Source organism: Equus przewalskii, chromosome 5 (assembly GCF_037783145.1).
Source record: "Equus przewalskii isolate Varuska chromosome 5, EquPr2, whole genome shotgun sequence".
Taxonomy (NCBI): Eukaryota; Metazoa; Chordata; class Mammalia; order Perissodactyla; family Equidae; genus Equus; species Equus przewalskii.
Window position 1 is genome coordinate 15,846,979 of NC_091835.1, and position 72,089 is coordinate 15,919,067.

At 39.9% G+C, this 72,089-nt stretch overlaps 1 protein-coding gene, 1 long non-coding RNA gene and 1 other non-coding gene across 6 annotated transcripts; 2 read left to right on the forward strand and 1 right to left on the reverse strand.

Moving 5' to 3' along the window:
* Nucleotides 1-10,739: 10,739 nt before the first annotated feature.
* LOC139083254 (uncharacterized) lies at nucleotides 10,740-16,074 on the reverse strand. Its single transcript, XR_011539816.1, has 2 exons — nucleotides 15,965-16,074; nucleotides 10,740-11,049 (listed from the first exon to the last, which is right to left on the reverse strand). It is a non-coding gene; the product is annotated as an uncharacterized lncRNA (long non-coding RNA).
* Nucleotides 16,075-19,743: 3,669 nt separating this feature from the next.
* DAW1 (dynein assembly factor with WD repeats 1) lies at nucleotides 19,744-58,612 on the forward strand. 4 transcript variants are annotated; one of them, XM_070618515.1, is made up of 13 exons: nucleotides 19,744-20,129; nucleotides 30,309-30,381; nucleotides 34,043-34,187; nucleotides 35,586-35,644; nucleotides 37,894-38,016; nucleotides 41,720-41,819; nucleotides 45,979-46,086; nucleotides 47,808-47,914; nucleotides 48,813-48,915; nucleotides 49,573-49,690; nucleotides 54,085-54,161; nucleotides 55,960-56,122; nucleotides 56,233-56,366. In XM_070618515.1, the coding sequence occupies exons 1-13, from the start codon at nucleotides 20,048-20,050 to the stop codon at nucleotides 56,310-56,312; spliced, it is 1,338 nt and encodes a 445-aa protein (XP_070474616.1). In that variant the 5' UTR covers nucleotides 19,744-20,047; the 3' UTR covers nucleotides 56,313-56,366. The 4 variants fall into 4 exon arrangements, with proteins under 4 accessions (XP_070474616.1, XP_008511157.2, XP_070474615.1 ...); XM_008512935.2 differs by lacking the exon at nucleotides 56,233-56,366 and adding an exon at nucleotides 58,403-58,612 and having other exon boundaries at nucleotides 19,757-20,129; nucleotides 49,576-49,690; XM_070618514.1 differs by having other exon boundaries at nucleotides 19,757-20,129; nucleotides 49,576-49,690; nucleotides 56,233-56,365.
* Nucleotides 32,057-32,167, forward strand: LOC139083730 (small nucleolar RNA SNORA25). Its single transcript, XR_011540637.1, has one exon. It is a non-coding gene; the product is annotated as a small nucleolar RNA SNORA25 (small nucleolar RNA).
* Nucleotides 58,613-72,089: the final 13,477 nt, after the last annotated feature.

A 72,089-nucleotide genomic window follows, 5' to 3' on the forward strand; every position in this document is an offset into this window, starting at 1 on the left:
GCAGGAAAGATCTGGGGAACTTGTTAAGATTCCAATATTTCGGAGCTACCACCACCACACACCTACTATTTGTATATTGTTTAAGTACTTTGAAAAGCACTTTGCAGAAACCAATTGTTCCCAGCCTCTGTGATTTCACAGATCGGTTTTAAAAAAGATGTGGGGGATTCAGTGAAGGGATTGACTAACAGAGTTACCAATCTTTTAAAAGCAAAGTCGTCAAAAACAAATAAACAAGCAAATATGCCATCATTTAATTAAAGAAAGGAAGTTTTCCCACCATAAATATGGGAAGAGCAATTTCAGAATAATGGGAAATTCATCTTAAGGAAACATAGGAAGTAAAGTTATGCTGATATCTTTTTTTTTAAAAAAAGATAATATATATATATAAATAATTTAGTTTGATAAAAATAAGTAACAGTTTATTTTTATTTTACTTTGAGTGTATCTTTTTCTTTTATACAAGCTTGTCAATTTGCACATCTATATTTGGCGTGGTGTGAAATGAAGTGACAACATCCTACTTCTTCTTGGATTTAATGTTTATCAGTTATTGTTGAAAATCTGTTCTCACATGAATATGTTGACAGAAATAGACACAACTTTCTTAAGGCTATTTCACTCAATCTAAAATATTCTGGATAAGGATAGAGAAGGGATCTTATGGTTCCAGCCATTTCTTCTGCTTTTCTCATTCTCATTGATGAAAATTGTTCTAGTTGGTGATTTGCCCGATATGGAGGGAAAGACCCGGAGACCCCAAGTTTCCCTTCCTTCCTGGTAGCCACTTCCACCAGGGCTGGCCCTGGGTAGGTGAGCGTGAGCATCTGGGTCTCCATGAGAGAAGTCTGTGCTGGGGAAAACGTCATTCCCAACAGACAGCACATCTCAGAGTACAGTTTGGGAGCCAACCTTTCTTCATCACCTTTGGGAAGGTGATGAAAATTTACTTTCCAAAGCACATAGGAATCACCTGTATAGCGTTAGAAATGTATAGGTACACTGTCCAGTTCAGGTCCTACGGGGTCAGAGTTTCTGGGAGGGATGGCTGGGCATATGCTGTTGATTTTTCTTTTATTAAACCATATGAGGGATCTGATGTCCCCGTCCCCCCCCCTCACCCCCCCCGGCCCCAGTTAAGAAACTTGCTGTACGTCAGTGGTTCTCACTCATGGATGTCCGTTATACTTCTTTGGGGAGCAATGTCTGGGCCTCATTCCAGATTACTTGTATCAGAATATCTACTGGAGGGCAGAGCCTGGGCAACAGCAGTTTTTAAAAGCTGATTCCAGTGTGCAGCCAGTTTTGAGAATTACAGGGGGAAAAAAAATGCTTGTATCCACATAATTCTGCATACCGCTTCAGGAGCGTAATATTAAGGAATCCTGCACATGACACTTTAGAGCCAGTGGCCAGCCATTCCTTAACGTGACTTTGTAAATCACGTGGGCTTTCTTAGGAGGCAGAGCCAGAGTAACTGTTGTAACAGTAGCTAACGCTTCCCAGGCACTCAGGAAGTGTCCTGTTCTAGGGGTTCATGTGTATTGCTGTATCTCACAAGACCACCAGGAGGTTGGAACTATTATTATTCTTATTTTACAGGAGAGAGAAGAGAGGTTAATTCAGTTGCCTAGATTCATGCAGTTGAGTCATGGTGCAGCCTGGCTCAGCACTGGCCCTCTTTACCAGGATGCTATGCAGGAGGAAGAGTTTGGCAGGGAACGGGGTTTGGAGGAAGGTGGTTAAGGAGGGCAGCTAATGTAGAGCCTTGCAACAGGCTGGTAATAAGGGTGAGTCCAGGGAGACCGTTCCTAATGGCAGATGCTGAAGGAAAAGGACAATTGGGAACATCCCTACTGGGAATGCGAATTGGCATGAGGAGGGAGCTGACACTTGGCCAAAGATGAATGTTCCTATCGTGTTTCAACAATTTCCCAGAGCTTTGTACCCAGAGAAGGAAAGGAAACTGTTTTTTAGTGTGAGGCATGAAAACTGTGAACTGCCGCTCAGTGGTGAGCTCTTGCCATTACCACGTGGCTGCCCGCTAAAAACTCTTTTGAATGGAAGGTAAAACATTAGACTTGTGGTCTGTGGAGTGAGGGAGGTAATGGTCCCTTTTCTTTGTGTTCTTCAGACCACACCAGGAGAGTGAGTCTTACTTTGAAAAGGAGAAGAGAAGAAGAGGGAGAGGTTTTCAGGGGAGAGGGTCTTAATGCAGAGGGGACTGGCCACTGCAGGGTGAGGAACCAGAGAAGTCTCAAGGTGGTCTTGAAGGACACGTATGGCCGACTTTGGTTGGCCTGTCCTGTAAAAGACAGATTAGATTTGCTGGGTCCGGTCTAAAAGGATGAACTGGTGATGGCTACAGGCTGAGGATTTAGCCTGTTGGGAGAAAGCCATCCATAACTGCCTTGAGAAGTGTATTCTTTATTCGTGGAAAGAACCAAGATAGGCTGAACAATGACTATGGAGTGGGGTACCTTTCAAGGTCTTTGCACCTGACCTTCTGTAGTTCTGTGATGATTCCTCATCCTCATTCAATTATCGAACAAGGGTTTGTTGTCCTTGGGCCAGGCATAAGGGATACAGTGGTGAACATATAGACTTGGCAAGTAGAGAGGAAAGAGAAATAAACAGCTTCACTCCTACATTATAATCACTTGCTCCCAGGACCTGGAATTCGGGTTCACATTATTTAGCACTGTTTCCTATTATATTGCCCAGTTAACCTCTTTTTCTTTCTTTCTTTCTCCCTTTGTTCATATGCCCTATGTTTTTCTCTCTCTTTGTCTCCATTTAATGCCTCCTTTTTTTTCTTCTTTAACCATCTGCCTCAGTTATTTTTTTCTCTCTTTTAACTCTTATATTTTCCTTTACCTCCTTCCTATTGCCCCTTAATCAATGTGTGCAATTAATTCATTTATTAAAAAATACCTAAGTACTATACTGATGTAGATGTATGCTAAATATCTGTTCATTGTTTTTATATTCCCAGTTACATTAGAAGAATCAAATGAATACTGTCTGCAAATATTTAAGTGTCACACATGACTATCACCAGACTCATGAAATATTTTAATAAAAGAGAAAATAGTTTCCTTCTGTCTTCTAAATCAGTTCTCAAAGGTGACTTCCTTACTCGACCTTTGGCATGGGAAGTACTGAGTAGTTTATACCTGAAGATTCATCTCTCATTGCATATTATGTTACTTGATAATGAATAGCTTTCTTCTTCTGCTCTGCGTTGTCAGGTACCAGACATTTCAAGAACAATAGCTTCATAGCAGAAAGAGAAATTAAGAATTCAATCCATTTACAATTGCAACAAAAAGAATAAAATACCTAGGAATAAACTGGACCGAAGACGTGAAAGATCTGTGCACTGAAAACTATAAAACATTGTGGAAAGAAATCAAAGAAGACACAAAGAAATGGAACGATATTCCTTGCTCTTGGATTGGAAGAATTAACATCATTAAAATGTCCATACTTCCTAAAGCAATCTATAGATTCAACACAATCCCTATCAAATTTCCAACAACATTTTTCACAGAAATAGAACAAAGAATCCTAAAACTTACATGGAACAACAAAAGACCCTGAATAGCCAAAGGATTCTTGAGAAAAAAGAACAAAGCTGGAGGTATCACACTCCCTGATTTCAAAATATACTACAAATCCATAGTAACCAAAACAACATGGTACTGGCACAAAAACAGACACATGGATCAATGGAACAGAATCGAGAGCCCAGAAGTAAACCCACACATTTATGGACAGCTAATATTCAACAACGGAGTCAAGAGCATACAATGGAGAAAGGAGAGTCTCCTCAATAAATGGTGTTGGGAAAACTGGACAGCCACATGCAAAAGAATGAAAGTAGACCATTCTCTTACACCCTGCACAAAAATCAACTCAAAATGGATTAAAGACTTGAATGTAAGATGTGAAACCATGAAACTTCTAGGAGAAAACATAGGCAGTATGCTCTTTGATATCTGTCTTGGCAGCATATTTTCAAGTACCATGTCTGACTGGCCAAGGGAAACAAAATAAAAATGAACAAATGGGACTACATCAAACTAAAAAGCTCCTACACAGCAAAAGAAACCATCAACAAGATGAAAAGACAACCGAGCAATTGGGAGAAGATATTTGCAAACCATATAACATATAAGCGTTTAATATCCAAAATATACAAAGAACTCATACATCTCAACAACAAAAAAACCAACAACCCAATTAAAAAATGGGCAAAAGATCTGAACAGAGATTTCTCCAAAGAAGATATACAGATGGCCAACAGGCACATGAAAAGATGCTCAACATCATTAGCTATCAGGGAAATGCAAATCAAAACTACAATGAGGTATCACCTCACTCTGGTCAGAATGGCTATAATTAACAAGACAGGAAACAACAAGTGTTGGGGAGGATGTGGAGAGAAGGGTATCCTCGTACACTGCTGGTGGGAGCGCAAACTGGTGCAGCCACTATGGAAAGCAGTATGGAGTAGTCTCATAAAATTAAAGATAGATCTACCATATGATCCAGCTGTCCCATTGCTGGGTATTTATCCAAAGAACTTGAAAACACAAAAGCATAAAGATACATCCACCACTATGTTCATTGCAGCATTATACACAATAGCCAAGACTTGGAAACTACCTAGGTGCCCATCAAGGGATGAATGGATAAAGAAGATGTGGTATTTATACACAATGGAATACTACTCAGCCATAAGAAGTGATGGAATCCAGTCATTTGTGACAACATGGATGGTCCTTGAGGGTATTACGTTGAATGAAATAAGTCAGAGGGAGAAAATCAAATACTGTATGATCTCACTCATAAGTAGAAGATAAAAATAACAACAACCAAACACTTGGCAACGGAGATTGGATTGGTGGTTACCACAGGGGAAGGGTAGGGGAGAGCAAAAGGGATGATTAGGCTCACATGTGAGGGGATGGAGTGTAATTAGTTTTTGGGTGGTGAACATGATGTAATCTACACAGAATTCAAAATATATTACCATGTACATCTGAAAGCTATATAATGTTACAATCCAACGTTACTGCAATTAAAACAAAAAATAAAATAAATGCTTCAAGGAAAAAAAAAAAGAACAATGGCTTCAGCATGACAGCCAGCCCTGAAAGCTAACTTCACTTTATTGTTTTAAAAGTGGTGGTTTCCATTGTGAAGAAACACGGTTTGGATTTCTATTCTTCTCACCTCTGGAGGTTAAAGTCATGGATGAATTTTGAGAACAAGCATCTCAAATAGTTCTGCTTCAACATGAAAGTGAGAGCATATAACAAGATATTTTGGGAACTTTTAACTTGGGATTTACTTTAAAAAGATCCCTCTAGAAAACTGCCATGCATTTAATAGCACTTCCTGCTCCAAGAGGGAAATAAATCAGGAGGTAGGGGCCTGCACAAAAGCGCAGTTCTACCACCTGTGAACTACTTAACTAACCCATCTGGTTAAACAATGATGTAGTCCAGAAGCTTTAATGGGATATAGACCATGAATTCTAAAGGGGGCTTTTGCTCCCATAATGTTCTACCTCTGAAAAGAAAACCGATGCCAGCTGGAGTGTTATTTCCCCTGGCTTCATGCCCTGTCGGATAATATCATAAATTCTTTTCTTATTGTTCCCGCAATGTTGCTTTTTTTTCACTCATTATTTTTCTGGAAAAGGTATGACCAGTTGCCAAACTGCCACACAGATCTGTCAATTGTTAAGGGATGAGGAACCAACATTTGTGTGCCAGGTACTATACCAGGTGGTTTACACTCATGATCTCACTTGTTTCTCATTATTCTTCCAGGGAGGGCTTATCATTATGCACACGGGATGCTGAGGCTCAGCTCTGGGAAGGTCAGGAAATTGCCCACATCCTCATAGGATTTGGTAGCAGAGTAGGGATTCAAACTCCCATCTTTCTGACTCTAACACTCCTGAATTTTCTATTGCAGCTGAGAACATAGCCCAAATGGGAGTTTAAACACTTCTTCCCACATTCTGTTTTAGAGAAGCCTAAGGTGGCAAGGTCATGTGGGAAATCTGACATAGAAGAATGTCTGGGAAATGTAGTCTTTGGTTTCTCAGCCCCTAGCTTGCAGGAAGGCCCAATACGATACAACGGGGTTGGAATGGACTGGATATCCAATTCTTGCCACAGACCGCAACTTTGGTTACTGACACCCATGAATACCCTTCTCCTAACACTTAAACTTTCAAACCACAACAACAGCAACAAAAAATGCTCTTATTATTGTAATGAAACCATCCCTCGTGCAAAATACATTTAACTTTTCCTCCAAAGCAGAGACCCAAAATGTCATCAGTTGCTGGGTGCTGGCCTTTTCTCTTTTTTCTTTTTCTTTTTCACCAAGCCGTACATTATATCACCAGGACTTATTCATTTTATAACTGGAAGTTTGTACCTTTTGATCACCTTCACCCATTTCACTCACGCCCACAATCTTCCACCTCTGGAAACCACCAATTTATTCTCTGTAACATCTACGAGTTTGGTTGTTTTTTTAGATTCCACATATAAGTGAGATCATGTAGTATTTGTCTTTCTCTGTCTGACTTATTTCACTTAGCATAATGCCCTCAAGGCCCTTTTGTGTTGTTAGGTCTTTCCTCCTTTTGTTTAATCACAGCTCTGTATTGTTATACTATAATCTATGGACAACACTGTAAAGTTAACGTCCACCATCAAGCCTTAAAACAGAAGAATAGTAGGCAAAAGGGAAAGAGAAGAAAAAAAATGGGACAGTAAGGAGAGAAGGAACATGTTAGTTACAAGAATGTTTGTTTCTGCAACTGATCATTAGGGTTTACTTGGTATTTATTGTTTACGTCTTACTGGCTCCATCGCTAATTCTATGTTCCTTTTGCCTTCAGCAGCTTAGTGTTCTTTATTCAGGGGTAACTGAAACCTTCATTCCTGAAGGGCATGAATCTTGGGAAGGTCCTGTTATATTGGTTCTCACGGTTTTCCATTGGCTTCTACCACCTGACATGCGTGATATGGGGCCACCCCACAGGATTTCTTGGTTTGAGGAACATTCTCCTGCTGATTGCATAATTTAACAGGAACTCTATTTCCCCTTGATAACCAATTTAATCTTCCCAGTCCATGCGGTAACCCCTCTTTTTTTTTTTTACCTGTTTATTCAGGGACACCAGGAACCTGAAATGGCCAAAGGGCAGTTCTTAGCTGTGGGAACATGGTTGTGTCTAATGGTGGAATAATTTTGTCCTTGGGATCTCAGACTTCTAAACCAACAGAACCAGAGTTGAAAAAAATGATAATCGAACTTTTGTGAGTGAATTATTAGGGGGAGTGTTAAGAGCTGCCACTCTCACTTCCAGCCTTTGGATCCCAGAACAGTGTATTCCGACTATGGGAGAATCAGCACCCAACATGGTTGTTGGTGCAGAGCAAATAACCGCGTTAGGAACAACACACCCAATCTAACCAAGTATTGCTCTCCACCTGGCCCTGGAACGGAGTGCTCTGTGGGCTGGTTGCTTCCAGGTGGTGAGGCTGTAGTAAAAGCAGGGAAACCTTTGACTGCCTTAATTCTTGTGCATAAACAGGAGTCCCTGTTGCTTCTGCAACGTTATTTGGATATCGTGATTATGCGTATCTTAGTCTGTTTGGGCTGCCATAACAAAATACCACAGACTGGGTGGCTTATAAAGAATAAAAATTTATTTCTCAGAATTCTAGAGACTGGAAGTCTGAGAAAAGGGTTCCAGCATGGTCAGGTGAGGGCCCTCTTCCTGGTCATAGACTTCTCCCTGTGTCCTCACATGGGGAAAGGGGAAAGGAGCTCTCCCTTAGATCTCTTTTATGAAGGCATTAATCCCATTCATGAGGGTGAGCACCACTTCCTAACGCCATCACTTTGGGCATTAAGATTTCAACATATGAATTCTTGGGAGGGCACATATTCAGCCTATAGCAATGAATAGGAAGATTGTGTTGCAAGTGGGAGCCTGGTAGACAGAGAAGGAAAATTCTTATCTAGCTTAAGTGTCTTTTCCACTGAGGGCAATTTTCTGTTCCCTCCATGATGGTGCAGTTCCAATATAATCAACCCTTTGGTGGCATGAGACTGGTACTCAGGATATGGTACAAGAATGGGATTCAACATTGGTTGCTGCTGCAGGTTATTTGGATACTTAGCAGTGGCAGTAGGCAGGTCAGCCCAGTGCCAACACATGGGCGAGCTTTGGAGAGAAGAAATCCTCTTTGGGCCATCCCTTATCTTTATTCCTGCCTCTATAGCCACTTTATTCATAAGCTCATGGAGCAAAAAGTGGATTGGTTGGGAGAGGCTGACTGACAGCTCCAGTGTGGGTTTACTTGTTTCTCTTGTTGGCTGAGAACCTTCATTCCAGTCGGAGTCTTTGTTAAGCTTTCACATGAGACATAAATATTCTCTCTATCTGGCCCCATTCTGAGATGCCCCTCTACCTTCCTCTTCTCTAGATTTGTTTGCTACGAAATTCCAGGTTTTTTTGTTCCAATTCTCTGAACATTTGTCCAAAGTATAGCAATTGCTTACACACCAGGCCATCTCTCCCACTCCATGCAAAGCAGATTTTGAGATGGACTGTTCCAAGTTTCATACTGAACATGCTTTTCCATTCTCCACTGTCCTTGAGGGCCAGCCTTGACTGGGACAGTAACTTTGCAGCAGTCCACTTCCAACTTGTAAAGCCACATTTAAATTATGTTTGAATTTTTTTCTTCCTCAGTCCGCTGGTAGGAGCTCCCAACTTGGCCATAAGTCCGGGCAGAGGAAAAGATGTCAGGGTAGGCACACTGCGGGTATAAGCTTAGATCATACAACTTATTTGTGCCTTCAGGGTCTGCTCCAGCTGGATCCCATAAGTGCTGCTCCCTCCTGTTGGTAGTGTGCTGCTGTTTACAGCTGACTGTATAGCTTGATGAGCCAGACAACCCCAAGTTCAGGAAGGGCACCTCCATTTACAAGGTCAATTGGTTCTTAGGTCAGGTGTTTAGTCTCTGCCATGGCCCTATAGCAAGCTAAGAGCTATTTTTCAAAGGAAGATTCACTTAAAGAAGAGGGTATGGATTGCTTCAAAAACCAGGAGTCTGAGCTTTGATTCTTCTTTCAAGCCTCCTCGTAGGCTCTACACATCATCCTGAGCATCCTTTGACTCATAAGGAGCCAAGTGGTACAGCTGTGACTACTGTGGCCTGGATGAATTGAGAACCCTCCTCAAGCTCACTCCCACTCAAAGTCAGCTACCTTAGAGCTTACTCAGTAAATGAGTTGAGACTTTGAACTTAAAGTGTCCTAACATTCCCACCAAGTTTTCTGCTTCTTAATTGGACGGGGTGCAGAGTGCAGCATCTTATTTTTCTCTTTGAAGCAAACATCCCAACAAGCTTGAGAATTCTAGTCTCCAAGAAATGCCTGTAAGGTGGCAGATCCCTGCATTTAACGGAATTTATCTTTGAACCATTTACATCCGTGGGTCCTTCTCGGGTATCCTGCTAGTTCTTGCTCACTCCATCTTATCACCATGGTGTCATCGCCTAGTGAACCAGCATCATCTCCTGTGGGCTGGTGAGATGATCAAAGTCCTTGTATGCTATCAACTCTCAGTATCTCATTCTGTAATGGTCACTGACCCAAACCTGCCAGATAGCCACTCCCAGACTCTTATCTTTGAGAGTTTGTTGCCTCTGATTGCTTCTCTTAACAATGAATGATTAAGCAGGACTCTATTTTGAACTAAAGTGATTAAAACAGGGAATAGGAAGTTTTCCAAGTCATTGGAGGGCCAGAAGAACACATTCTGGGCAGCAATTCCAGGGTTAGGACTACCGAAACAACACTGCGGAGCTGGGCAGCCAAGTTTATGGCCAGCTCTGCCGTGATCAAGGAGTAGAGAATCAGGACACCAGCACACAGCTGATGTGTTAAGGGACCACAATATTGCAGGCATTCTGGAAGGCCTGCACTCTGCTTGAAGCTAGAGACCAGATACGGAAAACTGTCACACCTGCTGTAGCAAAACTACACTGTTTCCAAGACTGAGTGACTGAGCTTGCCAGCAGCAGCACAGACTGCCTCCTGACATTGCTTCTGCTTCCAGAAGGCACGGACATCACCTGTTTGGTGGGAGTCAGGCCCCACGTGGAACCTGGGCTGTGAGGATGTCTGCAATCTCTAGCAAGTGCTAGGCTACTTCCCAGAGGGATGAAACATTGCTGAGAAAGTCAAACTGCCAGATCTGCAAAAGTGGCCACGTAAGAGTTTTGGAAATAAAAGGACTTATCAGCAGATTAAATATGAGGAAAAAGAGAAAGGGAAGTCTAGGCAATCTCTGAAGAGCCGGCTTGGGAAAGGGATGCTGTTACACAGGTGGAGTCGGAGATGGCAATGTGGGATTGAAACACGAGAAAGAGCGAAATAGATCAGAAAGGCAGGAGAAAGCCAAAGAAGCTTTGAAAAGGAATGGAGTGCCAACGGAGTCCAGGAAAGAGACGGGAGGAAGAAAATATTCAGAACTCCATTTATGGTGGAGCATCTGAGACACGCTCAGCTCCATCTTCCCATAATTCTCCCCGAATATTGCTGCTCCAAGATGCTGGGCAGTCCAGGGAATTTAAGTCCTGGGAAAAAGCCTAACAATAGCAACGACAACAATAATAATAGCACCATAGATCTCAGAAGTTTTTATTTTTTAAAGTATTTTTGTTTCTATTCCCATGGAAAATGAAACAAAATAGGGGCAGTTTGACTTTTTCCTTTTTCTGTTTTAAAATATTACTTTTAAACAACCATACATTCAGTTCAATAGACAAACATGAAGTCAAAATCCTGGCTGAGAGAGAGCCAAGCTGTCATCGTCTTGGCGTTTGTTAGAGGTCAGTGAGTCCTGTGGGGACTGCGGCTCTGCAGTTGGCACAGACTCATGTCAGGGAAGCATCATTATAGCAGGTCTTCATTCATGGTGAAAGAGCTATGTTCCTTGAAGGAGAGATAGGGGACAACGGAAATTTTAGGTTTTTCTCTTAAATAAAAAACTTAGACCAAAAGGCAAGCAAAAAAATTGGTTAAATAAAAGAACTACAACAAGAGTGCATACACAGGGAGAAGGAAGCTCCAAGCGCTTATCCTCTCAGAGCCTCAGTTTCTCATCTGTAAAATGGGGGCAATGGTCCTTACTTCACAGAAGGTTTTTTTTTTTTAAAGATTGGCCCTGAGCTAACATCTCTTGCCAATCTTCCTCTTTTTTTTCTTCTTCTTCTCCCCAGAGACGCCCAATACACAGCTGTATATTCTAGTTGCAGGTCCTTCTGGTTGTGCTGTGTGGGTTGCCGCCTCAGCATGGTTTGATGAGCGGTGCCATGTCCTCGCCCAGGATCCAAACCTTAAAACCACTGACCACCAAAGCAAAGCATGTGAACTTAGTCACTTGGCCACAGGGCCAGCCCCCAGAGAGGTTTTGTGAAGATTAAGTCAGGTAATAATTTGTGTAATACACTTAACCCAGTACTTGGTACCAAGTAAGCACCCAGTAGATGTTAATTATTATTATTGTTACCATTGCTAGCATATTCACGCGTCATTAGCAGGGTTATTCAAACAACAACATTTTGATTTTTTATGGCTCCATCACCTACAATTATTACTATTTTGTTATATATTCAAAAATTGAATTTTTTTTGTCTCACATAAATTGTGGCTAAGACTATCACAGTAGCATGTAAAGAAAGTTAAAGGCAATAGAAAACAACAAATCAATTTAGCTCATCAAACTTAAATGTTCTTTGGAAGCAAAAAGAGGGGCACCTTCAAATGACAAAACCTCAACAAATAAGTACAAAATTACAAAAAGATAAAAGAAACAAGAATTTGTCTTTTACTTTTGTGGTATATCCAGGCAATGACCTTCAAGGATAGGTTTCAGGAAGCCAGAAGGAAGGGGTGTATCTGTGTTAACCTTTGTCTCCTTCGTCTCCTGGGGTTTTAGGAGGAACTGAGTGTTACTGCTCATGTATAACATGTGTACACTGCTGCCCCCTACTGCCAAAAGATTATTCAGCAGCCAAATAACCACAACTGGGTTGTAAAAATCACTTAAAGTGTTATTTTGAAGAGATGATTAGACATATTAGGCACTTCTATGTATTCCAGAGTCAAGTAATTCAGTTATAGAGGCAGATAATTGCAGTAAAATAATGTTTAAAGACAAAATATTTTAGGCGCCTGGGAATTTAAAGGCGTATACCATGTACTGTATATATTTGTATCCTTCAGTGTGTACAAGAATCCCATGAGGCAGATTCTATCATTATCCCCACTGTGAGTGGCGGAAACTGTGGTTCTAAAAGTGACTCTGCTAGCAAGTGGCAGAACTGGTATTCAAACTTCAAACTCCTCTGACTCATATTTGTGTCCTTTCTAGGCCGCGATGCCTGCCTAAAGAGGACCTAGTCATCAACAGCCTCAGAAGTCTGACTCTGGGCAAGTCTAACCTAATCCTGTGTTACATCATCTTTCCCCCACTTCTTCTGCATTGAGGAGCAACTTGCAAGCAAATGCACCACAGTGCAGTATGAGCCAAACAGGGAAGTTTGGAGGGGTAAAGGCTTTTGTGTGAGCAGGGTTGTAAGAATCAACACCCCCGGGGCACTTCTGGAGACTGGAGGACTGTGGTGGCCCCGGGCTGCTTCTGCAGTCTGGGCAGCTCATGAAGCCTTGCAAGGAGGATGAGCGGGGTGAAAGCTGGCCCATGCTCAGCTTGAGTCAGCCAGCTGTGGGAGTGCCCTCAGTGACCCTGGCCTTGGAGGCCCTAGCGGGGTGAAGGGACACTGGTCCGTAATCCTTCAACTCAGAAGTGACAACTTGTTATAATTTGCCCAAAGCCTAATGGTGGCCCTATATAAAGCGCTGCTGGATGTGTTTACCTGCTTGTCCATAATTCAGAATTCCAGCAGGAGTTCTTTTCTCAGGCAGGCAGACAGCACCTGTGAATTGCTTCCAAACCAATCCCTTACCACCAGCACCACTACCACCAGCGTATTTAGAAAATGACCCTTCCATCTGGGTAGCGGGAGGAAGGAGAGAGACAATTCATTATAGTTAGATGTGAGAGGGCAGGAGAGAAGTTCTTTGGTGTTTTTGGATCTGAGAAGAAAGAAGAATGATACCAAGATTCTCTGAGAGGATACTGGAATCCAACAAGCCTCACAAAGAAGGTTTTATCATCACAGAAAAGGGGGTAATTGAGAACTGGCAACCCAATGCAGACTGGAAAGAGCCCCATAGTTTCTCTTGGTTAAATGGGTGAGTTTAGATATTTGAAAGTTCACAGGACCCCCTGGTCGGGCACGGAAGTTAACAAAGAGCTAGAGGTCCTTCTGGGGTCCCCTGGCCTAGAGAAGGAAACACAGAAGTGACGTGCAGTAGACTGTCCTGCTGAGATCCGTAGCAGGACATGGTTATATCTTGGCAACTGGCTGCATCAAGGTGGCAGGGAGCACCCTGAGGAGGAGGGCAGGGGTTGTAAATGCAAGTAGGAACGTGGAACCAAGGAGAAGCAAAACTAAGAATTTTAGGCCTTTTCTCCATCAATCCATTATCAGTGGCTACTGTGTAAGATCCCCAGGAGTTAGAATAAACTTTACTGGAGGAAGAAAAAACAAATATCAGCTCTGCATGTAATGATGTTTTAAACATGAAATGACTGAGTAATCACTGGGTTCACATGAATTTACCTGAAAGTGGCCAGATGCAGACTTCTAAATGGGGGAATGAGGCAGGAATGGCCTGGTAGGATATTTCAGAGTCTGTGATGTGAAACTCACACCCACTACATATCATCGTATTAAATTGAATTGAACATGTGGAGAAGGTGATTCTAGCCTGGTAAGACTTCAGAAAAGATGAAGTGGGAGGCTTATCACGTGGAAGGAATGACAAGAATAAAAGCCTGGAGCATGAATAAGCAAGTCGAGGTATGCTAGAGCTGAATGGAATGAAAGAATGGAATTTGCACACGAGTAACCGAGAGTTGGAAGGACAAATGACTTGCTTACAGGCCATTGATGAGAAGGCTCGGATCGGAACTGCTATCTTCCTACTGGCAATTCACTGCTGTTCATCTTTCCACATTTCTTCCCTTGTGAAAACACACTGACGGCACAAAATCATGGAATTGCGGAATCAAAAGGGAAATTAGACCTCTTATCTAGTCCTGTCTCTCTGCCAAGTGAGCATCGTATTCTACAATAATCCTGGCAGCTGGTCAAACGGCTTCAGCTAGAACACTTCCCAAGCTGGGAAATTCTCAGTACTTTTTGAGACAGCCTACTCCATGACTGGAAAACTGGCACAAAGTTCTTTATGTTGAGCTGAAACCTGCCTGCATGTATCCAGCTCTCTTGGCCCTGCCCTTTACCTGCGCATAATCAGTTACCTCTTTCTCCAAATGGATATGAACAAATTCCCAAGGATCAAGCATTGTTGGGGGATCCACTGTTTGCCAGGCACATAAGGTAGCGTCATGCCCATTCCAGATCCCCTCGTTCACTTTCCGGACATTCTCAAGTCCTTTTACACCTGTATTATTCTTCTTTGGACTAACTCTAGACCTGTTAAGAGATAGAACCCTCTCCTCCTTCTAAATACTTACAGGCCATTTCCTTAAGAAGACAGATCCACAGAGAAAGTAGTTATGTCTTAAGGAATATATACTAGTTTTAATATTTGTACTAATTATACTAATACTAATCAACATAATTAGTAAGGCACACCTGTTGTCAAGTATCACACAAAGGACTGCAAATGGCGTGTAAGTGATTATCAGCGTAATTGTTGACCAAGATTATCAATTTAAATGAGAACAATATGCACACACCTTTCCCCCCAATTTCAAACAAATAACATTAGGATAATAAATGCTTATTGTTATCATCACCTTGATACCTACAGAGTGCTTCTGAATAAGCCAGACTCAGTGACAACCACTCTATTAATCAGATACTGCCATCATTCCTATCTTTCTGATGAGGACGCTGAAGCCATAGGGATTGGGGATCTTGGCCAAGAACACATGGCTGGCAGATGCAGAGTCGGGGTTCAAGTGGGCATTCTGCTCCAAGAAATTACAAGTGGCAGAGCTATTGTCCCAGCAGTAACCCAGCCGGCCACGTTAATGTGGTCACATCTGGAGACGTGTCCCCTCTCGGTAAATGCAATAGTTTCAAATGCACCTGAAGTCTGATACTTTCTTTGAATGATTTCCCTGAAATATTTTTTCAGAGTTAGATCTCTTGTACCTGAAACATGCCTGGCACTCATGGGTCCTCAATAGATACTTATTAAATGATAGTGGCCCCAGGCCCTGCCGGTTTTCCCATCCCAGGTAAGATCAGATGATTTTTGAGTTCTGTGGTGGATGTGGAGGCAGGCACGGGAAGAAGGTAAAAAGAGACACATCATCTGTGTGCCCTGTTCTGATACAGCCCCTCTGCTCGGAAGCCTGCAGGGGTGGGACCACTGTTAACAGGGCTGCACAGCTGACCTCTAGTGCCAGGCTCTGAACTTCCAGATCTCCTCTTTCTGCCTTTCTCTCCAGGAGGGAACTACACCTCTCTTTTTTATCTACTGCTCTCAATGAGGGCCCCAAAGACTAGTGATGCAGTCTCTCTTTGATGCCACGGCTCTCCCCAGGAGGAGCTGGGTCAGACGGGAACCACCGAGCCCTGCTGTAGCTGGAACCTTTACTCCTGTCCCACTTGTCCCATCTCAGTGCTGAATCTGGATCCCCTAGGTTAACTCCTGCCTCCCTCATTTCATCCTTCTCCCCCTCCTTCTCTACCTCTCCCACTTACAGGGTTCTCCCCAACCCCACCTTCCTTCTCAGGGACCTTCTTACCCCTCTGCAGTCTGATGTCCATTGGTTTCTCCCAGGGCAATGGAGCAACTGAAACCCAATTATGTAGAGAATTCCAATTTCTTCCCACTTCATTTCTGAGTCTAATTCACATCCTCGGGTGTGGCTGAGCAAACACTTACTGTTCGTGGCAGTCAGAGAAGACTGTTCAGAATACAAAAGGCCTGATTGTAGGGGGAGAGGGACCAATTTCACTCTGCCCCAGCCAAGCCAATGTAGCTTATCCCACTAGCACGGTGGTTTTTAAACTTCACCATTCATCAGAATCACCAGGAAAACTTGTTCAGACACAGACTGTTAGGTCTCACCACAAGCCTTTCTGATTCAGTAGGTGATGGGGTGGGGCGAGAATTTTCCTTTCTAACAACTTCCCAGGTGACATTGCTGCTGGTCCAGGGACCACACTTTGAGAACTGAAGCCCAGAGTGGCTTCAATGCACTAGACTGAATTGGTTTGGGGGAGTAAAATTAATGCTGCCAATTTTTGAGTTTCTGATTGTTCAAGGCAGGTATCAGTGGGAAGAAATCCAGGGTCAAATATTACATTTCTATGTACAAATCCTTACGAACGGCAACTATTGATCTAGTCAGTTAATGGCCAAATCAACACTGAATGCTGTGAAGTGATTACAAGTATTATAAACCTTTTAGGGAGATCTCTGCAGTAGCGCTGTGAGGAAGTCACACCAAGTCAGCCCCACACTGGGATGAGCACCCATCACCTGGGCAGTGTAGGAGTTCTGTTTTTGCAGACTTTTCGATTTCCATACATTGTTCGTAACTACCAGCTCTGCACTGGGGGTGATTGAAAGTGAAACAGTCATTTGCTCAGGTTGAGAGACTCGTGCAGCAACTTCTGGGAATGAGGAAACAGTAAGTCAATTAAGCACAGTTTTGACCTCAACTCAAGCCAAGGCCAACAGTGAAGTCTGGCTGTACTCATGCACTTCTCTCGCTTCTCTTTGGATCACCACTTCATTTGCATACAACCCTACTGCCTTCCTAGAAAGAGGGAGGGGGATTTGTACTGGGTTCTTGTGACAAGGATTCCGGGCTGTCAGTCAGAACACTAGGAGTCCTGTGAGCAGAGACGGCCTAGGGCTTTGGGAGAAACTGTGAGAAGAACTTTGGAAACTGAATGGCTAGTCAGGGTGCTTGACATCCAGATAAATGACTCGCAAGAAAAGACAGAGGTGAGGGCTGCTCCCTTTGGTGGGCACGTGGTCATGGGAAGACTTGACCTCACCTCCAAGGGCCTGTGCCCCAGAGTTGGTAAAGAGGGCTCCAGGTACGATGGGGGTGGAGCGGTTAGGAAGTTGTCTAACCACTTATGTGGAGAACTTCGCTTAAGCTCCCTGAGCCAAGGGAGAGATGTCGAAAGCTGCAGAGATAGAATTCTTTTTTAACAAGTGAAGGACAACCTTTAAAAGTTTGCTTTAAGGAAGTAGGGGAGATCTTCCATCTGGAACAGGAAGAAAAGAGAAGACAGGAACTCCTGGGAATGGAGAGAGTGGTGAAGGGTAGGCAACCATGATGACCTGCCCTCTTGGACTAGAGGAAGATGAAGGTGGAATTGGGGTGCAACAGGAGTGAACTTGAACTTTGGGACCTCTTAACAAAACAAAAGTGGAGCCAAATAGCTCTGTGACTTTCCTCTATATCCTGGAAAATTCTGAAGCCTGGCTTGGCCTGTGGGAAACAAAGACCACTTTTTATTTCATAATAATTTCAAACTTATGGAGAAGTTGCACGAAAAGTACAAGCAATTCCTCCAAAGGAACCCTTTGCCTAGGTTCAACATTTTTCTCATTGGCTTTATCATTTCTTATAAATCTACCTATCCAAATACATACGCACACATATTTATACTTATATATATATTTTTTTCAAAACCATTTGAGTTGATTACAGATATTATGTCTTTTTATCCCTAAATAAATCAGTGTGTTTTTCCTAAGAACAAGGACATTCTCTTACATAACCATAGTACAATGATCAAAATCAGGAAACTTAATATTGACATAATATTAATATAATACAATCTAAACCACAATGCTTATTCACATTTCATCCAATTGTCCCAATATGTCCTTTATAGCTATTTTTTTTTTCCTGGTCCAGGATCCAGGATCACTCAGTGCATTTAGTTGTTTTATTTCTTTAGTGTCTGTTAATCTGGAAGTTTTTCAGTCTATCTTTTTCTTTCTTGACCTTGACAGTTATTTTGTACAATTTTATCAATTTGGGTTGCTCCGATATTCTCACGATTAGAGGAAGGTGTGCACTGTGGGCAGGAATTCCAGACAATTGCTGTGTCCTTTTCAGTGCACCGTAACAGGAGGTAGGGACGTCAGTTGGTCACAATATTACTGATGTTAACTTTGATTACATGGTTAAATAATGTCTACTATATTTCTCCACTGTAAAGTTACTGTTTTTCCAAAGGTGTCATCTTAAATGGCATGAGGATAAACAATAATAAGGATGAACAAAATCTACTAGTTTCTATAGATGAACTCTTTGCCTCTCCCTACTTAAACCCTTTGAGAGTCTTAATGATTAGGGGAAAGTCTGAGCTACAAGGTATCTTAGATTTCATCTGGTTCCCTGTTTCCCAGTGGTGGGATGCTTACTGCTGGTGAAATGAGATGATTTTTATGTGCTGCCTATTTGTATTATGTTTCATTGTACCACTTAGTAGCAAAGGGTTTCCTATTTCAGTGATCTCTCCAACCTTCCCAGTACATGAAGTCAAAAGGCTTAGCTGGCGCTAGCCCACCTTGAAAATTACAAATAGTTGCTTATTTTTCCATCTTAAAACAAAGAAAGAAAGAAAGAGAAGGTGTTTGGTTCACGGTCTGCCAAGCAATAGTATAGACTAATTGAATAGCATTTTGAAAAATCACACTTATTTTTACAGTTATCTGCAGCTTTTCATTGAATCATACAAAATTTTAATTTACATTATTAACAATTTCCTTTTAAATTACATTTTAAAATGTGAAGTAAAACAAGTGAATCAACTCAGAGAAATTGTAAGAACTTGAAGAAAACTCTTAGATATGGAGGTACAGGGATAATACAGAGATGTGGCCCACGGTTGTGAAGATACAGGAATTGCTTCAGTTTGGGAAATTCCGACTTAGGGACTTAGGTCAAATTCCTTAAAGGAAACTGACAATCTGGCTAGCTGACTCTACCCGTCCACAGTCTTCTTGTTGGAAACTAGGCTTGGCAGGCAAAGAACCGATGCTGGCAAGAAATAGAACAGGCCAAAAGAAGGCCTCGAAAGCCTTAAACACATGGTTGAGAGCACAGGGTTGGGCTTCGGGAATACAGGCTTCTGACATATCTGCCTTCTCTTCCGGCCCCCACTCATTAGGCTGCGACCTGGGAGGAGTTCTTCACTTTCTCTGTTCCTCAGTTGTCTCGTCCTGGAGATGGAGGTGATATTAAATGGTGCATAATTCATACCTCCGTTAGGACTCTACGAGCACAGATGCATAAAGCACTTAGCAGAGTGTATGACACAGCGTCAGGAAACGTAGGCTATTACGTTGTCATTTTTCTTTCGTGGGGGCAGGTACACGGCATGAGGAGGGGCCGGGCTTGGTAACCCGGAGAGGGATTTTTCTTCCATCTGTCCATATTGGAAATCCAGTAGGCTAACCTGGGCGCACTCCAGGTGATGGCCGAGGCCAGCGGTCCTCGGCCGCGCCTCCGCCCCTTGTGAGGTCACCCTTACTGAGGACACGATGGGACCTAGTCCCTGCTCACTCCTGGCATCCAGGGGTGCAGATTCGGGCCGCGGGAGCGCTTTTCTGGCGCCGCGCCCTGGAGTCCCCGCCCGGCCATGGGAACCCCGAGGCAGATGCGGGTGGCGGCGGGGGCTGGGTGCGCTTACCGCTCGCTCCTTGCTGGGTCCGGGACCGGCGCCTGTGCGCCCCTGGCCGCCCGCCCAGCAGAAGGCATACCCCTAGCTCGCCCTGCGAACTCCGCGCCCCGGGAGCCGGCAGAGGCGTCCGCGCATGCGCACGCGTGCCCCGCCGCTGTTTGGCCGTTTCCATGGCTACGAAGCCTGTTGGCTGGGGGTCCACCAGCGAGAAAATGAAGCTCAAGAGCCTCCTGCTCCGGTATTACCCGCCAGGTACCGGCTGGGCCCCCGCCGCCCTCACGTGGGGCCCTGGACTCTGGCACTGGGACGGTCTGGGCTGGAGGAGGGTGCGGGGACCCTCGGGGGCGGCGGCTTCCTGGAGTGGGTGATCCATGTGGAACAGGAAGCCGGGCGCTGCCCAACATGGGCCCCTCACTCCTTCGGACGCTGGCCTCTGTTCCTCAAAGCTTTTAAATCGACTCTTTTAGGAAGTCTTTAAACTTTTAAATTGCTGGGTTATAATGCTTTCTGGTTGGTTAGGAATGCGGTGGATGGGGAGGGAGAGGTGGTGATAAGGGCTACATTGCTTTTTATTTTCAACGTCCCAGAATGATCAAATCAAGGTATGTTGGGTATGAAAAGAAAAATGCATACTCAACAAAGCATATTTTGTTAGGGACTGTATTCCAGGCTGCATATATCAATCAATGGACAAGACATTTATTGAGGGCCTACTGCGTACGCACTTTGTGCCTTTAAAGAAGGTCACAGTCCTTGATTCCAATGAATAAGGAATTATGAAATAAGTCCACAGAATACTGTAGTTTTAGAGTAGGATAAACTTACCTAGTTCCCTTATTGCATGGGGAAAGGAGGACAGGGTCACCTTAGAGAATAAGCCAGGTCCCCTGGTCACTCAACTTGTTAAGGACAGAAATAGGATCAGAACTCTTGGCTTCTAGTTCAGAGCTCACTTTAAAAATAAGAAGAATATGCGATAAAAAGTGTGCAAAACTTGCCACAAAGCAGTAGATGACCAAATATACTGGCCCAGTGAAAAGTTTGGGCCTCCCAGCAAGAATGAGCGTGGACAGCAACTTTCTCGAGTGTGAAGTTAACATTCGTAGTAAAGACACTCATTTTCTCCTTCTTAGAATTCCAATTAAAATAACATGAAAAAGGGGCTGGCCCCGTGGCCGAGTGGTTAAGTTCGCGCGCTCCGCTGCAGGCGGCCCAGTGTTTCGTTGATTTGAATCCTGGGCGCGGACATGGCACTGCTCATCAAACCACGCTGAGGCAGCGTCCCACATGCCACAACTAGAGGGACCCACAACGAAGAATATACAACTATGTACCGGGGGGGCTTTGGGGAGAAAAAGGAAAAAAAATAAATAAAATCTTTAAAATAACATGACAAGGCTCTAGATATGAGCGATAGTATATAGGAAAATTTAAGTTAAGATTAATAGCTTGTTCTCTTGAAGCATTCCACAACTTTACTTTGGCTATGCTTGCTGGTAGGTGGGGCTGGTTCCCGTAAGTAGATTGATAAGTGATTGTCTTGCTTTCGGCTCTTTACTGTGGAGTGCAGGTTAAGAATAGGAGCTCTGAGATCATACTCACTGACTCTTACTATATAAAAATTTTCTAATCTGGGAGTATGTTTTGATCTGTCAAGCCACGAGTCAGATAGTCTGACTCACTATCTACTGATCCTTTCCAGCTACTTTCCCACTTGTCTCCTTCCCTTCAGAGTAAACCTCTTTGAAAGAATGTTGCCCCCAATTTCTCTTCTCCCTGTGTCTTGAACTCCTATCATGTTCTCACCCTCCACTGAAACTGCTCTTTTCAAGATCTCCAGTGACCTCCAACATTGCTGAATCCACTGGCTGCATCTCAGTCCTTGTCTGTCTTGACCTGACAGTGGCATTCGAACCATTTGATCACTCTGCCCTCCTTTGGCTCCCAGGACACATACTCTGTTCTTTCTTCTGCCTCACTGTCACTCCTTCTCAGTCCATCTTGTTGGCTTCTCTTCTTCTTTTTGATCTTAATGTTGGAGTGTCCCAGAGCTCCATCCTTGGACTTCTCTTCTCTGTCTATACTCATTTGCTAGGTGATCTCACATATTCTCAAGGCTCAAAACCACCCTGAGGAGTCCTGAGTACCTAACTGCCTGCCTAATTCTTTGTTCGGGTGTCCAATGTGCATCCCACATGGGGCCTCCTGTGGTTTCCCTCGTCTCAGTCAAGGGCGGCTCCATTCCTCCGCTTGCTCATGCTGGAACCTTGGACTCATCTTTTTCTCCTTTCTTGCACACTCCACATTCGGTCCAGTAATAAATCCTGCCAGCTCACCTTCAAAAAGTATACCGAATCCAGCAACTTCTCCCCACAACCACGGCTACTGTTCTCTTTATTGCTAGAGCTTCCACCTTTGCCACACTTCAATCTGTCTTCAACCCAGCAGTGGGTGACTGTTAGGACATAAATCTGATCATATCACTCTTCTGCTCAAGCCCTCCAAAGGCTTTTCATTTCATTTAAAGTAAAAGGGCATGATCTCCAAGGCCCTGCAGGATCTGGCCCAACATTTGCCTCTCTGCCTTCACTCTGCTTCCCCTTCCAGCAATTCTCTTCTTTTTGGTGTTCCTGGATGGGCCTAGCATGCCCCCATACAGGGTCTTGGCAGTTGCTGTTCCTTTTGCCTGGAATAGTCATCCCCTGTGCATCTGCATAGCCAGCACTCTCACATGTTTTAGCTCTTTTCTCAAAAGTAAGTAAAGTGAAACTTCCATTTCCAACTTCTCAAGATATTTCATAGCCTCCTTCTCTGCTTTGTCTTGTCTTAGCACTATCTCAATTTAACATACCATCATTTTACTTATTTATCTTGCTCAGTCTCCCCCACAAGAAGAAAACCATCATGAGGGCAGGGACTTTGTCTGTTTTGTTTCCTATATCTCTAGCACCTAGAGTAGAGCCTCGTGCATAAATAGACACTCACGTATTTGTTGGATAAATGAGTGAGTTTAATGAGATGATGTGTGTTAAGTATAATGCCTGGAAGTCTTCCTGAAATGTGAACGGGTCTGATAGGTGATCTCTGAGGTCTGCACCAGCTCTAAAAGTCCAGGGATCTAATAGCAATCTTAGATTCAAGTAAGGCTTTACACTCATGCTTGTGACCTTTGCCTTAATGATTCTATTATGATGAAATCATATCACTTAGCATCTTAGACACTTAATTTCTGAATGCCAATCTTTGAGGAGCCATATATTAAATGCAAGTTTCCAAGGTACTACTGAATAGCAGATGAGTGTTGCAATAACATGATCAAATAGGAAAAAAATCTCTCATCACTGAATCATTCCCATGCTGCCTTTATCACTTCTGGCTGTAAAGCAATTTGGTTTCGCCTCCTAATCCTCTAATTTCAGTCCTCCCACTTTCTTTTGAATAATGTATAGGTCAGGAGCGTTCTCTTGTTGGCATCTCTACTTAAATTCCTGATGACTAAAGGTACCTAGCAGTAATATGGCTAATCAGACATGGGCATTCTCTTTTTATCTTGGTCACATTCATTAAGGCATAAGCTCTTCCAGTGGTGTACAGAGTAGGTGTTGAATACATGCTTTTCCACTGACTCAGTTATGACAGTTTTTGTCTTTTATTTACTGTGTGCAGGCCCCTAGTTTTTTGGCCAGAAGAAGGAACTAAGTAAACATTAATTAAACCGGTTAATATTCTCAGCACTTTAAAGATTTCTGTTGGTTGGATATGATCTGAGCAAGGAGTACTCATATCTTTTGAAGCTTAGCCTTTTAGTACATTGTGGAATTTTGGGGGTAGTGGCTTTTTACCTGAGTGTTTGCGGAATTATTCTTATGGCGTAATAATTGCAACCAGGGAAGATCAAGAATTTAAGATACTGTGGGAAACAATCGCTGAAGAACAGCGTGTATTCTTGGGAGCATCTTTGTGTATTTTCTGCTTGTATCCTTCACTGCAAACGTCTCAGCCTCTTGTTCATATTGAAGCTCAGTGAGCATAGGAAGGGTGAGCTTGTTGCCATGATGTTTTGTCCCAGTGAAAAAATCAGACATACGTGTTTCCAATTTTGCACTTTATTTTCTAGATCCATTTGTGTAGTCACCTAACTAATTTTTATCAGTCAACTTAAAGACTTTCAGCATTTTTCATTTTGTTAGAAACAAGATAGTTGTGAATAAAGAAAGCACAACTTTGTGAATTTGTTTAACGCATTTCTTTAGGCTATTAGATTATGCTGTGTGGGCTGTCAAGTGCTAATTCTTTCCAACCGTTCCCTGAGTTACAGATTATGATTCTATTACTTACTTCTTGTTTTATCATTTACTTAACTATTTATTGACTGCCAACTTTCTTCAATAATAAATGGTGCATCTTGAGTACCCTTATATATAATGCAAAAACTTAAAGTTACAGAGCAGGAGAGAAACAGTCCTTGGTGATAATGATGCCTTAAATTGATAGAAACTTTGTATGTTTCAAAGTACTGTATCTTACTTGAGTACTCAAATAACCTTATGGGGATCTTGATCTTCGAGAGTTTATATTCTAAGAACGTTGATCCCTATCATTTTCCTCCATGTTCTTATTTTTCTCTTACTTTTTTTCATTATGAAAGTGATATCTACTTATAACCAAATTTTGAAAAATACATAAAAGGATAGTTAAGATCACCCTCAATTCACTGAAGGTGCGGCGGCCCCTTGTAAGGAGCCACCACCCAAGTCCACCAACAGTAAGTGAGCATGCCTGTTTCCTCAACCTTGCTAATATTATTATCAGTCTTTTGTAATCTTTGCTAATCTGATGGGTAAAAATTGTATCTGTTATTTTATTTTGTATTTCTTATTAATGAAATTGGGAGCATTTCATTTTTTTCTGTTTATTGATCATTCTCTTTCTTTGTTTGAAAATTGACTCTTCATGACTTTTGTCCGTTTTCTTTTTTAAAATCATTTTTAGAATTCTTTATATTACCTTTTTTATGCTTTGTGTTTATAGTTGAAATTTTTTTTGCTGGTTATCATTTGCCTTTAACTTTGTGGCATCATTTACTATGTAGAAACTTAAAATTTGCTTCAGACAAATCCGTCGGTTTTTTCTTTTTTAGCTGTTGAGTTTCACATCATGCTTAAAAAGCCAATTACAAGCACCAAGATATAAATATGTTCTATTATTTAACCATTTCATATTTTATTTTTAATATTAAAATCTCTGATCAGCCTAGAATATATTTTTGTACATTGTGTGGTAGAAATTCAATTTTATTTATTCTTCCAAATCCAACTGATTATTATATCATTATTTATTGAATAATCTAGTCTTTCTCCATTGATCTGAAATACTACCTTCAAATCATTTTAAAATTTGCATATATAGGTAATTCTATTTTATGGATATAGTTTTGTATCAGAACCACACTTTATTGTTTTATAGTCTGTTCTACTATTTGGTAAGTTTTCAAATTCCAAAAAGTAAAATCTTTATAATTGCTTGAACTCCATAGATTAATTTGACATCTTTGCAATATTGAGTTTTCTCATCTAGAATTGTGTCTCTCCATTTATCACAATTTTCTTTTATATACAGAAGTACAGCTGGGTCTTACACATTTCTTGTTAATTTTATGTTTAGGTATTCAATGCAATTCTAAATGTGATCTTTCCTTTAATTGAATCTTCCCTTGCCAATGTATCTATTTAATATCTACTTCCAATTCTAGCTTTTTGTATTCTGTTTATCTTTGTAAACCCCGTTAAATCCTTTCAACAACATGTGGGATATAAGTAGGTTTTTAAACAGATTTTAACAATGTTGTAAGATCTGTATTTTGCTGGAAAGTTTAATGTGGCACAAGGAGCCTATTTTCACTCTAAGGAAATAAGAACAGTATTTACAGGCGTTGGCTCTCCAACCACTCTTTTTTTCTTTGTAAGTTTGCTTCTTAGACTAAAATTTGGCTTCAAGTCTTTGATATAAAAGAATTACTTTTAGGGGGAAAAAAGCAAAACAAAACTACGTCAAACTAGTCTCTTAATTACAGTCATTTGCCTGCTGTGTCATGGTGTTCTGGGCAGTTTTGTTGAGTCATTAAAAGCATTTAGATCTAGATTTTTCTGTTCTAAAACGCCATACGTCCTTACGTAACAGCTGCTTGCGTTCCCTGCTTAGGTTGTGCCAACTCAGTCCAGGGAAACTGTGTTGAGATGAATTCCTTCCAAGATTGTAGTTGTGCAGCTGGGTGAGTGGTGATGTCCAACACTGAGAAAGAAACTCTGGAGGAGAAGCAGGATTGAAGGGAAAGATCCTGATCTTGTTTGAGGTGCAGGTGAGACATCTCCATGTCTGAGTCTCAGAGGAGGTCCAGCGTGGAGAGTTACAGGTGATAATTGTTGGCATATTGATGGTAATTAAAGCCATGGGTGTGCGTAAATTTATATAGGGAAAAAGTGTGAAGTGAGAAGGGAAGAAGTCCTAGACTTGAACCCTAAAGACCAGCAGTATTTGAGGTCAGGCAGAAGAGGAGGAACCAGTACAGGGGGGTAAGAAGTAGCAGAGAGGAGAAAAAGATGGAGCGATTGAGAGATTTCGTAAAACCCTATAGAGGATAGTATTTGAGGAAAGAGGGAGTTGGTCATTTTGTCAATTATTTCTGAAAGGCCACATGTTGTAAAGACAGGGAATGTCAATTGCATTATGCAATCTGAGGACACTCATCCAATCACCTACCAGTTATTTCACGTATTCAACAAGCCCTGTATGGACATTTCCTGTGTACCAAACTTCATGGTAGGCATGAGGGATAAAGAGGAGGTGGACCCAGGAGCACACAGTCGAGTGAGTCAGTCGTTGCTAGAAGAGAAAGTCGAAGGAGTGTGAAGACAGTGGGGAGGCACAAGCCCCGCTGGGGGAGAAATGGAAGCCAGAGAGGGAAGTTGTAAGTATTGTCCATTTGACTGTGTTGCTTGTACTTGAACCTGGCCAAGTCATAAGCCTACTGTGCATAAATCAGTATGACTCATTCTGAAGAGGGTCCTCCTGGGAGTATAGAGAAGCATATGTTTTCTTCTCTTAAAGACATTACAATCTCACTGGGGAGAGAAGTCAGATGCGATTATAAGTAATACAAGGTGACCATTAGGCTATGTCACAGGGTAGTATTTGCTTCATAGCTAGATAATAAGCACTATTCAATGAGACTTTCTACATGCCAGGTGCTTTATATACACATTATTTAATCTCAAGCAGCAAACTGAAGGTATTATCCACAGATGAGAAAACTGAGATATAAAGAGATTGCTTTCCTAGTATCATGAAATAAGTAAGGAGTTGAGCTGGAACTCAAACTTGGATGTGTTTGATGCCAAGTACATGCCTTTTCAACTCTGCCACATTCTATCTCAATGGTTCAGTGCTTTTGAAAAGTATACAGTGTTTTGTTAGAATTTCTTATTTTCTCTTTTACTGGAATACTACTGGAATCGTATCTGTTATATCAAATTACGGTCTATAGCCATAATTCTCAAATTATAGGGGGACCCCTGGGGGCCCTTGGGTTCTTTCAGTGGGGCCTCAAGGTCAAATCTCTGCATAATAACAGTAAGGTATCATTTGCTTTTTTCGCTATATTGACATTTGTACTAATGGTGCAAAAGCACTGGAGAGTGAAACTGCTGGTGCCTTACCAGAAATCAAGGCAGTGGCACCAACTCTAATAGTAGTCATTGTATTCCTCCCTGACACACACTTGCAATAGGAAAAAAGCCCTTCAGTTTCATTTAAGAATGTCCTTGATGATGCAATAAAGCTTACTAATGTAGTAAAATGCTGACATATGAGGACATGCATGCTGAGTAATGAAACAGGAAATACTCGTAGGTCACTTCAGCACAGTGATGTACGATAGTTGTCTTAAGGAAAGCACTTGGGCAATTTTTTGAGTTGAGAGATGAACTAGCTGTTTTTTTCATGGAACACCATTTTTCCTTGAAAGGCTGACTGAGAAACAAACATGATTTTCAGACTTGGACATTTGGCAGGCATTTTCTTGAAAATGAGCAAAGCGAGCCTGAAACTTTCAAGAAAAACTATCAGAATTTCTTGCCAGTGATAAAATTTGAGCTTTCAAGCAAAAATTAGAATTTTGGTGAACTTATATCTACCACCATGAGCTTGACAGCTTACTGACAGTAAAAGAGTTTTCTGATGATAGATATTGGTAGTGATATTAACAAAGGCGATTCTTTGGACATTGTCCTATGAACTATGTCAACATTTGGAAGATATGCATAATTCAGTAAACTGATATTTTTCAAACGTCTTGTGCATGATGTTATAAATCATATGTAGGTAAAATATCCTTTGAAAGTGTGAGATAGACCAATGGGTTTTAATGTAACAGAGTATGAAGAGTTCATTGATGTGTCTTCAGATTCTATATTGCAATCAATCTTTATGAAAGTACCATTTTTTAAGTTTTAATGTAGTATCAAAGACGATTATCCATAATTATCTGAAAAGGCAATTAAAATATTCCTTCATTTTTCCAGCTGTATATGACCAGATTTCTTCTTTAGACTTCATCCAAAGCAACATATAGCAACAGCTTGAATGTGGAAGCAGAGATGAGAATCCAGCTGTCTTTAAGCCAGATATTAAAGAGATTTGCGAAGCATAAACCAGTGCTACTCTTCTTACAAATTTTTCGTTTTGGGAAATATAATGGTTTCTATAAAATATATTACTTATGTTAACATAATAATAAACTATGTTTATTATTGCTATTTAAATTTGTTTTTTAAAAAAACCTCAATTTTAATATGGAAAATGTTGCAAAAACAAAAACTCTGGTGTCCTCAATGATTTAGAGACTGTGAAGTGGTCCTGAGGCCAAAACTTTTGAGACCCACTGGTCCATATTCAAGATCGCTGATTCTATCCTTTATCATCTCCACTGTACTATTGAGCCTATTCAAGTTTTTCATTTTGCTTGTTGTATTTTTTCAGTTCTGTAATTCCCATTGGGTTTGTTTTAATAACTTCTATTTATTTTCTGAGATTTTTCATTTGTTTCAAGTGAATTTGTAAATGACTGCTGAAACATTTTTGTGGCACCTCCTTTAAAATCCTTGTCAGATAATTCCAGCATCTCATTCATCTCTGTCTTTGTATTTGTTGATTGTCTTTCTCTGGTTCTTGGTCTGATGGATGATTTTTTCTTTTACTGTCTGGGTATTGGGGTTCATTGATTGTCTTTTCTCGTTTCTTGTATCCTGGACATTTTGGTTATTATGTTAGGAGATTCTTGATCCTATCTAAATCTGTTTTGGCAGGCTGTGCCCATGTTTAGATTTAGCATATATGTTCTGGTCCACTTTTGTGGGCTTTAATTCCAATGGCAGTTTAGTTTTCTGAGTCCTTGCAATGTTATTCTGGTCTGCTTCGTTTTTCTGGTGTTGCTGAGCTTCCTGCTTAGTCCCTGCTGGTGCCACCTGCGGGGGAAGAAGGTACTTTCACAGTTTGCCTGCTCTCACTGGGTGACCTTCTTGGGGTGGGGGACAGGCCCTTGGGCCTGGTTATGCCACCAGTGGAAAGGCAGGGAGACAATACTGCTTCAGTGCCTGTTTGGTGGAGTGGGGTCTGGGACATCCCAGGACTTCACTGCTGTCCCTTTTGTGGGTGGATGGGACTGCCCGCTAATGGCTCCATTGTGCAGTGGGGTCTGGGAGATCCTGGGACTTCGCTGACACTGCTCTAGGCTGATCAGATGGCCCACTGGGGGCCCAGCTGATAAGCAGGGCTTGAGAAGGTCTGGGGCTTTACTGTTGCAGCTGCTACAGGCAGATCAGACTGCTGCTGGGGCCCAGCTTTGCAGTGGGGACAGGGACAGCCCCGAGCTTCCACTGGTGGGTTGGACGGTCCGCAGGGGCCCTAGTTGTGGAGTAGGGTTTAGGGCTCCTCATGACTTTTTTTTGACTTTCCTTTTCCTGGCCCTTCGGCCACAGAAAGCAAGCTTTGTTATTTGTTTTTGGTTTTAGTTGCCTATGCTTTTTGGTGCTTCCAGGCCCCTCTGGTCCCCAGTTTGGGGTATATGGGAGATAAGAGAAAACCCAGGGCACTCAGCACGTTGTCATTTCTTAAGTCCTGAGGTCTCTAGCCAGTCTACCTTCTTCTATGCAACTTTCAATTATTTTAGCATTGTCTGTTGAATCATTTCAAAGATGTTTGGTTGTATTTAGAGGAAGGACCAGAGAAAAGTGAGTCTACACAATCTTGTTTTAAAATCAGATATCACTGCATATGTTTTATGTTGAAAAATGAAGAAAAATTATGTCAATGTAGGTTAACTTTTGACATAGGTTGTCATTATAAATGTTTTATAATATTTGTTTCTTTTTATAGGAATTATGTTGGAATATGAAAAGAGTGGAGAGCTAAAGACCAAATCCATAGATTTGCTTGATCTCGGTCCCAGGTAAGTGGGCTATATAATGCAACATGTATTTCATACCCAGAATTTTTATTGGAAAACCCTAGCGTAAGATGTTGTGTGGATGTGCTGCATAAACTACAGACAACACATTACTAGAAAAAATTGTCCTTCTGTGCTATATTATTTCCTGTTTCAGTGAGTTCTACTTGAGTGTCTTGCTGCATGAAGAGAAGGTGGAAGAAGGGTCATCAATCTACCATCTTTTTCTTCCTAAACAAGCTGTTCTTCTTTTTAAATAAACTTTTTAATTTAGGATAGGTTTAGGAAAGTTGTGAAGACTGAGTTTCCAGATACCCCACACCTAGTTTCCCTTATTATTAACATCTTAGCTTAGTAGGGCACATTTGTCACAATTAATGAACTAGTGTTGATACAGTATTATTAACTAAAGACTATATTTCATTCAGTTTTCCTTAGTTGCCTAATTCTCTTTTCTTCTGCCAAGATCTCATCTAGGACACCATATTGCATTCTGTTGTCACCTCTCCTTAGGCTCCTGATGACTGTGACAGTTTCTCAAAACTTTCCTTATTTTTGATGACCTTAGCATTTTTGAGGAGTACTGGTTATAGGATTTTAAGAATATTGCTGCGCCTGTTATTTTCTTAGTTGATAAATATCTCCTTGGGCTGACTGCATACATTCCTCTTCATTGATTGTCACAGGGCGGAGTTGGGAGGACCAAATCTTTGTCTCAGAAGCTTGTGCACCTGGAGGAAATCCCCTTGTGAGATCAGATTGCCCAGAATTCATTCCCTTTAGGGAATCTTATGCAAAATTCCCCTTCAAGGGACTGATTATACCTGTTCCAGATTATATCTGAGCCCAAGTTCAGATAAGGTGAAAATATTCTCAGTGGGAGAAAATAGGACAAAAATACCACGATATGTGTTTTAGAGTTGTGGCCCAGAGAAATAAGTGATTTTTCCATTATCGTCCTTTTACTTTGTCCTGATTAATGGGGAGGGGAACAGAGAGTGTCAGCAAAGGGACCTCTCCCATAACCAAAATGAAACAGTAAACGAGCTGCTCCCAAGTTTTAAAGTAAGCCCAAAAGCCATATGGCTGGTGAGAGCTGCTGCCACTGGAGAGGTTTAGAATTTAAGGGGACACTTTCTTAGGCTGAGGACAGGGCATGGCTCGGAGGATCATGGCTTAGATAGAGTCCAAGTCTTATTCCAAGTGCCTGGCATAGAGAAGGTACTCAATAGGTTTTTTTTTTTAATCAAAGAATAAACAGTGGCAGAGATAATATCATTGAATTTCATCTACAACAACCCTTGTTTAATCTGTTTTCAGGGAAGACAAGGCCTAAGATCAAATCAAGCTTTTCCATTATTTTTGTAAATGGAACATACTACTGATTCATGTGATTATGCCAGTGTGCAGAAAGTTCCTTTGCTAGATGTAAATCCACTTAGTCAGCAATGATGTATTTGTACCTCCTACATGCAAAGCTCTGGGTTAGATTCTGTGAGAGGCTGTAAAGATACTAATCATAATTCCTACCCTCCGATGGGCTTATTGTCTAGTTTGAGACACAACTTGTACACAATAGAACATCATATGAGTGGTACAGGTAAACTATACAAGAGAATGACTTTCAGCTAAAGAGTCACTAAAAACACAGATTTTGTGTTTGAAAGTATAGATCCATAGGTCATTTCAAAGAGGGCTTGTGGGGCTGTGAAACCAGGAGCTCTCAACACCGTGACCAAAGACTGAACTTCTCCATAGGATGCTGTAGTCATCCTATGTAGTAAATAAATGTCTCAAAGAAAAAAAAATAAAGTATGAATCTTATTTATAGTTCTGGTCAAGAATCTGGGAGTTTTCTGCGTGTAAAAACACCTGCAGTATATGTGACATACTGGAGTTACTGTATTGGAAAATAGCAATTAGGATACTGCAGGCTGGGGGTGTATGGATTAAATATCTGGCTAATTTAGATCTTGGTAGGAAATCTGTTTTGATTTGTAATAGTTGTTGGAAACCTTTCCAAGAGGCATTATTATCTTTTCTTTTCCTTTCTTTCTTTTTGCTGTGGAAGATTTGCTCTGAACTGACATCTGTGCCAGTCTTCTTCTATTTTTTAGTATGTGGACAGCCAGCACAGCATGGCCACTAACAGAGCAGTGTGGGTCTGCTCCCGGGAACCGAACCTGGGCCATCAAAGCAGAACACACTGAACTTAACCACTAGGCCACTGTGGCTGGCCCTTATCTTTCTAATTCCTATGAGTATAACTCTTTCAGCAACTGAATCTCTTGGAGTTTATTAAAGTCATCATTATAAACTGTCTCTGATTCATTTCCATTCCAAATATTCACTCCTGTTCTGATAGTTTGTATTTCTTGAGAGCTGGGACCATATCTTTTGCACTTGTGGGGCCTCACCTATAGTAGATAGTCAGTAACTGTTAGCCAAGTGGATAGTCTCCCAGCTCAGTGCCTTCCACAGCACTGGACCTCAGGACACGTTTATTTATGAAGAGGAGAAGGATGCTTATCAGAGTTCACATTTCTGGGAGCAGATGCTGAGGCAGAGGGAGGTGGGTAAAAGGTTGTTGAGAAGTGACACCTGTGACAGACCAGGAGATGAAGCAGGGTCAGGCAGGAGGAGCCATCAACTATGATGATGATGATGCTGATGCAGCAGATTTGACCACAGAATCTCTGCCAGCTCAAAGGGGAGCTCCGGAGCAAAGCTTGCCAGTTACAGGGGGCCCTTACCAGGCAGTAATGTCCGGGCTCTTGCACTACCCTCTTACTCAGCCCTGGGCTAAGGGCCACCAAGAAGAGTGTGCCCTAGGCTCCAGTGCTGAGGTGGATCCTGGAGGAGCTGAGCTGGAGGCTGTCAGCTAACCCAACACCTCCCTCACAGCTGGGCCACGAGTCCTTTCTTGATACGTATTTGTGACATGTTTTGCAAAATGACCCTATTTTGGATGCTTTGTGGTATATAGACATTAGTATTTGTCTTGAACTAATATTATTCTGGACTAGCAAAATTTACCAGACTTGAATACTGGGGGAAACTTGAATCTACACTTTGCAGACCACTTTTCTTTGAGGGAAATAGTGTTATAGCCAATAATAATAATAATAATTCTTTGAATGCTTATTTTTGGTTAAGTACTTTCTCTTTCCCTAAAAATATTTAAAACCTAACCTTTTTGAATCTCATTTTCTTCATTACTAAAATGGTTATGACAAAAGTGTTAAATGAGAGAGTTGTTACAGGAGTAGATGAGAGAACATGTGTAAAGCGGAAGGTATAGGAGTACCAGATGTTCATTTAAAAGAAAAAAAGAAACAGGAAAAAATAAAGAGAAAGAGCTCATGTTCAGAACCAGGATGCACTTGGCTTTCTTAGGTAAGCAATCAGATTCTTCGCACATCCATGGGAGAAGTCTCAGCTAAGGAAAGTTATTCTAGAGAACTCGAGTGGTTTTCATCTGTGCTTGTTATTGATTTGTATGATTTTTTTCCCCCAGAAATCTCTTGGTGAAGATGATGTTGTTCTTGACATTTTATAAACGTGGTGCTTTGTAAAGCAATGCCATTCTTCATGTCATGAATGTATATGCAATGTTTTGCACAGAGAAAAATAACATTTGTGTGTGTGTGTGTGTGAATTTCAGCAGTGATGTCGATGCGTTAGTGGAAGAGATTCAGAAAGCAGAGCCTCTAATTACAGCTTCACGAAAAGACCAAGTGAAACTTCTGATACAGAGATTACAGGATAAACTCGGACAGCACAGCAATCACAAATTCTATCTTTTTAAGGTAATGTGTATTGAAAAAAATACTAGGTAGAAGAATTTCGATGAATTAATTGATATCCTGTTAATTCGAGGTAAAATGCAAATCAAGCTTTCTCTTTCCCTCAGTGCCTCACATGTATTTGCTAAGACTGTCTCAAAAATGTTTGTTGAATGAATGGATGAAATTCAAACATTTATGTCTTGAGAAGTTAAATGAATAAGTTTAATTCTAGTAAGTTTAGCTCTTCTTTATAATGATAAAGTTAAAGGATAACCATTAAGGTGGTAAAGTTAGTGAATAAATAAAAAATTTCTTCTAGTTGGAGTAATAAGAAGGTGTGTTTTATGGTATATCAATATTTCAAATTTTCTGCTTCCATGTGAACTAACTGTATTTCAGTAAATGTTTTATTGATAGGGCTTATATAATAATTTTAATGTAATATAAATACGTTAATTTTTTCCTATAGTTTTTGATGATTAAATTAAAAATATAACAAATGTAGTCATTGATTACTTCAAGATCAACTTTTATTTTCTCTTTATTAACAATATTTAATAGTTTATTCCAGAATTGCTTCATATTATGCTAATTTTTTTGATTTAAATATAATTATAATAAAATATAACAATTATCTATATATTCAGCATATTCTATCTGATACAAAATATCCAGGCAATCTTTTGTATTAATCTATTCAATTTACTGAAAGAGGACAAGGTGATTCTTATAATATTTCTTTTTCCAGTAGGTGGCACTATTTAACTTCAAATATGAGCTAAATAACCAGCGGGACCTTTTAATCTATCCTCCAAAGGGAACATTTTTAATAGTGAAAGGGGACGCTATTAATAGTTACACTCTGGCAGCAGACATAACTGGGACTGTCCCAGCCTAGTCAAGCACTCTATCTATAAACAGGCTATCCAATTTAAGTATATTCATTCAATGAATATTAAGCAGTCACTATCTGCTAGACAATGTAGGGATTGAAAGATTAGACATATCCTGACTTTATCTAAAGGAGCTTCAGGATTCAAAAAGTGGTAATACATTGTAAAATCTGTATTTGAAACGTATTTAGTACACTTCCTCTATACACTCTTCATGGAAAACCATGTGCAATATGTAAAAGAAAATATTATAAATGAGTGCAACTGGGTACCTTATTTAATAGCCACAATTTATCTTAAAGCCAAATTGATGGAAAACACAGATTATCTGTAACTACCAAATGTGTTATTGGTCTTAATAATAAGAGGTACAATGTATTCTTTCTCATTTGTTCAGATATTGGATATTGTCCATTTATTATGTATAATTACGACAAACTTGGTTGTCTTCATTGGTTTGAAGTTAAAATTAATGAATTAAACTTAACTTTGAGTTTAAAACAAATGTTGTTTTCTTTCATTGAAGGTTCTGAGAGCACATATACTGCCATTGACTAACGTTGCACTTAATAAATCGGGCTCTCGGTAAGGTTCTTTATTTATTTAAAAAAATTTTTTAATAGACTTTATTTTTTAGAGAAGTTTTAGGTTCATAGCAAAAGTGAGCAGAAAGTGCAGAGATTTCCCATATACTTCCTGCCCCCCCTCCCCCACACCCACAGCCTCCCCCACTATCAACATCCTCCACAGAGTTTTACATTTGTTACAGTTGAGGAACCTACATTGAGACATCGTGATCACTAAAGGTTCATAGTTTACGTCAGGGTTCACTCTTGGTGTTGTACATCCTGTGGGCTGACAGATGTATAATGACATGTATCCACAATTACAGTATCACACAGAGCAGTTTCACTGCCCTAAGAATGCTCTGTGCTCTGCGTATTTATTTCTATTTCTATTCACTATTTCTAATTTTTAACAATCAAGGGATAAAAATTTTTTAAAATAAAAATTGTATATATTTAAGGGATACAATGTGATGATTTGATATACATATATGTAATGAAATAATTACTACAGTCAAGCTAATTAGCTTATCTCCTCACAGTTACCAATTTTTTTGTGATGAAAGCACTTGAAATCTATTCTTTTTGCTTATTTCCAGTATTCAGTACAGTATTATTAACTATAGTCATCATGCCATACATTAGATTTCTAGATTTAATTATCCTACTGAACTTCAATTTTGTACCCTTTAACCAACATCTCCCAATTTCTCCCACCCCCAAACCCCTGGTAACTGCTGGTCTACTCCCTGCTTCTATGAGTTCAACTTTGTTTTTTTATGTGCCACATGTAAGTGACATCATACAGTATTTGTCCTTCAGTGTATGGCTTGTTTCACTTAGCGTGATGTCACCCAGGTTCATCCATGTTGTCACAAATGGCAGGATTTCCTTCTTTATCATGGCTGAATAATATTCCATTATTGTACACCACATTTTTTTTTTATCCATTCATCCCTTGATGGACACTTAAATTGTTCCCATATCTTAGCTATTGTGAACAATGCTGCAATGAACTTGACTGCAGAGATCTCTATGAGATCCTGATTTCATTTCCTTTGGATGTAAACCCAGCTGGGTCATATGGTAGTTCTATTTTTAAATTTTTTGGGGGAACCGTCATATTGTCTTCCATAATGACTGTATCAATTTACATTCCCAAAGAAGCTAGGAGGAAAATGGCTTGTCAACCTTCCTGTTTAGTTGAGTTTAGATATCAGAGTTTGTTTTCACTTTTTATCACACCACTTGACATTCAGACTGGCTTTTCAATTTTGTGCATTTTTTTTTTTTCCCGCTGGGAAATATCTTTCCTAACAGAATATTTAAAAAATAATAAGATACTGTAGCATTTTGAATTAAAATATTAGAGGTCAATATACTAACTATTCCTGTAGTGCAGCAGTCATGTTAAAGGATTGTTGAATATTAAACATTTCTTGAACATTTACGAGTGTGCCAGTCATTGTTGCGGGTCCTGGGGAGGATGGTCCTGAGCCAGGACGAGCAAGTACAAAAGAAACCATGCAGTTCTTCAGAGACTAGCAAGAAGGTGAATCTGGCTGGTCAGGATGTACTTTTGGGAGAAGTTGAGGTCTCAGAGATAGCCAAGGATGCCGGCCTTGTACACTGCAGGCAGAAGTTTAAATTTACCTCTAGATTGCTAAGAAGTCATTTGAGGAAGGTTAAAAAAATACCTCCAATTTCTGTGCGGAAAATACTTGACTTTTAAGGGCCATGTGTGAGCCAAGACCCATTAGATGGTTTCACTTATTTAGGCAAAAGATGGAGGCGATGGAGCTGGTGAGAAAGGGCCATACGAGGGATGTATTTTGACGTTGTGCTAACAGAATTTACTAAAAGATTTTGTGTGGGATGTAAGGGAAAGAGGGGAATCAAAGATGATGCTAAGATTTTATGGTCTGACTAACTGGAAGAATGATAGTGTTTATTGAGATATATTAGAGTTTCAGAAAATGTTATGTATTATTAGCATTATTTAGTTATATGATTATTGATATTATAAGAATGATTGTTGGCAGGATTACTCTTTATTTTATTTAGCAACTCCTTTTTGTGTTTGGGATGAAATTGGAGAATTTCCAGGCTAAAGGATTTAGATATTGTTCCTAACTGTTTGTTCTACATACACAATTTCCATCCTAAAAAGCAAGGTAAATGGGGTTATTATCCTGCAGGTAAATAAAAGTGGTCTTGATTAAACACTGTTATTATCGCCTTGTGATTTATTTATACTCCTTGTGTTAGCTTTATCACAGGAAGCTACGATCGGACATGCAAACTCTGGGACACTGCATCTGGAGAGGAGCTCCACACGCTGGAGGGCCACAGGAATGTGGTCTATGCCATAGCGTTCAACAATCCTTACGGGTAAAAAGACATTCACTCATTCACTTATTCCTTAATTAATCCATTAATTCATTGATTCATCTCTTCCTCCATCTATCGGGAGAGGAAAGGAAGAAGACATAGAATTAAAATTTATTGAGTGCCTGATATGTGCTTTGAAAGTCTTTTAAATACCTCCTTCAGTGCTTAGAGGAGCTTTGGGATAGGTATTACTGTCCTCGTGTAAAGTCTATAAAGATCAAGCACCCCTCCCAGGATCACACAGTAGTTAAGGGCAGAGACAGTTCAAGCTTGAGCAAGGCTGACTCTATGCCCTTGGGAATTCTCGGACAGGCAGCTCCTACTGATGTGACAGCACTGGGCTGATGCTTCTGGAGAATGTGCATACATACATAACGTGGTTTGCTTTGTTTAGAAGTTAGTTTACAACCTTACCAGGTAGAAAAAAATGTGTATAGTAACATGCTAAAAACAGAACCAAATACACTAGAAGGATTTTTAAAGCAGCCTCTAGCTACCCAATTCAATAGATTAACCAACATTCTCTATCCTTTTGTGCAGCATACTACTGATGCTTATGACTCCCTGAATGCTTGCAGCAACTAGGCTGCCCACTGGGCTGCTTAACTTCTCTTCTCACTGGTTAGGCTCTAAGCTAATTAAGAGTGAGTTGTATTTGTGCACAAACCTGCTTATGTTGGTGGTGCTCTCAATTGTAATTATGTAATTTAATACGTTTTTTCTGTGAAGACATAGATAAGGTAAATCTTTGAAAAGTTGTTAGTAAGTGACGTTGTAGATGAGACCTATGTAAAAATTAGAAAACCTATTGTAAAAATTTAGAAAAATTCGGCACTTGGATTGTTCTGTGAGTGTGTTTAGGTTCCTTAAGTTCTCATTCCACTTTAAAGAAAAGAAAATTGGAAATTATGGAGGTTGGATGTGATTTCTGTAAGACAGATAATGAACTCCAATTAGCTGATAAGGCCTTGGCCTCTTGTCGCAAGATTGGCAGATGGATGTATATATTTCACTAGAAATTTTTAACGTGTATTTTTTTTGTGATTTCCCCCTTTAACTGACTTTTTCCATTAACTAAGCTGCTTCAATAAATATGTTTGTGTTCCTGAAGCATTATGATAAGTAGAAAAAACAGTGAATGGTTTAAAAGTTAAGAAGAGCAAGAGATCATTGTGATTTTTCCTGGTTAAGGATGCTGTGAGATTAAAGTGTAGGCATGAAAGATGGAAGGTGGAGAGAGGGGTGATGAGGACACCCTGGGCGAAGGGACCTTAGCAGCCCAGTGTTTCTGGTGAGACATTGTCAGACACATTCAGCGGCCAGTCTCTGTGGTGAACATGCCATGTTGAGAAACAGAAGCGGGTGAAGTCAGAGCATTCCGTGTAGTTTGAATTCTGTTCTGGGGGACTGAGTTGCTATGAAAAGTTTGTGGACATGGGAGTGACATAAGGAAAGCGCTATTCCAGGATTGCTCTGGCAGAGAGAAGGGATCAGGGGTTTTGGGGTGGGAAGAAACAGGAGGCAAGGAGATTAGTTAGGAGGCAGAAGCAATAATACACACATGAGATGATGGACACTTAGTCTAGGATAGTGGCAGCGGCAATAGGAGAAATTTTATAAAAATGTGGTGCACTTAGGACAGAAATTTTATACCACAATTTGTAAAAACTTATCATCTAGGTTGCTAATGTCATTACATCTTTTAAAAAATGTAATACACTTTCAAAACACGTTAATTGTGATGGCACAAACTTAATTGGTACAATTAAAATGATTAAATATTTCAAGTAAATTACAGAAAATTTAACTTTGATGCATGCATTTTTACATTGTAGAGAATGATCATTTTTATAATACTTTATCGCACCAACTTATGGGAGAGAAAGATTTTATTGAAATTATAAATGACACTGTTTTACTTCTGATATAATCCCTACTTTAATTGCAATGTTATTTAAAGGATTTTAAAAGTATGTTGTCTATAATATAATACCGTCTCCTTTAATAGTCGACTTAACAGACATGACGTTTTTGGATGTCTATCTGAGAACTAAGGTCTCTGGGGATGGAGATGTGAGGAACACTCCTCACTTTTTGGTTCCTCTATTGAATTCTACCAGGTGCCCCTGATGAAGAACCCGCTTGTCCAGTGACATAGTCTGATGATTTATGTTTGGGTTAAAGCAACAATTTTCACTACACGTTGGGGCATTGGAGTTTCAGTGGAGTGAATTTAAGAGAACCACTGAAGACGAAGAGGGAGTGTGTGTGTGTGTGTGTGTGTGTGTGTGTGAAAGAGAGAGAGAGAAACAAGCTTCAACCAGTTTAGTGTTTATTTGTTTTATACATTAGATCAAGAGTAAGCTTTGATTCAATAAAGTAATTTTAAAAATCATTGAAATTAGTAAATCTTTTATAATGTGGTACCCAATGGATATAGAGAGCCATATGTGATAGAACAGAAATGAATCAAGAAACAGTAGCAACTTGAGACCAATGTGTTTGAGGGGCAGGAAGGATGAAAATGAATGGAGGAAACTGATGAAGAACTCATAGGGCTTTCAGTACATCTTGAGCAGAAGTTGAAAGACATCGGCAGCTGATGGAAAAATGCCTTAGACTGGATGTCAAAGGAGAGCACCAGTGCAGAGACTGGCTTGTGGAAAACCAGCCTTGTGTGTTAGAAAGCTTTGATGGGGGGATGAGTATTCCCCAGGACAAGATGTCCCTGGAGCATCAACAGAAAGGACCTTGCTTCCCTTTGGTATTGCAGACCACAGAAATACTATGTGGGTGGCCTGAGAACGGGGGTGAGAAGCAAGATGTTAGTGTTAGTCTGGACAAATATAAATCCTGAAACTGTGCTGAGCACTTATAATTTGCTTTGGGATAGATGTTTTGGATCTCAAGACCCCTCACACTTTTGGACAAGGAGCTTGCACTGTAAATGATAATCCAATTTGGTGAACATTTTGATGATTTGCTATTTAAAAGACAGATAGGGGTCAGGGATAAAGGAAAAGATTTTAGTTCCATGACAAAATTCCATTCTATCCTGCTCTTACCTCTTGGGTGTTGACAGTAGCTTTGCTCAACAATAAACACAGAAGCTCTTGTTTGAAAGGGACTGAAGTCTTTATCATATCTCCTCTTTCAACCCTCTTTCTTGTTCAAAGACCTTAAAACTGGAATAATAAGGATAATATTTTGACAAGGAGATAATATTTTGACAAGGAGACACTCACTGTCTAATTTTTCAAAACTTTGTCTAGTTATATGGTTAATTGGATTTATATCTTTTCAGTTTTCTTCTTGTAAATTCTATGTTATCCTTTTCAGTAGACATGCTAATAGAGTTTTTCTATGTTTATATAACTCATGTTATATATTATTTTCATTTGTTAGTAATTTTCTAAACTAAATCTTTTACCATATTCATTGTGCTAATTTAAAAGATTTTGTAATCCTAAACATATTCCTTTAATGTAGAATCTTTAAAATTAAAAGATAAACTGATACCATTAAAAAATTAGACATTTATTTTGTTATCCACTGAAACAAATAAAGGATTGCTTAGTGTTTTAAAAGTGAAGTAAATTTCTGAGTAGAGATCCATATATTAATATCTGGTCTTAATTCAGTGTGTCATATACTGTGATTGGATTTGATTTCAAAGTCCACAAAATTTTTTTTCAAATTTTAGTGACAAAATTGCCACTGGGTCCTTCGATAAGACTTGTAAACTATGGAGTGCAGAAACGGGAAAATGTTACCATACCTTTAGGGGTCATACAGCAGAAATAGTGAGTATGTTTATTTTATTATATTTTTTACGTTGCTGGTCTTTTTTAAAAAGCTTTTTCCTTTTTCTTTCAATAGACTTTATTTTTTAGGGTGGTTTTAGGTTCACAGCGGAATTGAGAGGAAAATGCAGAGAGTTCCCATATACTCTCTGCCTCCCCCCTCCCCACTCCACACAGTGTGCCCACTATATCCCCCATCACGGTGGTACATTTGTTACAAGTGATAAACCAACATTGACACATCATTGTTATTTCTTTTTAGAATTCCAGTATAAAATTAGTGTGGTTCTACCTTTATAATTAATTTTAAAATCCCATCCAGTATTTTAGATCTATATATTTTAAGTGCTGGTATTGATATAATTTATAAGCTACTCTAGCTTTAATATCTTGCAGATATCCCGCATTGACTAAGTAGACACGTAATATGATAAGTATATGAGTAAAACATCCAACCTGACTTTTTCTTTTTCATTGATTTATCTTTAAAGGACTGCCTCTATAAGGGTTGATGAAGTTCTCAAAATAGCTTTCAAAGTAACTTTTTTAAATCATGTAAAATACTTAGGCTGATTGTCGTCTTGATATCATTAGAACTTAAATTTGCACAAATAGTTTGATACTCTAAGTAGCTCTCACTATTGGGAAGCCCTTGCTCTTGGTCAACTTGGTCAACAATTAGCGAGGTAATTGGTACCCTATGGAACAAGTGATAGCTTCTTTTTTTTTTTAAAGATTTTATTTTTTTCCTTTTTCTCCCCAAAGCCCCCCAGTACGTAGTTGTATATTCTTTGTTGTGGGTCCTTCTAGTTGAGGTATGTGGGACGCTGCCTCAGCGTGGTTTGATGAGCAGTGCCATGTCCGCGCCCAGGATTCGAACCAACGAAACACTGGGCCGCCTGCAGCGGAGCGCACGAACTTAACCACTCGGCCACGGGGCCAGCCCCAAGTGATAGCTTTTTAAAATAAACAGCCTGCTTATTTTAGGAGTAAAATCTGCTTATATGAATCCTTCAGGTTCATGGTATATTCATCCAGCAAGAGCTCATGCTATGTTCAAGATACTTTGCTAGACACTGGGGATATCGCAGTGAAGAATTATAACTGACTCTTTAATGGCACTCAGTGTGCATGGAGCACTATTCTAAGCCCTTTGCATATAGTAGCTTGGTTGCACCTGATAACAACCCTAAGAGGTAGATATTTCCCCATTTTACAGTTGAGGATATTGAGGCATAGAGAGCTTAAGTAACTTGCTGACGGTCATAAGACAGACATAATCCTCATTCTCATATTGTCACTATGTTTCCACATGCCCTTGGAATTTTGAAAGATTTTCTCTATATATAGTTCCTAGGAAGACATCCATATTTTTCATGGTCAACATCATCAATCCAATAAATATTTGCTAAATATTGACTGTGTGAGAAGCTCTGGCCTATGTGCTTGGATTCCAAATAGAATCAGACATAGTTCTTGCCCTCCAGGGATTTTGCAGTTTGGTAGAGGAGTAGAGGAGTCAATGAATAAGTCCAAAGACATGTGGTAGGTGTGCTAGAAGTTGGCAGAGTGTTTAGTGAGGGCACAGAGGGGAGCAGTCCAGTCTCCTTGGTGAGGGGAGGTGTTCAGGAAAGACTTCACAGAGAAGTGGCACATGCATTTTAGGCAGAGGGAGCCATGCTGGCAAATGCCCAGAGGAGGTGTGCAATAGTGGTACGTGCTTGAGAACTCAAGTGGCTCTGTGTGGCAGAGCAGTGCTTTCCAACCTTCCCCAGTGATGACATGCACAGAATATGCTAATATGGATTTGCAATGCACCCTGGGGAGCTGTCTGCTGCCCACCATCAGAGGTGACAGGCAAAGATCCCTGGTGGTGCCCAGCTGCCTGGGTTAAGAGTGTCAGTGTCTTGGCACACCTGTAATCCGTTCAAAGGCAGGCCACAGCGTGTGCATGATTGAAGTGGGAGAGGCAGACAAGGCCATTTATAGTTTTATAGAGGGTCTCATAAGCTGTGCTAAGGAATTTGGACTTCCTCCTGTAGATAATGCTATAGGTGGAGACTTTTCAGCTGGGAGATGACGTGGTCAGTTTTGCTCTTTGGGAAGATCATTTTTTTCCTGCAGTGTGAAGGCGAAATGGGAGGTAGGTAAGATTAGAAGCATGGGCCACTTGCGGATCTTGTTGCAGTCCAAGCAAAAATGATAAAGGCTTGTCCTGAGGCAGGTGAGGAGAATGTGAGAGAGGTTGGGGATGGAGGAGTAGGACTGGATTACCAAGGAGATATGAGACATGAAGGAAAAGGGAATCCAGGATGGTTCCCTGATTTCAGGCTTAGGCAACTGGCAGTGCCATTCACCAATTCTGTACACAAAAGAGGAGGAGCAGGATTGTTTCCTATGATGCCCGTGTCTTGGACAGATGGATAAAAGCTGTGTGATATCCAAACAGAGGCATCCATTTGGCAGTTGGCTTTTGGGGCTGAACTAAGCAGCGAGGTCTAGGAAGGAGACATGGTTGTGTGAGTCACTGGCGTCTGGGTGGCAGTAGAAATAACTGATCAGTTGAAACTGCTCCAAGGAAAAGGTAGAGTATGGGGAGAAGGCTGATGGAATCTTGGGAAGATGGGGAAGAGAAACTTTCAAAAGACAAAAAAAAGAGAGATAAGACGTAAGAGAAGAAAAGCAGAGTGCTGTCAAGGACATCAAGAAGGAAGAAAATATTGAGAACCTCAGGGAGGTTAAGCGGGATGATTGACCAAGCCTCTTGAATTGGATGTTTAACCAGTGGTTTCAGTAAAGTTGAAGAGTGAAAGGTGGGCAAACAGGGAGTGACGGTAGACTATTTTTCCAAGGAATTTGGTTGTACAGGGAAATGAGGTAGTTAAAAGGGAGATACATAGAGTCGAAGGAGGCTTTGTTTCCATGTGGGAAAAGCTCAAGCATATTTATAGGCCACCGGGAAGGATCTAGTCTAGACGGAAGGAAAAGTTGGGGGGCACATCTCCCCTAGGAGTGCAAGGAAGGGGGTGTCTTAGAATGGATGAAGAGATCTCTCTGAGACAGCCTGACGGAAAGGAGATTGAGGGCCAGGTGAGGGAGTTCCCACGTGATCGAAGAATTTTCTCAGGGAAGTAGTAGGAGGCAAGCTTATCTGCTGAGGAGGAATGAGGACGGGAGTAGAGGCAAGAGTGGGGGATGCGAGGATGTGTGCAGCCAGTGGCATGTTAAACAAAGTAGGGAAAGGTGCTGAGGACGGAAGACATGAATGAACAACACAAGTAATCTGCTCTGTCAGTTTCTTAAGCTGCCTCAGCAGAGTGATGAGGTAAGGAGGGCAAGTGAGCAGATAAAATCTCAGCTTGATATAAGTTGTTAGGAGTTTTACGGAGGATGCAGTTGAAAGACAGGACTGGGTCTTGAGGATGCTGGCAGGAGTGATGCTCCCAGTTGAATGGGGATGATGGACCAGGAGAAAAGGAAAGGATCTCAACGAGGTGGAAGATATCCTGGTTGGGAGAGGTGGTGTGGTAGGTGGTGCGGTAAGGAAGAGAAAAAGCTGGAATACTGGGAAATTTTAACTATAGACTGGTGTCTTGGTAGTGAATGTTCTAGAGAAGATTCAAGGCTGTAAAGATGTCATTCAAGATATCAAGGTCCAGGGTGTGGCCATTGGAGTGATTATGAAAAGGAGTCCAGGATCATGGGTCTGGGGGTGTTGGACAGATGGCCCACACATAGGCCTCCTAGGATTTGGAATTGAGACTGAGCCAATAGCCAAAGTCCTTGGTGAGTGAGGGAGTGTGATTGAAAGGACTGTGATAACAGCAGCAAGGAAGATGGGAGCCAGAGAGCATGCCTCTCAGAGGTGATGTGCTTCGCTTTTGTTCTTGTTCTGTGTCTGGAAGCGGCAGGGGGGGGTCAGTGTTCCTGTAAGCCTGAGCTGGGTGATGAGGGACAATGAGCAGCCTCTTTTCAGGAGGAGAATGCTTCAGGATCCAACCTGCAAATAACAGGCTACTTGTATTTGGTATTTTGCTGTCTGTTGTGCAAAGAATTAGGCAGAATCTAAGGTATTTGCATTTTGAAGCTTTTCTATATGAAATTAACAATTTACAACACCTCTGTCCTTCTAAAACCTCATCTATTTCATGTAATTCAGGTGTGTTTATCGTTCAATCCTCAAAGCACATTGGTGGCTACCGGAAGTATGGACACAACGGCCAAACTGTGGGACATTCAGAACGGAGAGGAAGTGTTCACTTTAGCGGTATGTTAATAATGTCAATAACTTCAAGAGTTTTACATTCTCATTAGCCTTTCCTTAGGATAAGCCTATTATTTGTGTTTGTTTTTGTTGGGAATTTTATTACAAAATTAGCTCTCAGTGAGAAGATGCTTTTGAGTTACTGGTTTCCAGGCTGGAGTGAGAGAGTGTTCCAGTTGGTCTGCTGGCTACTCCCAGAGACTCAGATGGAAGTGCTGGGGAAGCCAGATGAGTTTTTATTTTGGTTAGCTTCAGTCTGTCAGCCATACCAACTATACCTTAAAATCTGTCATTATCTGTCTGGCTAAAAGCAAAATAGGTGGGAGCTGGCACCCTTTGGAAGAGGCAGAACTGGAGAATCTTGCAAGAAGATTCCTTAAAGGGATGACAGTTAACACTCTTCTCCTCCATCCTCCAGTCTTAGAAACCTCCTGTACTACCAAGTGGCGAGTGGCCGGAGGTGAAAAGCCTACAGATTAAAAGTTGGTGGTGTATCTCCACAGGGGCCCCTGTCTGTCGCCCCTACCACACATCCAGCACCTTCCTCTGACCTGCTGTCCTCTGCTTCTTCCCACCCCAGCCGTAACCACCAAGCAAAAATAGGACAGGTCTCTGTGGCTATCGGTGGGAACACCTGGATGGGAAATCTAGTTTTCCTATCCTTTTACGTTATAAATGAGTTAAAAACATAGGACCTCTTTCCTGGGAGAGCTCTTTTTAAGAAAGTTAAAAAACAGACTGAAAAAAAAGAGAAAAAGCACTGTTTTTAACTGACACCAAGGATTTTTTTTGCCTTAGAATGCCTAGCATTATTAATTATTAATATAAGTATACTCTCTCTGGTCTTCATTCTCATCATTTCTGTTGGTCACTGCTTCTCCACTACCTGTTGCTTCAGAGGGATGCCTAAGAGCATTCAAAAGGATGCATCCCGCCCTGCACACCCACCCCTGTCTGCTGCCAGAGAATGCATTTGTTTTGTGTGATCAAAATTTTAATATTCAGCTACATTTTTTTTTGTCATTTGGAATCAACCAGAAATTTAATCTGTACATGAACTTTAGTGTTATTTGAAAAGGTAATCATGTTAATTTACTAAAATATTAAGGAAAATGAGGGATATACTCCAAGCAGAATCTACTTTAGAGAGGCACTCCTTCCTGTGGTCTCACAGTTTCATTCCTCAGCCCTGGTCTGTAACCAGGCCAAGGGCAGGCCAAAGGCCAGACATTTATTAAACAATTCACATTAAATTATCGTAAGAATTTCCTTTTTAAAAAGTTGTTAACTGTATTTCATAAACTGTTTTCTCTTACCTGTCACCTGTTATTAGCCTATAAAGCAAACAGCCCTCTTTAATGTTTCCAGAACAATGTGAAAGAAGCGTTCTGATTTCCCAAAACATACCCGCTTCTTTTCTTTACAAAAACAAAAACAACTTAATTGAGTTAAAACTGACTTGCTTTAAATGTATGTCAAGTTTGAGTAACCCAAAGGAATTGTGCAACCGTCACCAAAATCTAGTTTTAGACATTTCCATCACCCCCAAAAGAAACCTCATGCCCATTTGCAGTCACTCCCCATTCCCACCCCAGCCAACCACAAGTCTCCTTCTCCCTGTATAGCTTTGCCTTTTCTGGCATTTTCTTCTAAGCTATGATATTGTACATTTGTAGAACTCGCTTTATCTACAGGTACACATGATGGTATCTGCTCTCTTTTAGGGACATTCAGCTGAAATCATCTCCTTGTCCTTTGACACCTCAGGAAACAGAATCATCACGGGGTCTTTCGATCACACAGTTGTAGTGTGGGATGCTAATACTGGAAGGTATTCTTAATTTTAAAGAATTTTTTAACCTGGATCAAAGGATTAAGAAGACGATGTTTGTTACTAGTTTATTCTGGTATCTGTTAACTGTGCTCTGGTTTCCGTAGGAATAGGACATACTGAAAATGAATTAGTTCGTTCTTTAATGGTATTTCTGATCCAGAAAAAATGTGTGATTTCTTAGAATTCTGAACAAATAATGCTGAGCAGTAACAAAAAAGGAGAATGTTAGCAATAGCCTGGTTATATAGCTATTATTTATTCCACGTACTATGTAATCAAATTTCAATGGCTTGTCATTATGGTAGGCATGGATATCGTGAATAAATAATATCATGGCTAATTTCCCAAATTTAATTTAGTCCAAGAACTTCAATTTCCTTCCTAATTATTTTTGGTCCTAGTTGCTAAGAAGATAACTCAATAAGCCTATTTGTGTTGTAAAACTCTACTCTTGGACTTGCCTGCATTTTGATAGAGGGGCTGATTATCAGGGGTGCTGATCAAGATGAATACAACAGGAAGTAAGAGAGAGGAAGGGCCCTTCAGACATTTGATAGGTAGTTTCTGAACTGCCAGGGGTCCACTCATCTGGTGTAAGAATGCTTCCAGAATTTCAGACTACCTTTATTACTTCTTACCTGTTCTTTTCTGAAGTGTTGTCTTAAGGAATGTTATTATCTTTGATTGCTTAAAATATGTGTATGTGTGTTGAAATGAAATTAGTAGCCTAGTTGACTCCTCTTGTGCTATGGTAAGCTGTCTTTGTTCTGTCATCAAAGATGTTATTTGGTGAAAACTAAAGTTAGACTGTACATTGATGGGCTTGACATCATTGTTTGTGCATATATTGGAAGTAAGGCATCTTTCACCAGTTTGAGTCGTTTGCATTTTGTAGGAAGGTGTATACCTTAATTGGGCATTGTGCTGAGATTAGCAGTGCCTTATTCAACTGGGACTGCTCTCTGATATTAACTGGCTCTATGGACAAAACCTGCATGGTGAGCTAAAGAAATATCTCTGCTTTTTAATTCTTGTGTCTGTACTTGTTACTGTGTCAGATATTCATGACAACACTAACAAATTTCAAAGGTGCTGTAAAATTAAGATATTAATTCATAAATAATAATTTATTTATGTAATTGATTCAAATGTATTAAAAGATCCTATCTTAAAAGGCACATTATTTTTCTTTAATGCCCCTCTACTTATTTATTAAATTTTGATTAGAGCAAACATCAAGGCGTCTCACCACAGTGTCTCCATGCCTTTGACTTTCTGTTACTAAGAGCTTATGCTCTGAAATTATTATTTGATTATACATCAGATTATAATAATCTTAATGTACTTTTCATTTTAGAGCATTGTAGGTTTAGATCAAGCTCATTATCATTTGAAGACCTTCATATGAAAAGAGGACACTTCCATTCCAATCAGTGAAGCATGCACTTTGAGATTTTTTCCTAACATAGTGGCAGATTTATATACTCATTCTGAATGTCTGTCTTCGGACTTCTCTGTGTCCAAAGTGTGCCTTGTTAAATGATTGGCTTTGGCACGGTTATTTAACCAGCCATAAGCATGTCATAAAGCCTACTTTTGGCCATCTTTGCACTTTAGACAGGAAGTCATAGTCTTCTTCTTCTTTTGTTTAATAGCAGCTGTGGGATGCTATGAATGGAAAATGTGTGGCAACGTTAACAGGCCATGATGATGAAATACTAGACAGCTGTTTTGATTACACTGGAAAGCATATTGCAACTGCTTCAGCTGATGGTAGGTAATCTGTTCACACGTTTAAATTATGGAGAGTTTTGTGCTCTGTTTGATAAACATAGATGATTCTATGCTATATGTCATCTCCCCGATGGCCAGCTATGATAGAAACTATATCTGCCTCATCTCTATGATGTCTGTCTATGTCATTACACTATGTGTCATATTCTTGATAACCACATGTGGTACGATACATAGTCTGCATCATCTCCTTGACAACCACATACAAAATTATACTAGGTCTTCATCATCTCCGTGATAACTATATATAATGGTATATTCTGGGTCATCTCCCTGATGGTCATGCATTTTGCTACACTATGTTGACCTCATCAGCTTGACCACTATCAATGGTACTATAATAAATCTGCATTATCTGCTTTATAACCACATGTGCTACTCTACTATGTCTAGCTAATCTTTGTGATGAACATATATGGTTCTATGCCATACATCATCTTCTTGATTACTGCTTATGATTCTACACTATGTCTGTGTCATCTTATTTACAGCCATGGGCTGGTGCTACACTATGTGTGTCTCAGTTCCATGAAGATCACATATGATGCTATAATACATCTATTGTATAGTATTATATCTATTGACCATGTATGCCATTGTATTATGTCTGTCTCATCCCCCAGGACCTTTGCTACAGTATATCTGCATCGTCTCCTTGAAAGTGCAGTATTATGCTGTGCTGTGTTTTCATCCACTCCTTTAAAACCATGTTTGATGCTATGCCATATCTGCATCATATCCTTGATAACTACTTATGATGACATTACAATATATATCTTATTTCTTTGATGACAACACATCACATTACACTATGTCTACTCCATCTCCTGGTCACCAAGTAAGATACTACATTATGTATGCATCATCTTCCAGATGACCAGGTGGACACAATGCTGTCTGCACCATCTTCCTGATGACCATGCGTGATATTTCACTATACTCTTATCAACTTCTTAAAAACCATGTATGATGTTACATTCTACCTGCATCATCTCCTTGATTGCCACATATGATGTATACTATGTCAGCATCATCTCTTTGATAACCATGTATGATGCAGTACTAGGACTCATCTTGCTGACAGATATGTATGATGCTACGCTGTGTCTGCACCATCTCATTGAAAGCCACATGGAATGCTGCATGATGTCCGTATCATCTCATTGACAACCATCTGCATGGGCATATTACATCTCTTTGAACACCATGTGGGATGCGATACTATGATTATGTTTCTCCCTTGATCACATGTATGATACTACACTATTTCAAGGTTATTTCCTGGACAGTAACCTCTGAATATTTACAGTGTCTGATCTCCTTGATAACTATGTATAATGCTATTCTTTCATAATCTCCTTAATAACTAGGTATGATGTTATATATAGGATCATCACCTTGATGACAATGTATAACCCTAATCATTGTCTGTGCCATCTCCTTGTTACTGCATATGATGCTACAATAGGGCTGCCTCATTTCCTTGATAACTATATGATGCTACACTGTGCGTACTTCATCTCCTTAATAACTACTTGTGATGTTTTTATAAGTTTTCTCAATTCTGTCAAACACCACATATGATGCAGTACTATGCTTCATTTCTTTGATAACTGCGTAATTCTAAATTATTTATACATCACTTCCTTTACAACTATTTATGATGGTATATTGTGGATTATCACCAAGAGGAACACATCTGGTGCTATACTGTATCTGTTTGTGTCATCTCCTTGATATCCGTGTACGATGCTATAGAATGCATCACCTCTTTGTTACCAGTTTATTGCTATGCTGTGTCTATATAATCTGTTTGATAGTCTTTCATACTATATTGTGTCATGTCCTTGATAGCCAATACAGTGTTCCACTGTGTGCCTCATCTCCATAGAGAACACCTGTGATGTTACACCATGTCTGTATTATCTTCCTGATGACCACATATGTCACTGCATTGTGTCTACTTCATCTCCCCGATGACTATGCATGATGATATTTTGTGTCCACCTGATCTTCCTGATTACTTGCCTCGTGCTACCTTATATCAGATTTTACACCTAAAGAACCACCCTTGATGCTGCAATATGTTTCATCACCTCCTCGAAAACCATGTTGAATGCTACGCCAAATCTGTCTCAGCTCCTTGATGGCCGCTTGATGCTAGAGCATGTTACACCTTTTGTTATACCTTTGGTGACAATGTATTACACCACGCCATATCTTAACAGACATTTAAGAAATTCTCGCAAAAATATACTGCTTTTTCTAGACGTGACCTGTCATTTGTTTGCCTGTGTTTGCTCCTTGTGACTAACATACTTTTAAGTAGTCACATATCCTTTGTGCTGGAATCAGTTGTAGAATTTTACTGGTGATTCATTTGAATTCCATAGTCTTTGTTTCATTGTTGTCTCCCTTTTCAAAATTACATTTACATGCTTATTCTCTTACTCACTAGGACTTTTCAAAGGTGATCTTTTAATCACACATACAAGTCCCTTTTATATCCTGGAATATAAACACCCTGAATGCGGAGAATTTTATTTTTTAAAGTAACTCTTTACTTTTTCATCCTTCTCACAGATCTTGGCTTTTAAAAATCATCTCTGAACTGTAATTAATCTGCCCTTTTCATTTTAAATGTCATTCTCATTTACACAAAAAAATACATTCAACAAATACATATGGAGTACTTACTTTGTGCCAGGAATTGTTTTAGAAACATTGGATATACCAGTGAACAAAAGAGAGAGGAATCCTTCCCCTGGTGGAGCTATGTTGTGGAGGGTGAGACAATGAACAATGCCATGCATGTGTTTTATATATAATGTGAGAATATTAAGAGTTGGTTAGCGCTGGGTGGGGGGGGGGTGGGGGGCGGGAAACAAGCTAGGCTGGCAGAGCAGGATGTGGAAGGACGGATGAGAATAAAATATGAGTTCAATTCTTCTAGCTTTGTTTTCTCTGTCATCTGCTATTTCTCCTAGCAGTGATTCTATTCTTTCCTTGTTCAGTAAGACATTACTTCAAGAAAATCTTTTTTTCTTTTGGTGTGTTTTGTAAACCTCTTCTCATTCTATGCCTTCTAAGAAGTCTTGATGTTTAGACCAATCTTTTTTGTTTATCTCTGGTCTTTGCTCCTCATTCGCTTCTTAAAACTGGGTCTCATTCAACAGAGTTAGTTACCTGGCAAGCTACATCTGTTCCTTATATCACCATTTTCTTCCTCATTGGAATTACCCTCTAGGCTGAATGTTTTTTTCTTTGTGCCTTATTCCTATTTCTAGCTTTAGAAAAAATTACAGTTTCAGGCTGTGTTATTTCTGTGTTTTACGAAATGTAAAAATGCTTTTGTAAAATTTAGAGTATGACTCTATGCAGGATATTTCCTTTTGTCTTATTAAGAAACTCTTAAAACAAGTTGGTCACTTTCCTTTAAGGCTTTTGCAATCTCCAACTAAGTAGGAGTGTGATATTTTTAATCGCATTAATTCTAAAATAATTTTGTCTACTTCCTCCTGAAGTTGACGTTTTCAGAAAGGTAAGTAAAAAATTTGTTGAGATGTTTTTCTTTTCTCTGAATGAAAATTAAGTAACCAAAATTCCCTATCCTTGCTGATTTTACCTCTATTTGATGCTGTAATTTGCAATAAGAAAGCCTCCTTAACCTGGCCAGATAAATTGTAACTTTTTTTCTGACAACAATTTCACTACAGTTCTTTTTCTCCTTCTATGCTTATTTGACTTCTCCGTTCTTTAATTCTAAAGAAATGTATTTACTTCTTCATCCATCCATCCATCATCCATCCATCCGTCATTCATTTACTAAGCGTCTACTATGAGATTGGCACTTCTGGGCACCGGGGATACAACAGGGAACAAACCGTTCTATTGGCTCTTTCTGTTGAAAACGGTTTCCAGTGCCTGTTCTTTGTTCATTGAGCAGTGCCCCTGTTCCCTCTTAGTCAGGCCTTTCACACCTTCTTGTGACTGTATACTCATATTTGGTGTATGGTGATGATTTTGCTGCTTATTTCATCACCAGCCTCTCAAGACTTGTTCTGATTCCCGTTTTTTCCTTTAAAATCCTTTTTCTTTCTGGATTCCTGCCCCTCCCCCCTTTCTACCTTGGCACTCATTATCTCTTCTAATAAGCTCAGGACTAGAGAGGTACTCCTTTTCACCATCTTCTCCCACAGTGGGACCAGCTTGCGTTTAGAATATTAAGTGGCTGGCTCTCACCGCAGGCAAGAAGACAAACTTAGCACAGGGCTTGTGTGTCAGAGGAATAGATATTTAGATAATTCAAGGCATATGGTTCAAAGTTCTGTGTTTCAGATGAATTTATATCTATCCTCACTCCTCTCAAAAAGGAACAGCAAGAGTTTTCAGTGCAGCCACAAGGAAATGTATTAGCAAACTGGAAGGCCATGAAGGGGAAATTTCAAAGGTGAGTTACTTTCTAATTTGGAGCAGTTTCCTTACTTTCAAAAGTAGACAGCATGCTTAGTATAAATAGTTCTATTGGCGCTGAGGGTACTAAGGTTTGTCTAATTATCTCATTCCTTCTGAAAATCAGTTACCCACACTTTACTTTTAAGCGTGTCCTCAAATTCAGCATAATAAATGATTTCTAAAACCTTTCAAAAAGCATAAAACAGTGTTCTCCTCAGCCATCAGCAAGAGATTTAGTTAGCTGAAAATATTTATTAAAGCTGTTTAAGAAGCTTATGGAGTGCATTTCCCAATTCTAGTAAACACACAAATTTGTATTATGCAAAAATATGCTGTGCAGCAAGTGTCAAGTGTTCTGTTAATCAGATGCTACTGAGGAAGTATTTCTTGGAAATATTTAACACTTATCAAAGTTTAAAATGACCTGTTTTGAAACAAAGCTGCAGCTAAGGATTTTGTATAAGCTCCTCCCAAAAACTTGTTCACAGAGCAGGGCCATCCGGTCAGTGATCTGAGGTTTTAGATGTATCCGTGGAAAATTTTAGAGAAGGGTGGGACGTGATGACTCTCACCTCCCTGCTTAGCCCAATTCCTTGGTCTCATACCTGAGGTCAGATTTGCTCCTTCCTTGTAAAATATCAGCTTGATGGTTTCAGGGGTCAGAAGGCTCCGCCTGGACCCCGGAACTGCCCACTGCCCTATTCTCTTCTCTCCTGCTCTGCACCTGCTGCCGGTGGTTTGCTGGCCTATCAGAGCTGGTCTCTGAGACAGTGCAGAGCACATCTTCTTTGCAGGCTGGGAGGCCCTAGGGACTGGCAGGAAGAGGGGTGGGGAAGTGTGGACATGGGAGACAGGCTGAGGAGAGAGCCTGAGCCATGTTCCCAAGTGTCTGACCTAGTAGTTATTGACAGGGCTAGTGTGTCCCACTCAACAAGTTCACATCTATTTGTGTGTGTGTGAATATAAAGAGGACCCAAAGTCTGTATTATTGAATTTTATGTTTGTTAAGTGATATATTGCTTATTGAATTGCCATCCAGCAATGGCATTTCTCTGGAGTGCAAAGCTAAAAGGTTCATTCATTCATTTAGCAAATGCTTTTTGAGTGTTTCCACTGTGCTAGGCACTGGTGACCCAGTGATGAAAAAACAGACATGGCCCTGCCCTCATCCAACCTTCAGTTGTAGAGGAGGTGGCCCAAATCGTTGTCTTCCGATGGTCTAGAGAGGGTTATAAGCATGATGCCCAAAGGAATGGAAGACTAACAGTTTCATTTGCCTGCCGCACAGATACCATTTGATAATGCCTGGCATGTTAGGAGGCACTCAGAACATATTCGTGGAAAGTGCTGAATTTTGAGTAGCAATAGAAAGCCCCCTCCTGTAGGCCCTGACTTATATTCTGGCATAGATTGAAGGAGGATCTGTGTGCGTTTGATTACAGAAAGTTGGGTTGCAGAGATGGCAGTGGGTTTGGGTATGAAGGAGACCAACTTAATAAGGCATCTTGAGTCTTGGAAAGAAGCCAAGGGGGGAATACTGAAATTGTCAGGGTGCTTTGGTCTTTATCCTTAGAATTGTGAGGGGGGAGGCAATTAAGCTTTCTATCTAGATTTTAATTTTCGTGTGTTAGTCCCTGCAATATTTTTCCCACCGTGGAGGAACTGCTCTATGCAAGAATAAATACCAGGCTGGGACGGTGACAGGTACTGAGCAATGTCCTCTTTTTGCTAGTTAAAAATATATTGGGAACCATTATGCAAACCTGTGATCATTTTTTCTTTCTCTTTTGTAGATTTCTTTTAACCCCCAGGGAAACCGTCTTCTAACTGGCAGTTCTGACAAAACGGCGAGAATCTGGGATGTTCAGACTGGTCAATGCCTGCAGGTTCTTGAGGGGCACGCTGATGAAATCTTTACGTGTACTTTTAACTATAAAGGCGACATCATCATTACAGGTAGGGGAGAAATCACCACCACAGACTCAGTTTTCCTTTTAAATCAGCTATTAGAGTTTCTAAGCTGAATACCAAAAGGAATTCACCCGCACCCCTCACCCTTCTTCCAGGGTCTCTGCTCATCTTGCTGCATTCTACATCCATTATTTTAGTTGCATTGCAGAACCGCAGGAGTGAGCTCTGTTACTGACTGTAAGACTTTGTGAATTTTGAGTTTTTGTTGCTCTGGGCAAAATAAGAATTTAGTAGCCTGCCTTACTGGTTACTACATTTCCCTGGGCATCAACCGTCAAATGGTTAATTTTCAGCTGATGTTAGTAGGTTTTAGTAACTAAAACAAGTCAGGACCGAGTTCTCCACCGCTGGATTTATAGCCCATTCAAGGTTTATTCTTGGAGCTAAGTTGTTTTCTCCTTGGGTGTCCCCTGCTAACACATTAATGTTAGGGGAAAAGAACACATTTTGAGCATTTTTCAACCACTAACAATCTATTGTGAATTAATCATATAAGCAACATTTTATAAGAACTGGATTGAGAATAGGTGAATTTAGATTGTCGAAAGTAGGGGGATGACAAGAATATGGTGTAATGTTAATGTGGTTCCTCTGGAGGAGGCCTTGGCAGGGAGTGGGGTGCTACCACTGAGGGGGAGGGATGTCCTAAGAGGGCACAAAAGACCAAACTCTCAGTGATCCTCATTGTGTCGAGTAGATTTAAAAATTGCTTATCTGGTCTAATAACTTAAATGTCACACACTCGTGCTTGGCTTTATATATTGGCTGATTAGGTAGCTCCCTAGTCATATAACTTCAGGGGTGCTGAGAATACGCTCCCCTTTTGCCCTAAAATACCTCCCCTTTCTACCTAATTATGGATAATTTCTAAAATTTCAGATTACTTTCTTTGGGTTTACGACTTGCAAGTGTTACTAAAATGTAGATACTCCTAAAACGATACATAATAAGCCATATATTTTATTGTGAACACAAAATCAAATCCTTTCCCATGATGAGAAAAGAGGTGGGAGGCTGTGATAGAGGGCACAGGATGCTCCTGTAGGGAGCTGCTGCCAAGTAAGGGAGAAGGAACCCAGGGCCGGGTTGTCAGAGGACCAACCTCTCCTGGTCCATGTGTCTCATGTTAGCCAGCTCTGCAATATCTCTGCTCTCGACTGCAAAAGACCCTGGAGAGCTTAAGGAGGGAATATTAATTGTCTGTGCCTTGTTTTAGAGCTGGCACTTAAATTCCTGAGCTCTTTTAAGATATGATTGATTTATTTAGTGTATCCCAATGCAACAAGGTGCTAAATACTGGCCCACTGGACGACAGAGCTTGTTAGAATGGGGGTCATACTTCTGTCTTGCCAGCAGAAAAGCCATCACCTTGTTTGAACCGATCTCGCCTATTTTCTCGGCAGCCCCCAGTGTGATGAATTGCTTGCATGTCTTAGTGGACTGCCTGAGCTTGGGTTTAGAATCACAAACTGGAAGAAAACTGGCCATCGTGTTCACAACATTTTTAAAAACATGAAGTACCTTTTGGTGGAATAATCAGTTTTCACAGGCTTTCCCAATCCTCATAGCCCCCACACTTCTTATATTGATGTTACGAGTCTGGCCCCTGAGGTTTAGAGAAACAGCAGGGCCCAGTACTTCTCCACACCAGGGTTGTCATTTCCAAAGAGGGAATGTGAATGGTGCCCCTTGGGGAGGAGTATATGAAAGCAATTTGGAAGAGTCTCTATCATAGTGATGGGGAGGGTGGGAAGATGCAAATTTCATATTTAGACGGATGATGAGAAGACTCTATTGACATTTTGAGGTATTCCAAAGTGGAATGTGCTGCTTCCTCATAAACTAATCACCCAAACCTGGGGATGGTCAAATTCACTGTATTTCCATTCGTGGTGATGTTCGAGGGGAGGGCAGAGGGAATAAGCAGAGGGAAATGACTGAAGTGGGGGCTTTCTCAGGTCCTCTCCAATTCTAAGATGCCATCAATCTTTCTGGTGTGAGGAGGACATGAACTTGCTCACTTAAGGACTGACAGAAATCAGGCAAAAAAAAGAAAGAAAAAGAAAAAGATTCCCTCTAAAAGAAAAAGATTCACGCTAAAAATGCCTGAACTTGGCTGCACAGGGGCTCTGAAGCTGGGTGCTGAGAATCTAGCACATTTAGCACATTGATAACCGACAATGACCCAGAAAATGTCAACTTGTAAAAAGAGAGAGGTAAGTGAATAAAATAAAGAAAAAATAACTGTGAAATTTGTTTTATTAGGCAGCAAGGATAATACCTGTAGGATATGGCGTTGACTGAAGAAAGCCAGTCGATGAGCAAACTTGCCGGCCATAGTGATTAAGATCTGGAGCTTTGCAAATACTAAGCAAGCTGTTTTGATATTTTGTATGTTTTCTCTTTTTCCTCAAATCACCCGTTTATACACTGTTCTTAACTTCATGGATATGATCATTAAAACTGATGAAGTTATATCATTTCTTGATATTATTTGATGGAGATGACAGGAAACAGCATAATGTTGGGCAAATGCCACTGGTTATTTCAATTTTGTTTTATTTTTTAATAGCATCATGATACTGATAAATGAAACCATAGTAATTTAACAATGTGTCTCCTAGATTATACTTTGAAGATTATTATTATAATTACTGTTGAATAAAGTTTTGGAGAAAATTCACTGTGAATTATACACCTCTATTTATCATGTATGTTTTTAGGGGGACATGTATGTTAGGAATTTAATTAGAAGTTTTACTATTTAGTTATTTTACTTTTTGCGGCTAAGAATGAGAAAGGCAATTTTGGAATAGAAGATTAATCTTTCTTCCCTCATATTCAAGAATATATCCACGCCCATCCCTCCAAAAAAAGTTGAGGACCTATGATGAATAAAATGAGGGCAGCATATAGCGAAAATAAAATGGCTCTCAATCAACAGCTAATATATTCTGGATAAACAGTTGGCTGAAAAAAATGTAGGCAGGTTTATCTATAAGGAAAAGCTAAGCAGAATAGACTTTCAGGCTATTGAAGTTAAAAATCTGGGTGGAAAACAATTGAGGTACCAGGGCAAATCATCAAACAGCAACCTTATTGCTGCCGAAATGCTAAAAAATGCTTTGTAAAAGGCCTTTCTATGTAAAAGGACCACGATGCATATTATGTGAAAAGATAGAGCACAAGATAAAACCAGTGATGCCTGAATCCAGAGCAAGAGAATGCATGAGAATCTTATGGAATTATTTTCTTAGTAATAAAAACAATAGTCAACGTGGCCTGAGTGCTTACTGCGGGCCAGACGTTGCCCACCCACTTTACGTAGATCATCTCATTAACCCGCCTAGCGACTGTTACAAAGCAGATAACAGACCTGATTTTAAAATAAGGGAGGCGAGTCACAGCGATGCTAAATAATTTACCAAACATATCACATGTTAGATGGTGAAGCCGGTTTTAAAACCCAGGGATCTGGGCTCCATTACACTACGTTCTTAAGTAAACAAGGTTTAATTACGGGAGAAGAGTGTCAGATGTGTCAGTAGGAAGGTCTGGGGTGAGGCTTGCCTCTCAGAGCATCTATGGATGTCTAGCCCTCAAGAAGAAAAGATAAAACAAAAGCAAAATAAAAGAAACAAAAGCTTCAATGCGGCTGCTGGAAGCAGGAAATTCAGAGACGGCAAAGCAGAGGAGAGCTTGCGTTAGAGGAAAGTGGGCCAAACTTGGCTATTTCTTTTAAAATTCTAAAAAAGCAGCAGGCACTGACTCTTCTGACTCTTTGGTGGCTTAGGGAAGGTGGCCATACTGGTTTGTCACATCAGTTGGGAGTTGCCAATGTGTGGTCACGGTGACCATCCTGTGTCTTACAGACCAGTTTAGGCCTAAGAAGCACTTAGCCAGAAAATGGCTTGTTCCTCTAATTTTTATGTATTGAGAAAGTCTTTATAGAATGTTTATGAAGGTTTCAAGATATCCCAGCCTATTTTTAAAAAATAAGTGTTTAAATACTTAAGATCATAGAAAAGTGATAATATACCCCACTTTGTTTTCATCTGGAGTTTTGTAGGGTGTAAGCGACGTGTGTGTGGGGTCTGAAGTCGGATTGCCTGGATATGTATTCTGATTCCACCTCTTTAATTGTTGGGCAAGTTCCCTCGCCTCTCTGTCTCAGTTTTCTCATCTGGGAAGTGGTGATGCTAGTTCTCATTTTGAGGATTAGGAATACCTGGCATGCAACAAGCGTGGTGATAAATGCTCACTGTTATTCTTATAATCAATGAGTTCACAGTCATCTTGAGAAAGATATTTCATATATGAACACATTTCTCTGTAAAGAATACAGTGTTGTCTTCTCAGAAATCACACTTGGAATACAACTCACTTTAGTGTGTTCTAGATATCTTAGGGAGAATTGTGTAGGTCAAGTTTTTATTAATTAAAATTTAAGTGTCTTGGGATAATTATCCTTTTAAAAGTTCTTTGTTGAACAGATGAGCTCAGAAGTGAGATCATCAATATAGATCTGATTCATCTTCATATATTTAGATTTTGTATAGGATTTTATGAAGGTGGATCATCCTCATAAAAATGCAACATCTTTTCCAACAACTCATGTCTAACACTACAGTAGCTCATGATTTAGCATCATGCCTGATTTAAAGACAAAATAAATGCTTTTTGAACTAAACAATGCTTTTTATACATGTTGCGTTCCATTTAAAAATTTATCAATAATCTTTTAGTTTTAATTACAGATAAATTTATTATCTTTTGTCTTTCCACTGCTGCTGTAACTACTAAAACAGTTTACCTTTTTGAGTCACCAAAGGGGCAAAATTTGAAGTAAAACAAAAGCTATTAAGATATTTAGAGACATACTCCTTCTCAAATACAGAAGATTATATACTGACTCAAAATATCTACCATCATTTTAGTTATCTTACCAAGATTATTTTATGTTTTGTTTAATTCAACTTACTGTTATCTTGGTTAGGATGGTTTGGGCTGCAAGTAACAAAACATATTATTAGAACAAGGTCAGTCCCTAGGGTGGTTATTCAGAGACATGTTGACTCAAGGACCCAAGGTTTGGGGGCCTTCCTCTCTGCCATCCTTGTTGGCTTCTGTCCTGTGCACCCTTTCTAGTTGCAAGATGGCTGACACAGTTTTCTTAGTTTAAATATCTTGCCATCTCTTTTAATCTCATCAAATCCAGAAGAGAACTTCTTACTACCCTCTCTATTGTTTCCATTTCCCTTATCATTTTAGCAGTTCTATTCCTGTGAACAATGGAATCATCTTTCACTTTTTTCCCTTTCTTTTCTCTATCTACACACCAAATCATGAGCACTTTCCTCAATTAAAAAATAAATCCCAGCTATTCAGTCTTATTTTCATTTTAATCTGTATAGTCTCATCACCCCCCTGACTAGAAACCAAAACAATCTTCTAGTTAATTACCCTGGCTTTCTTTTCTCTATCAGATTATTTCTTTCTAAAATAAACAGAAAAAAAATCTCTGAATATTTATATATTTTACAGTTTACAAGACTTTTGCATAAATCACTTCCAAGAGTGAAGTAGAAATTATTACAGCTCAAAGTTAGAGCTGCTAACATATGTTTAGGCTAACACGTGTTTGGGTGGCTTGCCCAAGGTCATTTGGCCAATAGGTAGCCAGACATGAACTCAAAGCTAGAAAGACTGTGTCCTACAAATACTAAACGATGGTGTGATGCCTGTGAGTTTTTTGACATGGTTAGTGTGTGTTTTATGTACTGGCATGCTTAACTTCTTTTTCTTTTTAGTTGTCTGGATTTCTTTTGAATCCTCAGAATAAATAACTTTTAAAAAATAAATATGATGAAGCATGGTGCTTTTTTTCCAATTAGTAAGAGTTCCAGTTTGGATATTTACTATGCGTACAATTATTTAGTAACGGAGTCCCAATTCCTTATGGCCTGATAATCCTAAATTCGCTCTTCTCCCAGAAATGGTAATGTAACAGATTAGAAATACGTCTTGCAAACATTTGCAGATACTAAATGAAAAATTAAAAATAATAGCTCTTGGAACTATAAAAGAGCAAAGGCTTAAATTCTTATTATTCACACTTAGTGAAAAGGTAGATACAATGATAACCTAGGCGCTCCATTTAGTAATATAAAGACCTGCGTGAAATTGTAAAAGCAAGGTGTTCATTCTCAACTGGAAGTTTTCCTGCCCTGTAACAATAGCCACAGTAAGAGTAGGTCCCTACTCACTATTACCGTGCAATTCATTTCACAAAAGCAGGGTGTTGGAACCACTCTTTCTAAGCCAAATACTCTTTCTAAGACAATGGAAACTAAGACAAAGACATGAGTTTATAAAGTAGGGCTCCCCCTATTTTAAAATGTGTATTTATTTAATTGCTTAGTAAAATTGTCTAACCTTAATAGAAAGATACACGCAAAATGAAGTATCTGAAAAAAATTAAAAGGTTTAGAAAACTTAGAGCAAGAGAGACTACAAAAGCCAGTTAAAAAGTACTCATTATGTTAAGTAAATTGAGTTAATTTTGTTTAATGAAATCAATGTTTTATTGAATGAATATAATTAATGAATAATTCTATATGACGTTTTTCCCCTCTGATTTGTATAATTGCATTTCTGAAACTGAATATTTCTCTAATGGCCATTATTTACTACAAAGAGTTGCATTTTTAAATGTAATGTGTTGTATCCAAGGTAGTAATTTTTGACTTATCAAAATAATTAGCCTAGTGGCAGATTATGATTCTCATATGTTTTCTTCCTTTCCTTCATATTAGAATGAGTTTATCACTCTTAAAATATGGGCCAGGTCTACCTATATGGTAAAAAGAAATATAGATTGTACGATAGAAAAGTTTCCTCCCCACAACTGTAGCCACTCTGGTGAAATCCTTGATCCTGAGTAGATTTTCTTAGCAAGACTAGATTAGATTATAGCTTCTCATCACTTGATCCGTGGGTATCAGAACCTACTTTCTGTTATTTGGCAAACTCCATCTCTTATATTGTTATTGTTCTTGATGTAAAAGTAGATATTGAGATTCCTCAAAAAGTTAAACATAAAATTACCGTATGACGTGAAAATTTCACTCATGGGTATACCCAAAAGAATTGAAAACTTGTACTTAAAGACATGTACACACGTGTTCATAGCAGCATCATTCACAATGGCTCAAATGTCCACCAGTGGTGCATCGATCAACAAATTGTGATATATGTACAATGGAATATTATCCAGCCATAAAAATGAATAAAGTACCGACACATGCAACAACTTGGGTGAATCTTGAAAACATTATGTTAAATGAAAGATTCCAGACACAAATGGTCCCATACTGTGTGATTCCATTTATATGAAATATCTAGAATAGGTAAATCTGTGGAGACGGAATGCAGATTTGTGGTTGTTAGAGACTGGGGGGAGGTGAGGAATGGGGAGCAACAGCTTAATGGCTACGAGGCTTCCTTTTGAAATGATGAAAGTACTTTGGAATTAGAGGTGGTGATTGCACAGCACTCTTAATATACTAAATGTTACTGGCTTGTTCACTTTTAAATGGTTAACAATTTTCTGTGAATTTCACCTCAATTAAAAAAAATAATGTTGAAAGCTCAATCCATTTTCACAATCTTTTGCAAGTGGTAAGTAATCAATTTTCTCGGTTTTCACAGCATAATACACTTGGTGTTTAGAAGCATATTATTTAAAGAGAAATCAAGCATTGACCTCATGGATAAAAACACATAAACCATAAAGATATTGGTGTTAATTCTTTGGATATATTCATAAGTGGATTATATATTTCAACAATTACTGTTACACTGTGCTAGGAGCTATGTTTACAAACAACTTGATTAGTGTTTTGATGGGAAAGCAGGCTACGGAAGTTTGGGAATTTCTTTTCTCTTTTTAGAATGAAGAGTATACTTTTGAAGGCATGAGTTGGTTTCTGATGTTCATTGTGATATCTAATACAATGGACATCTTTGAAATAAAAAACCCTGAAGGATGAAATAATTGACTCATGGTAGGAAAAGCACTCTCTTATTATCACATAAAATCTGGTCCAGAAAGGGAAGATCCAGTTGGTATTTGATGCTTTTGAAATTACAAGACCCAGAAGCTCTCAAAAAGCTCTCTCATAAAAATTTGTGGATTGATGCCTGCCTTCTTTGGCTTGATTATATGAGAGGAGTCTACATTTGGGAAGGCCACTTTTAGGGTAAACCCAGTGGAATTTCACAGGCCTCTGAGGTCAGTTCATTATAACATCCAGAAGACTCCGCAAGGGAGTTGCTATAAGTTGGAGTCTTTTACCCCTTTTAACTATCCTCCTGTACCTTCTCCTTTCCTCTGAAACACCCTGTTTTTTGTTTTTTTTTAAAATAAAATATCCACAGGCTGGATATAGGCTTAGAATGTGGAGGGAAATTAATAATGTTGTGTGTGTGTCAGGGGTCTCCCTGAATTCTGCACATCAAAGCAAAACTGTCCATTTCTCTCTAGTCCTAAATTTCCTCTTGAGTTTGGAGTTTCCGGTTATATTACCTAGAACTTAAAAATGAGTTTATATGACTATTTGTGGCCTGCAAGAGATGGGAATCCCAGAAAAGTTGTATGGAAGCTGTGAATGCAATGGAGGTGAGGCCACCATTTATTCTACCTTTTTGGAAATGTTGGATGCATCTCTTCAAACAAAGTTGCCTTTGCTACTATTTTCTCGGGGCTGTGGGATCTTAATCAAGTAACTGCCACAACAAATAAGATGTCTGTGTATTTTACTGACCAATGAAGAGCACACTTTTTACTGCTCTCACTAAGGAAAACTAGAAAACTTTGTTGTGTTTTCCAAGAGCATGAGCTTGCACACTTCTGTTTGTTCTCTTATCTCAGCAGGTGGCAGTGTTTATCTTTTGGCAGATAAGGTCTTGCTTCTTACAGCTATGAATGAAGAGTATAAAGAGTCAACTTTTTATTCTATGTGCTTTACAGATTAGGGTTATGTGGGGATATATAACAGCTCATACTGTGCTATGGTTTAAAGTTTAGGACTGTCTTGGCATATCTGGGGCAAATGACATAACTCATTAATCCTGATGCTCTCTAGAGACATTTTTCCATCCTTTAATGAGGACACAGACTGGTAAGGTGAATAAGAGATAGCTCTATTTTTCTCTCTAGATCCCTCTATTGGAAACCATGTTATAATTACTTTCTTTATAACAACACAATCTATCAAGGAATCCAACACTCACTTGTGTCTTTCAATATTAATACTTGGTCAGAGTGTAACATGGATTCTTTTTATGTTTTAGAAACATTTATTGTCATTTCAATGGGTTGAGAGTCTAAGAATTGTGGGCACTTTGAATTTTATTATTTTAACATAACCATAAATCAAAAGGGTTGAACCAATTTGTATTTTGTTGTCAAAGACAAAAGTAAATCTGAGACTAAATTAACTAAGGCTGTTTATTCATAAACTGGTGGCAAGGGAAACTATCAGCTGTCACCTTCATTTCGGCAGGAGTTCAAAGTCTCAAAGGAGAGTCAGTTCCATAGAGAAAAGAGATGAAATACTGAGATAGTCTCTGGTTGACAAGTGTTCTATTAATATGGGAGCCTTGGAAATGGAATGACTTTCTCATTGGTCTTCAGTGCATTTGGCAGCCTTTGGTTGACTGCAAGAGGGCAAGCAAACAATTTGGGGACATCCCAAAACAGGAAGGATTGCTCAGTGTTATGGGTGGTTTCCTATGGTGGCCATGGAACAAGTGGGGATCAGTGAGTGCTTTGTTGCTGTCAAACTGTCATAATGGTCCTTATTCGGGGGGCGGTGGGGGGGGGAAGAGAGTGGCTGCTATGAAAGCCAGTTTCTCACGAGTGGCAATATTTTGGAGATTTAAAAACACGGACTCTGACATCAGAATTCCTGTTTTACTATCCTGTTCAACTACTTCTTGGATGTGGCATTTTGAATATTCAAACATTCCCTGACTCAGTTTTCTCATCTATAAAATGGGACAAATAATAGTATGGGAGGAGTTTGTGAGGATTATATAAATTAATAGACACACAAAGAACCTGATCAATAGTAAACAATTGATGGTAGCCAGTATTTGTGGACACTGCTTCAATGACTCTGACTTAAAGCATTTGGGAGCTGAGAAAGAATTTGCACATTCAAGGCACATTTTCTCATTAATTTGTTATCGTTTGGGGCATCTCTACAATGGACACAAAAATCCTCCAATTCACCTTCTCCGGGGAAACCAATAGAGAGTAAAATAAATGCAGTGAATATTTTGAGTGCTCTCCTTTCATGAATTCTTATGGGTTCAGGCATGTGAATAAAATTTTGGTTCAGGTTAGTAAACATTGCAGTGGTCATGGCTCTGAATCAGCTCAGTTTATTAGTACCTTTCCCCCTTTGCAAAGCTGTGAACTTCAAGTAAAGCCTGGTCCAGGCTGCCCAGCAGTGGAAGTCATTGTAGATGAGGAGGAAGATGCAAATGTCTTTACATAAGTGGAATTTCAAAATTCTTCATGAAATTCTCCTTTCAGTACTTGAGAAGATGAAATATTTTTATTAGAAAAATTAGAGGGAGTTTATCAAATACTTTTAAAAAATATCTTAAAGGTGGAGATATTCCCCAGGGTGTTTTGATTTCTGTTAAGATTTTAATGATTCATACGTATTGGAGGAGTTGACCAATACCCTCAGATTTGAGTTTTAATTACTCATAGTGCCAAAGAAGCTGGCGTCCTCTGGTAAAAGTGATCTCCGACCCTCTTTCCATTAGCATCTTTAGCATGTTGACCTGTAACGTTTTGGCTGTGGGCTTATGCTAAACATGTGATAATCCCCTTGGAATCATTTCTGGTGTGGTCCCTGGTTTAGTATTTTTCTTCATCTATATACTTTGTTATCTGCAAGTATTTCTAGGACACACTCTCTCTTGCCTTTAGTTATGGAAATAGCAATTCAGGGAGGAATGCCTGAATTTCTGCTCAATTTAGATGTGAATTTTCCCTGTTTTCCCAGAGGAGTGATATCCTGGAGTGGAGGATGATGAGGGCTGTTTTCCCCAGGCAAGAGGAGACTTGTTTCCTGGGTGTGCCTGAGGCAAAAGGACATGTACAGTTCTTTTCTAGGCCAGAAAATCTCCAACAGGAAATAGAATAGCAGTTACAATGATTAACTCTCAGGTTATTACCTTGAAAAAACAATTAGGTTGAACATATGAAATTGCCAATTTTGACAAATTTTGATCTACAAAAAGTAATTTCATTTGGTTCAACCTAAAATATTGCTGTATATGTGCAAGGTGAGAAGTTTTGTGTCCAAACTTATCTTCAAACAGGTCCTTGAAAGTGGCCCACACCCCATTACTGCAGCCTGGTGTCCTCCGCCTGTGGAGGGCAGATGGCAGGATTCAAATGAAGGTTGATTATATCTTGACCTACATGATCATGGGCGAGAAAACCCACTTAACGTGGTGTGTGGCAAAGAGTGTGATCTTTGGAATAAGACAATGTTCAGCTTATCATTCTATTATTATGAACAAACATAGCACCTTTCTGAGTTTGTTTCCTCTTGTATAAAATGGAAGCATAATAATGGAACGAAATGAGATAATACGCATGAAGAAAAATCTAGCTCAAGGCCTGTGGTGCAGTTGGCCAGTAAGTGTCCTTGACCTTACATTTCTCCAGAATGTGCTGTTTCAAGGTTGGAATCAGCTCTGATTTGTGTGATGGGAAAGACGGTCTTGCATGAACTGCCCTTCTTGAAGAGACCAGGGGCAGCCTCTCCCTGGGCCCTTGGCCCACATTCCAGCACAGAGCCTCCCCTTCTCAAATGTGCTTTTCTCTGCCACTCGCTCAGGTTTTACTGACTCCCTTGAGAAAAGCAGGGAGCCTATATTTAGAATAGCATCAGCTGTTCTCTTAAGCATTTGAGCTAATGCTTACAAGTATTAATCAAAAAAATTTTTTAAGCATTGGCTGTGTGTAAACATTTTGTTTCAGACAATCTTTTAAATATTTATAGAGTCTTTTCAGATTTGGTTTGAAGGAGGAGGATAGAATTAAAATAATATGAATATATATATCTGAAAGCAAGTCTCTTGGGAGGGAAGTCAGTTGCTGCAAAATATATATTACAACATGTATAGATAATTTATTAGTAAATGAATCACGTTGGCATGTTTCACTTTCAATTTTGAGCAGTGCAATGAGGTGAAGTATGTCATGTCAAACATTCACCAAGTCCACCGTCTAAAGAAGTTCAAATTTCCCATTCTTAAGTCCCAAGGTGTCTCTTAGCTGGCCCTAATCTACATTTCTGGCCTAATCTTTTTTGCTCCGCTACATGCCAGATGTTATGGATTGAATTGTGTTCTCCCAAAATTCATAGGGTGAACTCCTAATCCACTTCAGAATGTAATCAGAATATAATCATATTTGGAGATGAGGTCTTTAAAAAGATGATTAAGTTAAAGTCTTTATGACGGTCCCTAATCTAATCTGACTGGTATTCAAAGAGGAAATTTGGACACACAAAGAGACACCAGGGATGTGTGTGCACAAAGAAAGGACCAGGTGAGGACACAGCAAGAAGACGGCTATCTGCAAGTCGAGGAGAGAAGCCTCAAGAGAAACCGAACCTGTCAACAGCTTGATCTTGAACTTCTAGCTTCCAAAATTGTGAGAAAATAAGTTTCTGTTGTTCAAGCCACTCAGCTTATGGTGTTTTGTTGTTGTAGCTCAAGCGGACTAATACAGCAGCTAACTAGACCACTCATCAGGTCTCAGATATGTGCCAGACTTGCCCTTCTCTGTGATTTCACTTCTACCTACTGTCTTAGTCCATCTGCTATGACAGAATGTCGTAGACTGTTTGGCTTATAAATAACAGAAATTTATTTCTCACAGTTATAGAGGCTGGGAAGTACAAGATCAGGGCACCAGCAGATACTGTGTCTGGTAAGAGCCTGCTTCTTTGTTCATAGATGGCCGTTTCCTTGCTGTGTCCTCACCAGGTGGAAGAGGCAAGGGAGTTCTCAGGGGTCTCTTTTATAAGGGCACTAATCTCCTTCAGGAGGGCTCCACTCTCACCTCCTGAACTTCCTAATACCATCACATTGAGAGTTAGTTTTCAACATATGAAATTTAGGGGGACACGGACATTTAGTCTATAGCACCTAGCTACCCTAAAATTTCTTTTACTGTATCTCTAGCTGGGCAATTCCCCTCCAACCCAGCTATCCTTTTTTTTCTTGAAATCTTCTTGGTCCCTCCCACCCACCGTCACCTCTAGTGATGGAAAAGCTCTTCCTCCCAAATTCCATTCATGCATGCCTATTTTAGAATTTTGAAACATGTTATTCTTAAATATAGACTAAGGTTTCCAGAACTTGGGCTGGAGATGGAAAAGATGAAGGTGCTATGGGATCATTGGAGTTAATTGTGGTTTGTTTTTAGAGTGAGAGAGGCTTATGCCTGATTTTAGATTGAGGAAATTGTTCTAGTGGAGAAAGAAAAGTTGAAGAATTAGAAGAAAATTGGTATAAAGAGACAGAAGAGGTGTTCAAAGAACAGACAGAGGGAGGAGTTGGCATTGAAAGGAGAAACTTCGCATGTTCTGAGACTGGAGGGGAGGATGTGAGGAAGAGAATGGTCTTGCTTATTTTGTAGTTTGTTATTTGTAAAATCATTAAGAACATAAGCTCCAGAGCCAGACTCCTGAATCCTTCCACCCACTATACTGGATTTTGGACCTAGGTAGCTTTTAAATTTCATTCAGTCTTAGTGTTTCCACGTCTACAATGGGTAAAATCATTGCTGTCATCAAAGGATTAAGTGGATAACGATGTAAAGTACTTAGCACAGAACCTAGCAACAGTGATGATAATAATTCTTATTACTGTTGTCAATGACTTCCAGCCAGAGACCACCAGAAATATGCTTGTAGTTGAACAAATTGGGTTGATTGCTCCTTGGAGGGAGAATGCTCTCCCTTGGGGAATCATGGAGTATCTCAGAAAGAGAATGTTAGAAAGGATTTATTACAGGATTTGTGCTTGTATCCATTTCATTTGGGTAGGATTTAGGGACTTTGCTCTTTGCTCTAGATTGGATGCTGTCAGGAAGTGGGGGTAATTCTATGAGTGGGTATCTTCATATATTTTATGAAAGTAAAGTAGCATCCGCCACTCATATTAATCAGGAGAGTGAGATGTTTGGTCATTTTTGTGGCTTGAACAAGGCTGATATGTTGTCTGTGTTCAGATAGGACAATGAAGTGGTTTTGTTTTTGTCTTGACCCATCATGGGCATAGAGTGGCCTTGTCTAATGTTGATGTTCTGTGAAGTTGTTTATGAAAACACCAAGGCCTGGTTGTGAGTGTCAGGGCAGCAGCAACACCAAGACCCAGCGGTTTAATGCCTGATGACCTTGGTTTCTGGAGGGCCACCTGCTGAGAATGAGGTGCTTAGGGACTGAGAGGGATATTGATGATTTTTTTGACAGTCACTGAAGGGGATCACAAAAGGCTGATGGGCAGCACCAAAGGTCCAGCCAAGGTCAGAGACCACAGACTCGTAGTAGCCATCTGCAGTGTGATTGTGTGATTCCCTCCCACAGTGCTCAGCCACACAGCACAGGTGTGGAGAAGGCACATTCTACAATTGGTCCTGGCCTGGGGTTTACAGAGAGACCAGAACAAAAGGACGGGAGTTCAAAGTTGACAATGCCGGTGAGAATAGTTCTGTTGGTTTGCTGTGAGGTAGGGGCAATGCCATGAATGAAGATAGAATATGAGGGGACAAACCAGCAAGAGAAGAGGAGACTGAAAGTCTTTTAGAGGACTTTCTGAGTAGAAGCCTTTCTGGGTAACGAGAAGGTCTTTGGCTGGAAAGAGACTAGAGCATTGGGAATGAGGAAGTTGGGAAAAAAATAGAAAGTATGCACAGTAAAATGAACTAAGCAAGTAGACTTTGAAATCTCCTTAGGTCATTTTGGATTTGTCAAACTTTCTGCCTTTTCGAAGACAGGATGCAGGTGAGGTGACAAGTACTCTTGTTTCTGTCCATGATGACCCTCACCTTTCCCTTTTCTGTTAGATAACATTCTCTCATATTCCATTTTTAGAATCTGTTCCACTTCGAGTGAAGACGATACCTTTTGGCACTGCCTCTGTGTTGCAGTTTGCTGTGTGGGTTATGAAGCAGTTTGCCATTGACCCAATGTTTCAGAGATTTTTATGATGGAGCATTTTATTTTTGCCTTCTCTCCCCAGGGCTCTGGCACAAGTTCGTGGAAGAGAGATGAGGTCAGGGAAAAACTTGGTAAGACCATATCCATAGTTTTCACAAAACTCCTGTCTCCTCTATCAGGGACTAATTGTCTTTGGAATAAACCTCAAAGCTCTTAGAAGGCTGCCTCTCAGGACCTCAGGAGAGTAATCATCACCTCTTAGGCTGTTTCTACGACTAGGACTAGGAGACACGTCTTCTTTTTCACTCTGAGTTTCTCTGGAATGTGGCACGGTAGAGTGCTCTAAATAGTTAGTGACTGGTAGATTGATTAAACGTGTGAATTAATACTGATAGAGCCCATTACTTTAGCATTGATTTTCAAACTATGCCTCATGGAACATTAGCTGTTCTTTAGAAGTTCCCTAAAGGCATTCAAGCCAGCGAGCAAGGAGCTGAGCATGTAGAACCCTGTTCTCCACCTCTTTTTTAACCAGAGGAGCTTAACTTTTTTTCTTCCTGATTTTTTCATAAGGAATAATACAGATACCTCTGCCTGCAGAGTATACAATTTAATGGGGATCGGGTAGTGTACTAGTCAAGGTTCAAGCAGAGAAACAGAATAGATAGGAGATACACAGTAAGAGATTCATT

Coding starts and splice junctions, on each gene's coding strand:
- DAW1 (XM_070618515.1), top strand. CDS start 20,048: ATGGCTACGAAGCCTGTTGGCTGGGGGTCCACCAGCGAGAAAATGAAG. Junction 30,382..34,042: donor TTGCTTGATCTCGGTCCCAG/GTAAGTGGGCTA, acceptor TGTGAATTTCAG/CAGTGATGTCGATGCGTTAG. Junction 46,087..47,807: donor AGGAAGTGTTCACTTTAGCG/GTATGTTAATAA, acceptor GCTCTCTTTTAG/GGACATTCAGCTGAAATCAT.